A 72,089-nucleotide genomic window follows, 5' to 3' on the forward strand; every position below is an offset into this window, starting at 1 on the left:
GTCACCAATATGGTTTTAATGGCCTACAAATTGATATTGTTTGACAAAAAAGTTTTTTAGCCCTTTTTGTTAAATCAATTTAATAAATAGACAAAGGGTGAATCCAAGTTAAAAGTAATAAATCGCAGATATGAAATTCAACAACTTGGATGTTACGGGACCGTGTTCAAGTCAACAAATGCCAAGTTAATGCTAAATGACTGTTAATAAATATGAGAATGAAAACATGCAATAAATGTGACAAATGGCATTAAATGTAATAAGAAGGAATTTGTGACCCAAATGTTGAATGAGATGGATGATTCCTTCTTCTGACTATAGCGTGTGACAGCAGAATATGGAAACGAACAATGTGTTATTGGATCTTGTGAATAAAAGAGGAATGTTTTGTAATGGAATCAAACAGAGGAGACAAGACAAGCTTTTTGTATATTCTTGATAGTCAACTCTTTACAAGATGTTCTTTCATAAAAGTCCCGAAGACCCTTTTTGTTCCCTTTCCCCTCTTATTTATAAGGGATATTCCTAGAAACCCTAAAAAGTACAATTGGGGGAATATTCAATGGAATATTCCTATCGTAGCCCTAGAAATATTCTAACCGTTGCTGCTATTTGTTCTCTACTCAACCTTGGCACTGGTCTCTTTCTCTGGGCGACTCCTTGCCACTGGACCGTGCTTGGTTTCTCCGCTTGCCCGTTTCCAATCTCCCTTCAATCACGTCTCCTCTAATTGCAAGAGAAGGCTTGTGAAAGCTTCTTAAAGGGATGATCTTCGTAGCTTCTGCTGAAGTTTAAATCTTTGGGTTTTCTCTTCTTTCTTCCTATTGTTCTTTTCTCTTCTTTTTTTTCCCCCTAGTTTTTTTCCCATCCATTATATGAATCTGCATTGAGTACTCCTCGTACTCGAAAGAGAGGCACAAGTCTCACATTAATTTTGTTCTCAAAAGTGGCTGGTTAAAATTTTTTCCCCAAATCTCTTTAGCTTATTTCCCTTCCCCTAATGCTATTTACGTTTCTGATGGGCTAAGGTCCACTTGTACTCTTTTTTTCTTGGGAGAAATTCAAAAATAGCCAGATCTACAAGTGGTCGTTCAAAAATAGCCCAGTTTCAAAAGTAATCGAAATTTAGCCATTTTTCATGTAAAGAGAAATCTGAGCGAAAACACCGTTCAAAACCCGAAAAATACGCAGCATAAGTATACTTGAACTCCAGCATATTATACTGGAGTTCCACGATAAGTATGCTGGAACTCCAGCATAATATGATGGAGTTCCAGCATAAGTACACTAGAACTCCAGCATAATATACTGGAGTTCCAGCAAAGTATACCGGTCCAGTATAATATGTTGGAAGTTCAAACACAAGTGCTCGAATCTCCAGTATATTATGCTGGAACTTTCCGTGTGTTGGAGTTACAACATAATATGCTGGAAGTTCATACACAGGTGTACTGAATTCCAGTATATTATGCTGGACCGATCTCTGTTGCAGCAAAATAGTGGCTATTTTTCATTGACAAGTAAACGCTGGCTATTTTTGAATGACCAGTCCGAAAACTGGCTAGACCGTGCTATTTTTACTTTTTTCTTCCTTTATTTCTTTTATAGTAATTAGGTAAATGATCTTATTTTAATAAGGGGTATTACATCCTCCCATCCTTATGAAATTCGGTCCCCGAATTTAAATCAAGTGCATACATATAGAAAGAAATAAGTGACGATCCTTGCTTTTTTGACGTCTGAGGTTATCTCTTCAAGACTTTCCCGAATACAATTTCTTTTTACCATAACTTTCTTACTTGCTTGTCGATAATAGCTACTGGCTCCTCCTCATATGATAACTTTTGATCAAGCAGTATAGTCGGCGTTTCAAGTGCCTGAGAGGAGTCTGATATATATATATATATATATATATATATATTTTCTTAGCATATAGACATAAAATGTTGGACGAAAAAAAAAAGGCAATTAAGGAGTAAGTGCCAAACGATAAGCCACAACTCCCACTTGATCAAGTATATCGTATAATCTTATAAATCTTGAATTCGTCTACCCTCTTTTTTCAATTTGCACCACGCCTTTGATAGGGAGACTCGTAGGATCACTGGGTCTCTAAATATAAACTCTAAGTTTGTTTTTCTCTTATCTGCACAAGAGTTTTGTTTGCTTTGTGATGTGAGCAATCTCAGTCTGAATCAAATGGACTTATCAATCACTTCTTATACCAAGTCTAATCCTAATATATATTTTTTTCTTATAAGTATACCTTAGTGTCACAGACTTAAAACCATCCGATAAGAGAACGATGCCTTATGTTCAAGGTTTTATATGGATCCCTCTGCATGCTTCACTACAAGATCTTGTTAAATTAGGTAAAAAGGTAGATAAGCATCCCAACTATCCAAAAAATAAGAATGCAAGCTCTCACAGTTTTCCACAACATCTATATAGTATGCTCAAATTACCCATCTGCCAGCAGATAAAGTGCATTACAAAGATTCACTCGTGTACCCGATGCTTCTTGGAAAGATTTTCAAAAGCATGAAGTGAATTGTGATCCTCTATCAGAAACGGTGGACTACCCTATGGAGTCGGACAATTTTCATTCATGTATATCTCATTGTAAAAAAGTTTTGACTAGCAAGAAGTGTGCCTACTATGTAACCAATTTACACTTTTCCAAGTATAATTATAACATTTGTTTGAGGTACTTATGCCATAAAATTCACTATAATCCTATTACATTTCTACTTTGGAATCTCGAGTTGTTGTAGCAGCCCTCCAATTCGCAAATGTTTGCCTTGACATGCTAAGAAGTCAAATAGTCAAAACAAGTTTAAAGAAATCTTTTTCTTGTCTTTCTTTTTACAATTATAATTTTCTTCTAGTCATGGTACATCTTATTGAACCCCGAATGTACAGTATATCTAGAGTTGTGAGCTCCTAAAAAATAACTCATATTAACCCATCTATATTTGGTACACAAAACCGGTTACCTAGTCGAAGATACCTTGACTATCAATAGTCATATCCTTGTTTTTTTTTCTAGCTAGGACGTCATCTCGATATTTAATCGCTCATATTCATATAGTGGACTTAATATGCTATACTAGTGAAGGCTTAGCTTTAATACAAGCCAACAATGTCTCTAGATTCTCCATTACTAAATTTAATACATGTACACTTTAGTCTCTACATATCTTTAGTCAAAGGTCTTTTGGCAGAATTTATGTGCCAACCTGCCCATAGACTAGTGAATATGACATTTTTCTTGTGCCTGCTTTTGGCGTGGTACGATATGCCCATAGCACTTCTAGTAGTAGTTCCAGCCACAGTCTCTTGGCGTCCTCAAGCTTCTTCTTCATGATGTCCAGTATTATTTTGTTGGAGCCTGACCGTTGCCTGCGAGATGATATGGCGTGGAGAGTATTCACTTGATGTGCCATTTCTCGAAGAATTCAGCGGTCTTTTTTTCGGTGAATTGGGGTCCATTGTCACAAATGATTTCTTTGGGGATGCTGAAGCGGCATATGATGTTCCTCCATATGAATGTGATAACTTCCTTTTCGCATATTTAGGCAAATGCACCTGCTTCTACCCACTTGGAAAAATAGTTAGTTAAAACCAAAAGAAATCGTACATTATCTCGTCCTGCTGGAAGGGGTCCGACGATGTCCATCCCCCATTTGATGAATGACTAAGGAGATGTAGTTGAGTGGAGGTGCTCAACCGCCTGGTGGATCATTGGAGCGTATTTTTGGCGTTGTTCGCACTTTATAACGAAGTCGGCGACTTCCTTTTTCATGGTGGGCCAATAATAGCCTGCCCGTATGAGGCATCTAACGAGGGCTCGATTTTTGGTATGGGCTCCACAGTGGCCTTCGTGTACTTCTTCGAGGACGAGCCTAGTTTAGTTTGGTCCTAGGCACTTCGTCAAGGGACCGCCAAACGTTCTTTTGTACAAGTCATGGTTGATGATGCTGTATCTGGCCGCCTGCATTCGAAGCTTCTTGGCTTCTTTTTTGTCAGGTGAGAGCACTCTGTCTTGCAAATATGTGATAATACGATTGTGCTAGTCCCAAGTCAAGTTTATAGTGCGTACATCAATTTGCTATCGACGAACGGAGGAGGGTGACCACGTTTTCTTTTCCGTTTATGTTCTTGGTGGCCGCTGCTAATTTGGCAAGGCCGTCTGCTTCGATGTTTTGTGCTCGAGGTATCTGGTCGAATTGGCACTCGTCGAACTCGGGCAGTAGCTTATGAATTTCTACGTGATATTTTTGTACCCTCCGTTCTTTGATTTGGAAAGTCCCTGTGACTTAGTTGACGACGAGTTGTGAATCACATCGGAGGATGACTCGCCGTGCTCCATACTTAAGAGCTAGTTTCAGTCCTGCCATTACGGTCTCATACTCGGCTTTGCTGTTAGTCATGTCGGAACACCGTATGGATTGGTGGATGACTTTTCCTGTTGGGACCTCGAGCACAAGTCCTGGTCCAGATCCTGACGCGTTTGAGGCACCATCGACGTACATGACCCATAGGTCGGATAACTTGGGGAAGGTACGAGAGGGTTCCTGCTCGTCCTTAGGCATTATTTTGGCGCTGAAGTCGGCTACGAAGTCGGCGAGTACTTGCAATTTTATCGTTGTTCGCGGCTGATATGTTATATCGTGCTCGCTTAATTCGATGGCCCACTTTGCCAGTCTACCCGACAGCTCGGGTTTATGTAGGATGCTTCTTAGGGAGAAGGTCGTGACCAACGAGATGGGGTGGCATTAAAAATAGGGTCTAAGCTTTTGTGAAGCTACGACTAATGCCAGAGCTAGTTTTTCAAGGTGAGGATACCTCGTTTTAGCATCGTCCAGGGTTTTGCTAACGTGATAGATTGAAAATTGCGTACCTTTATTTTCATGGACCAAGATTGCGCTTACTGGACGTCGGATACGGCCAGGACGTTCTCCAGGTTCTGCCTTGGCGAGTAACGGGGGAGAGGACAAGTATGCCTTTAATTATCTTGGGCATTGATGCATTAGGAATTCCACTGGAGTCCGTTGCCATTTTTAAGTACGTTGAAGAATTTGTGGCACCTGTTAGAGGATCGTGAGATGAACCTTGACAGGGCGGCTATACGGCCGGTCAACTTCTGCACATGTTTCTTGCTGGTCAAAATATCAGTATTCCCTCTATAGCCTTGATTTGGTCGGGATTGACCTCGATGCCTCGCTGCGACACCAAAAAGCCGAGGAACTTCCCCGAGGTCACGTCGAAAGCGCACTTTTCGTTGTTCAGCTTCATGTCGTATCGCCTAAGTATGCCGAAAGCTTCCCTCAGGTGGTCGATGTGGTCCTCTTTTCTTTTTGATTTGACCAACATGTCGTCTATATAGACTTCCATCATTTTGCCGAGTTGCTCTTTGAACATCTTGGTGACCAACCTCTAATAGGTCGCCCCTGCATTTTTCAACCCAAACGGCATGACTCTGTAGCAGTACGTCCCTTGGTGGGTGATGAAGGTGGTCTTTTCCTAGTCTTCCTCCTCCATGAGGATTTGGTTGTAGCCTGAGTAGGCGTCTAAGAAGCTTAATAACTCGTGCCCAGTCGTAATGTCGATGAGCTGATCGATGTGAGGCAACGGGAAGGAGTCTTTCGGGCAGGCTTTGTTTAGGTCCGTGAAGTCTACGCACATGCGCCATTTCCCATTTTTCTTTTTCACCATGACCACGTTGGCGACCCATTGGGGGTACTTTGACTCTCGAATGAAATCGTTGACGAGCAATTTTTCTACCTCTTCTCAGACGGCCTCGTTGATTGCAGCATTGAACTTTCTTCTAATATGTCGTACTAGCGGGTAGAGTGGATAGACATTCAGCTAGTGTGTTGGAATGTCTTTTAGGATACCTGGCATGTTTGCATGGGAGAAAGCAAACAGATCGGCGTTGTCAGTTTAAAATTTATGGAAGTTACCTGGTTCTGTGAGTTTGTGGCCGATGTAGGCTTTTCTGTTATGGTTGTTTTTGTCCAGCTGGATGTGATCGAGGTCTTCCACTTTTGACCTTGTGGTTTCCACAACTTCGGGGTCTTTGATGACGTCTGTTTGTTCGTCAGACTCGGTCCTTGACTTCGGTAATTGCTATGCTCCTGAGTCTTCCCCTCTTAATTGTTGAGTGTATGTGTAGTCTTGGGTGATGCGGTAGCATTCTAGCTGTGCGTTATTCACCGCGAATGCTGAATATTCCCCATAGGGTACTGACGAGTGTCTGGCGTGTGTATAAATTAAACTCGTACTCTGTCAAATTATAGTATAGAAAGATGTCGAACCCACAGAGATTGGTTTATCTATTCTACAGACGTTTCTTGTTTTAATTACTATTTGAGAAAATCAGAAAGAGTTGAGTTGTAAATTAACTAACTAAAAATGCATAAATAGAGCAGTAGAAAATATTTTATTTTTCACAAATATAATAAAAGGTGTTGGGATCTTGACTTCACTTAATATTTCTATTATATAGTAGAATTATTATTCTTCAATTTCTATTTCTCAAAAAGGTATAAATGCCTCTCACGATTACAAATATATATTATTACTCAAGTTGAATAATTAATTGCACTCCTCTCGGTTATACAAATTAATCTTCAAAATAGTAATACTAAAGAACCAGAAATATATGATTGAACTAAAATATGCTCTTGATAGTAAGTCCCTTTCGGTTACCCTACTTGTTATAACTTATTATTACACCATTCGCCTCTCTCGATTACAAATAAGTGTAAAATTAATTATAACATAAAAGAGATAGATGTTACTGAATAAATATTAACATTTATCAATACTACATTTAACTATATTATTTCTTCCGCCTCTCTCGATTACAGAATTAATAAACAGTTAATATGTAGTATAAGATAGATAGATGTTAATAAATTAAATAACGTCTAACTGTAAAAGCAGATAAAAGTTAAATAAATTCTAGCTCAAGCATGTGAATTTGAGGAATAATATCTACTATTATATAGAAATATTAAGATCCGTCTTTCTCCCAACACAAGAAAAGTTACTCCATATTGGAGCCAATACCGACAACGGAAATAATCTTGCCAATTAAATAAGAAAATAGAGAGAAATATTCAAGAGAATAATTTCCCCTATTTAATTAAAAACAGGAACTAGAGTAATTTCCAATACTACAATTTATTCGGAACTAGAAGTAAAGCCAGTGTAATGGCTAAAAGAAGAAAGGAAAAGAAGAAGCTCTCAAAGAATATTTTATGCCTAGCTTTCTCGTTCCCATAATTAGCTCAAATGAGCTCTATTTATAGACTTCCCCAAAATGTGATACATCTTAATGTAGCAAGTTGCAAGTTACAACTTGCAATTACTTTAGTTTGAAAATGGTTTTCACAGTAGTCTTCAATCAAGTTGGCAACTTGCAAAAGCTTGTTGTAAACTTGTGCTTCCGAAACTTCTTCTATCAATTTGGCAAGTAGCAGGCCAAAGATCCATGTTTACTTCTTTTTCCTTTTTTTTTAACACCATAAACTTGTAAATTTTGCTCTTTGTGTCCAGATTTCAAAAAGGTCAATCATTTTCCTTTTTTTTCATTAGTTAATTATTTCCTGCAAAGAAAGTAAAAATATTACTACTAAAAGTTAAAGATAATAACTAAATTTATACATGATATTTTTTTTATCAGTACGCAGTTTACATCATGGTTCTGGAGAGTCGTACAGCAGGAGTTGGGTACTCGGGTGGAGTTGAGCACAACATTTCACCCTCAGAAGGACGGACAGTCTGAGCGCACTATTCAGATTCTTGAGGATATGCTTCGTGCCTGTGTCATGGAGTTTGGAGGTTCTTGGGATCAGTTCTTGACACTTGCGGAGTTTGCCTACAACAATAGTTATCAGCCCAGCATTCAGATGGCACCGTGTGAGGCCCTGTATGGTAGGCGGTGTCGGTACCCGGTGTGTTGGTTCGAGCCGGGCGAGGCTAGACTATTAGATACGAACATAGTTCGGGATGCCTTGGAGAAGGTTAAGGTGATTCAGGATAGACTTCGCACAGCCCAGTCTAGACAGATGAGATATGCGGGCCGGAAGGTTCATGATGTTTCATTTATGGTTGGAGAGCGGGTTTTGCTTCGAGTTTTGCCTCTGAAGGGCGTTATGAGATTCGGGAAGAGGGGCAAGTTGAGCCCAAGGTTTATTAGTCCTTTTGAGGTGTTGCGGTGTGTTGGGGAGGTTGCTTAGAGCTTGCCTTACCTCCCAGCTTGGTAGGAGTTCATCCGGTCTTTCATATTTTGATGCTCTGGAGGTATCACGGTGATCTGTGTCACGTGTTGAATTTCAGCTCAGTCCAGTTGGACAAGGATCTATCTTATGTTGAGGAGCCAGTGACTATATTGGACATGCAGGTTCGAAAGCTGAGGTCATAGAACATTGCATCAGTAAAGGTTGAGCGGCAGGGTCAGTCGGTCGAGGAGGCGACTTGGGAGACCGAGCAGGATATGCTAAACTGTTATCCTCATCTTTTAACCACTTCAGGTATGTCTCTATGCTCGTTCGAGGACGAACGAATATTTTAATAGGGGGAGGATGTAATGACCCGGCCGGTCGTTTTGAGAGTTAGCGTCCTGATCCCCCATTTATTGTTTTCCCCGTACCTTTTTCTACTTAGGTGACTTGCCGGGATTATTCGTTTTGAGTTACGAAGTGTTTTGGGATACTTAGTCCCTAAATAGAGGCTTAAAATCTTAGAAATTGGACCGTAGTCAGAACTGTGTGAAGACGACTTTAGAATAGAGTTCCTTCAATTTTGTTAGCTCCGTTGGGTGATTTTGGGCTTAGGGGCGTGTCCGCATTGTGTTTTGGAGGTCTGTAGCTTATTTAGGCTTGAAATGGCGAAAGTCGAATTTTAAGAGTTTTGGGCCAGTAGTGAAATTTTTGATATCCGGGTCGGAATCCGATTCCGAAATTTGGAGTAGGTCCGTAATGTTAAATATGACTTGTGTGCAAAATTTGGAGTCAATCGTACATGGTTTGATATGTTTCGGCATCGGTTGCAGAAATTTGAAGTTTCAAGTTCTTTATGTTTGAATTGGAGGGTGATTCGTGATTTTAGCATTGTTTGATGTGGTTTGAGAGCTCGACTAAGTTCATATGGTGTTTAGGGACTTGTTGGTATGTTTAGTTGAGGTCTTGGGGACCTTAGGTGAGTTTTGGGTGCTTAACGGATCAAGATTTGAATTTACGCTATTGCTGAAGTCTTTAGACTTCTGGTGTTTTCGTACCTGCAGAAGATTAAGCGCAGAAGCGGATTTGGAAGGAGTGGTTAGGGGTCGCAGGTGTGAGGTGATTCTGCATCTGCGATGCCCGCAGATGCGCTAGAGAGATTGCAGGAGCGGTGAAGGGCTGCAGAAGTGGACATGGGTCCGCAGGTGTGCACACGCAGGTGCGACCTTTTGATCGCAGAAGTGGGCATCGAGTTTTAAGTGAAATCCGCACCGCAGATGTGGTGGACCCCTCGCAGAAGCGGAAATCACTGGGCAGAAAAGAGGATTTTCGAGGGTCTGAAGTTAATATCACAAAATTCATTTTGGAACTCGGTGGAAGGCGAATTTTCGAGAGTTTTTCAAGGAGAGATATTGAGTACCGATTCCTTACTCGATTTTAGCTATATTTCATTAATCCATTGTTTTTTTCTTCATTTAATCAAGAATTTTGAGCGAGAAAGTTGGGAAAATGGGGGAACAACTCCCCAATCAAATTTCTAATTTTTGAGTGGGATTTAGACCTCGGATTTAGATAATTTTGGTATGAGTGAACTCGTGAGGGAATGAGTGTTCATAATTTGTGACTTTTACCCGATTCTGAGACGTGGGTCCGGGGAGGATTTTTGGGCGTTTTTCTATTTTCTTGCCTTAGCTTGGATTTCATTAGCTAGATTAGTTGCTTGTAGCTATATTTACGATATGTAATTGATTTGGCTAGATTTGGGCCATCCGGAGCCGAATATTCGTGGAAAGAGCATTGTGACTGTTTGATTTAGCTTGGTTCGAGGTAAGTGGCTTGCCTAACCTTGTGTAGGGGAACTCCTCTTAGGATTTGGTACTGTTTGATATATGAGCGACGTGTACGTGAGGTGACGAGTGCGTACACGGGATATTTGTTGAAAACCCTTGTTTTCATTAAGCAAATATCTGTTCCTTTAATGAGCAACACTAGCATATGTAACTATCCTTTTTAGTTTAGGAAAGCATGCCTATGTGCCTTAACTGCCTATCTGAACTCTGTGCAGCATGTTTTAGTGAAATTTCCGGTTCTTCCTTGACTCGGACTTAGCCTAAATTGTGGTTTTCTACGTGTAACTATTATCTTTGTTGGTTGAGCTGCATAATTACTTTGGGACTACGGAACGGTATTCCGGGAGATCCCCCTGTACTGTATATTTACTTTGGGACTACAGAATGGTATTTATGGAGATCCCCCAGCACTGCATATTTACTTTGGACTACGGAACGGTATTCCGGGAGATCCCCCTACACATTCACGTTTGGGACTACGGGACGGTATCCCGGGAGATCCCATATTGATGTTACTACGTTCTGAGCTCTTGGTTTTCATTGAATATTCTATTTCTATTAGATTCCCGTATTTAGTTTTTACTGTAATATTCTTTCTGTCTTATTTCATTTTAGTTATACTGGGGGGGGGGGGGGGGGCCCTGACCTGATCTCGTCACTACTCGACTGAGGTTAGGCTTGGCACATACTGGTACCGTTGTGGTGTACTCATGCCCTTTCCTGCACATGTTTTCCGTGTGCAGATCCAGGTACTAGCTATCAGCCTCGAGTCTTACTGTGTGGTTGCTGCTTCAGGAGACTTCAAGGTACATCCGCCTGCATCCGCAGACCACGGAGTCCCCTTCTATCCCCTTTGTTCATTTTCTCCTTTTCTGTAGAAATGAAGGATAGAACAGTTAGGACTTCATAGAAGCTTGTGGCATTGCGACATTCCGGGTTTTGGGAAAGATTATTATTGTATATGCCGAGTGGCACCGTTTCTGCTTATTAATTATATCTCTTAGCTATTATCCTTGTGTTTCATTTTCGCAATATTAGGCTTACCTAGTCGTACAGACTAGGTGCCGTCACGACAGTTGACGGAGGGAGAAATTGGGTCGTGAAACCTTCGAATCACATCAAACAATGCTAAAACCACGAATCACACCCCAATTCAATCTTAATGAACTTATAAACTTCTAACTTTCACATCCGATGCTAAAAACCGTCAAATCTAGTCTAATTGACCTCAAATTTTGCACATAAGTCATAATTGACATTACAAACGTACTCCAACTTCCGGAATCGGAGTCGGACCCCGATATTAAAATGTCCACTCCTGGTCAAACTTTCAAAAAATCATCCAACTTTCCGACTTTCGCCAATTAACGCTGAAATGACCTATGGACCTCCAAATGAATATCCGGATACGCTCCTAAGACCAAAACCACCCTACGGAGCTATTGGAACCATCAAAATTCCATTCCCAAGTTTCTTTCATACAATTCAACCTACGGTCAACTCTTATGACTTAAACTTCAAACTAAGGGACTATGTGTCCCATTCCACTCCGAAACTCTCCCGAACCCGACTCTGAGCACCCTGGCAAGTCAAACCATAAAATGAAACAGAGAGAGCAATAAATAAAGGATCAGGGCTAATACTCTCAAAACGACCGGCTGGGTCGTTACAAAAAGTCATTAGATGTATACTCGATGTTTTCAGCACATGCAAACATGCATGAAACATATATAAATAGATGACTGGAACAAGAAATTATCAAAATTCAAATACTATGGAAAACTATACTAATGTGGTAATTATACATGAAAAATAATTTACGTTGAAACCCTTTCGTTTCCATTAAACACTAAACCCCTAAAGAACCAAATTTGTCAATGAATTAGGGGGTAAGGAGAAAGTTCTACTCAAGGTCGATGGCCCCTTTGAATCCCCCGACACATCAAAGTTCCCAAGGGACTCATGGCCCGGGGTAATGTTGTGCCGGGGAGGGCAGCCCGACCTAGAGTTAAACTCCACTCTCAAATACCCTTAACTACTAACAATATTTTTTTCTTAAAGATTTAAATTCCAATGAGGCTCTTTCAATGTAAACTAAATGTTATAGCATTACTTACCCCAACATATAAGAGGACACAGTCTATATTTGATACCAAATAGAAGAATACATATCAAGTGAATTTAAAGGCCTGGCTTTCGAATGCACATAGAAGAGGAGAAGAAACATCACAAGCATACTGTAAAGGTCTGAACATTAGAGGAGAGCAGACTCAAAGGGAAGGCCAGCTAGACAGGGTTCATATATGAAACAACACAAAGATACATATGCTCCTATCTCTAGAAAACCAACTGTGAACTAATTGGTTTGCTTCTAGCATGACTGGCCACTTTTACAGAAGATATCAGTAACAGGACTAAACTCTCAACATAACTACAGGTTCGCAGGTTTAAACATGGGATTCCTAAGGACTCAACAGAGTCATATTCCTAACAGTATTATCCTTAAATAAGCCATCATGTTCAAACAATAAAAAAGGGGCTTCTCACAAGGTTTAAGGATCAGGTTCAGTTTCAAATTAACAATAGGGAAAGGATTGAGCACAACAAGAACATGGAATTATAGAGTCAAACAGGGATACTTGCAATACTCAGTGAGCTATACACAGGCAGGGTAAGTGAAATAGTGGCTTCATATAGACAGGGGAGCTTTTCACATTACAGGATCAAGTTAAACATGTCAATGAAGAGGTGAAATTACAGGTAAAGGCATTGTATCAAAATAATTTTAATTCAGACATAACTTAATGATAGATACATGTAAGCTTCACAAAAACAAAAAGTAGTTCAAAGAGATTAAAGACGGGGAAGTTCTACACAGAGTAAATTTTTAATTAAACATAGATCTGAAGATTTTAATTGATCGTGAGACAACTAAGATCAAGTGCACAGCATTTACCAGTTGACTATAACCATACGTGATCGTGACTTGTTCTATGAAGAGGAAGATAGATTAATCTTAGCAGAAAATATATAGTAAAGATCCATGAAAAGAAGACAATCTAACTCAAACAAGACAGTTTCATGCAAATGCATCCAACAGTTAAGTATAACCATGAGAATGTCATAGTGATAGCCCAGAAGTTATTTTTACTGTTTAACAAACACAAGCATAGAGAAGAAAACCACCTAAGCACTTAGATTTGCATTTTTATGGTAGCTGATATAAACTTAGGAACCTTCATATTCATCTCATTTATGATTCTAAAACAATAAACTAAACCACAAGACTAACAAAATACAGAGAAGCAACATATAAAAGTAAAGGTCACTGCAGAATTATCAATGAAAGGCTATAAACATTATGTGAGCATGAACAATCACTCAAGGCAAATTACTATTTTCAGTTGTGCAGATTATTTAGACTTAGAAATGTAAGTCATCAAGAATCACATAATAGTTTGATCAATTACTAATTTATGATTCAAAAGGCAGGACATGTGATCATAGAGAGACAACATAATTTCACAAATGAAAGATAAACATTTTCATGCTAATGGTAAGCATCATAAGTAACTATAGTTTACAGAAAAACCAACAGCATATTCAAAATGTTCATACGAGGTGATTAAAGAGAGAAATTAGGAGTACATTGACCTTTTCGAGGGCAGAAGACCAAACGAGGATCTTTTTGTTGCTTAAGACCCCAAAAACTTCATGTTCGAAGCAACGACAATACTCAGAAACAAAAAAGAAAAGAATAGTAAGGAAAGCTAGGCTTTTGATCTCAAAATTGCTCTTAAGTGATTGTGAAGATGATTTCAGTGTTAGGTTGTCGTCTTGGTGAGATCATTAAAGAGCTCTACTTATAGTTCCATCGCAAATTCAAATCAGTAGTGGAGAGTGACGATGGTAGATGATGATAGCAAATCGAGTGAAATCAGAAAGAAACAGAAGGGGAAAAATAGGGTTGATTTTACCTGAGAGAAGGGATCGACCGTTGAAGGCAAAGAACCAACGGACAAACCCTAATGTCTAAAGGTCACTGCGTTTGACCTCTGAAAAAGAATAATGATGATGGTGCTGAAGAAATTCAACCATGCATGCCATGGATTTTTAAACACAGAGGAAAGAATAAGCGAGCTCAGTAACAATGGTTTGGGGTCTTAGGGTTTGATTTGATTTTCGAATTTTATCGGTGAAACGGGGAAGAATAGTAGGATTTGCGGATAGTAGGGTACATATAGGTGTTTCGGGCTTTGATTAAGATGACCTAGCACAATTTTATGAAAGGTTTTCGGGACTGATGGGTTAGGGCAGGAGAAGAGTAGAGAGCATTTTGAAAAATTAGGGCGATCGAGTGAGGGGGAAATGATTAGGGTTTTTGGGGGGATTGGTTTGGTCTTTAGGCTTAAAGGTGAGAGACGGAACGAGAGCCATTGGATCTGCTGATAAACGGCTCTGATTATTTGGTGATTGGATTTTATAGAAATGTTTTAAGTGGAAAAATTAGTGGCCAGTAGATTAGAAGAATTTGGATGGTTGAAATTAGGTCTCTAGTTAACGGGTATTAAAATTAAAAGAGGAATCAGAGAATAAACATGAGTCGTCGATTAAATGGATCAATAACTCAGATGTGTTTGTGATTCCTATGTGAGTGATGGGGGAGGGTGACGTGGCGTGTTGTGATTGGTGCAAATTGGATGGCTTGGATTGCCAACAGGGAAAGAGAAGGGTGTTTGGGTTGGGTAATTTTCGACATGGGCTTGTGTAATTCGGCCAAAAAAATTTAGAAATGGCCATTTTACCTTTGATTTGAGAATTACAATTGTAGCCTTTGTCTTTAATTCCCTTTTGAATTTAATTTAAATAAACTTAATAATTTTTAATAAATATGGTAAAATTATAATTATTATATACACTACTAATTACTTTAATTAATCAGCTATAAAAATACATTGCTTTCCTAAATTGTAACACTAATTACGATTTTCACATAATAATTTAATTAACTAGAAATGAAAGAGTAATTTATCAAATTAACTATATAACCTATGTAATGGATATATATAAGAATAATTTTAATAATCTTAAATATAGTACATATATTTGTAATTACACAATGTTATGTGATTAATTTTAAAACTAATACTTGGTTAATTTGTAAAAAATAAATATTTGTCACCATGAAATACTTTGAAATGATTATTGTAAATTATAAAGTATAAATAAATTAATTTTAAAAGGCAGGGTAAAAATTGGCCGTCAACAGCTGCTCCTTTTTTACCGGAGACGATAAAAGAGTTTCGGGCAAAGAAATTTAACCAAAGCCAATTTTGTCCCGTATTTTTGGCAAGTATTGCAGGAAATGGGGATGGTGAATTGCATAATTGAGTTAAGGAAGAATCTAAAATGATTTGGGAATATTGGGGCCGAATTCTGGTTTTGAATTGCTTAGATACCTAATGAGGATGAGGCCTCATGTAGTTCGGGAGTAGAGACCCTGGGAAAAACGGTACTCGCTGTCGACGCCCCCTTTTTTCTCACGGAATCGGGTTCACGACATTTGGGAAGACAACTCTTTTCCCACTTTGGGAATTAGGTTTTTTTGAGAGTTTGGAGAGTCGCCACCTAATGATTATAGTGCATTAGGACACTTTTAGAAGAATTAAAGATGCAGACCAGAGTTTTAGGTAAGGGCTTGAAATTATCTCGAGGGGAAGGTGTTAGGCACCCCTCAAGATCCACTAGTGTGGTTCCCGTCCATGCTACAATTGTGACTTTAAATATAAATGTAAATAAACAAGTACAAGAAGCACAAAAGGTTAAAAGAAGTGCTGAATTTTAAAGGAGCAATTTTTGTAAAAAAACGTGCAAGTAGAGGAAAAGGTCAAATACTTAGTGCAAATAATCCGAAAGATCATGCGAGAAGCAGAAATTTAAAATTCAATAGCTTTAAAGATTCAGAAAATTTTGTTAAACTAATAAAGAAGGAGAAAGAGGTCCTAGGTTTATACATTACATGGATCATTCGCACAACACTGGTACTCAGTTGTACGCGGAGTGTTATCGTGTAATCACCATCTCCATGTCTACCCTTCCCACCCCGTTAAGGTATTAAAGTGCGGAACGGTATCGTTTACTTATCGCATGCTACTACCCGTCCCAATCCTATTAGTCCCGGGGTATTAGGACTTCTAATCCTAAAGGGGAAGAAAGGGATGGGGGCCTTTGTGGAGTTTAAAGGATAAAATTCTAGCTCGACATTCAAAACAAGTATCAAGTAAAAGAGGAGGACAAGCAAGCATACTGCTCAAATTAACCCCATAAGTCAAACAATCATTTAGTTTAGCGTGCCTTGACAAATACTGATTTGGTCTTAGATTAAATTAAGCAGCGAGCGGACTGGTTCAACACATGTATTTAAACAGAGAGTCTGCATTAGGCAACTCGGATACAGTTGTCAGGGACTGACCCAATTCATTAATTAGCCAACCTTTGTTTATGAGTTGAAATAAAAACCTAGGAGTAGGATCTATTAATTTCAGGAAAAAGATGCAAAGAGTTGCCAGTAGTTTCAGAAAAGATGCAAGTTGATTTTAGAAAAAAGAATTATCAGTTTAAACAAAGAGAAAAGATGCAAACCGATTTTAGAAAAGAGTTACCAGTTGTTTCAAAAAATATGTAGACTGATTAAAAGGTTTACGAGTTTCGGGGGAGTGCAGAATGGTAGGAAAAAGGTTACCAATTTTAGCGGGTTTCAGAAGTAGAAAATTACCAGTTTTAGTAAAGACACTAGTTCCAACAATCGATACTTCTTAAGAACGAATGATGCTATTGAAGACGAGGTTTCCTATAGGCATGCTTTCTATACGTTTACCGATTTTAACACCCTTTCATGACATTAATAGGAGTCTTATACACATGATGTCTATATGCAAACTTTGTTATTGAGCCTATAAACGGTTTTCCTAATGACATTTGTATATGCAGAAGTGCAAGAGCCTATAGACATGATCTCTATATGTGTCATTACAGAACATGAATGTTAAATCCTATAGACATGCTTTCTAGGTGATTTTGCGGTAAAGTTAAGCGTTATATAGGCATGGTCTCTATGTGAGTGAATCAGTATTAAAGACCCTATAGGCAGGATTTCTAGTTTGAATAAAAATCCTAACTCATGATTTCTAACCCTTGGATGCAAGAAAAGTAAAGAACCCTCCCACACCCTTTTACTATACTCCCCGAGTTTCATACAAAATTATTACAATCCAATGAATCAAATTGGAAATTAAAAGATACATCAAAAGCTAACAGCTAGATCCGAGTAGCCTAATTCAACCTTAATGTCTAATAACATGCGACTGAGCCACTTCTGGGATCCAGATTTCCAAAGTCTTCTCTTTATCCAAGGTGTTTCAAAGTTCCAAGGAATCTCAGGGATTCTAGGCATTGCTTACACCGAGGATACTGTTAGAATTAGAATAGTGCAATGTGGAAGAGCCAGCTCTCATGCATCCAAGTTCAGAGGGAGCTCAGGGGTCCCAAAGCGTGGCTTGCAAGAGAGGGGCAAAACTTATAGCTAAGAGTAAGTGCAAAGTGAAAGGGGAATTGGGGAGCCATGACAGGTGGTGGTCATACCTAGCTACAAAGTAGGCTGGCACACCCCTGAACACTTGTTTGGTTGAACAAGTTAGGAGCAGACCTTTTGAAGGTCAGACCAAAGTCTAGATAGTGATTAGGACACTATCAGACCCCAGTCCAGGGCTCAGACACATAAAAGGGGAAAAGGGAATGGGCAATGATTGAGTTTGGGATTCAAAGAATCCAGTTCAGGATCATAGACAGCAAATTGGAGTGCTATTATGCCCTGAACCATAACTCACATACAAAGGGTAAAGGGTAAGGGGATTCACATAGGAACAATAATGACAAAGTTGCAGAAAAACAGTAAAAGAAAGCATAACAGAACTAGGATGTGAAACACATAGTGGAGGAGCAGTATTTTAACTAAGATGGACATACCAGTTGCAAAGTAAGAGAATAGCAGAGTAACCACAGCAAGCAAGCAGCAGAAACAACTCAGGTTTTCAACAGAAAACTTGAAGATTTAAGGAGAGCTTAAAGGGTATTTCAGAAAGCAAAGAGGAGAAGTACACAGAACTGGTCTGCGAATTTGAGAGAAGAAGAGAGTAGAAAGCAGATTGCCTATTATTGCTTGATTGTTACTTACTCGTTGTTACTGCCCTTTTGAAAAGGGGAGGGCTGAGCCCTTTATATAGTTTTGAAAACAGGTGAGGCAGGCACAAAGGTATAAACATAGAAACTAATCAAATTAGTATCAATTAGGGTAGACAGACTCCTTTAGTTAAGGGTCTAGTTCAGACGACTAAGAAGGAAGAGAGAATCAGTTTATTAAGGCTAATTTAAGGTAAAGAGACCATATGGTACACAAATAAGTTCACATACACAATTGGATATTTAAGAAAAGAGGGCAGAGTAGTAAGAATAACGAATAAGTTTAAAAATCAGTCAAAGGATCTCGGCTCCAGTTGTAAATCACAAAGAGACTGAGATAATCAAGCAAGTAAATAATTCAAACGTTGGTACAAAATCACAGAAGATACAGGATCAATTATTTAAGGAAAACATCAGTAAGGTAAAAGAGTTTCAATCAAGAGAAATTAGAGACGAATTTCTTAGCCTGATTAAAGAAATTTTGAAAATAAAACTTTGAAAGGGAAGCTTATATATAAGCATGCAGTTCAAAACAAAGAAGAACAATGAGAGTTTTTTCCATAATCATAGGCAAATAAGTTCACAAGATCGATTACAGACTCGTCATGAGTCTGTAAACCTAGGGTTTCAGAGTGAAACCCTAGTGTCTTTCACTTCAAAGAAAAGAAAACCCCTCAAATCTTAGGGTTTCACATGGAGTCAGAGGTGAGGGAATCGTTCAAAGTCACAGAGATTGGCAGATATGCACAAACAGAAGTAAGAGGAAATTACGAGTTTTAAGACGAAGGTAGGCAAGAGCATGATCAACAGAACTCAGAAACAAAATCAAAGCATGAGCTTAAACACATAAGCAAAAGCGAGTCAATAACCTGGGCTAACATGTGAACAAAAGAGGTAAAAGAATTTCCGTAAAAGATCCAGTAAGAAACACAAGAGCAGGCTTGAACATAACAAGGAATGAACACACATAAAAAGAGTAAATGAATCAGAAACATTTAGAAAACCCTAAAAATAGGATTCGAACAGTTTTGAAAAGGGAAAATTGGGGAAAAACTCTAAAATGGCACATACAGCATAGATCTAGCATAGATCTAGACGAATAAGCAAAAAAGGAACCTCGATTAGGCTAGGATTTCTGAGAACCCAAAAGGACGAGAAGGCATGAAAGTCTCGAGAATGGTTCTGAGCTAGCAAGGTCGAATCCAGGCTCGAGAGGCTGAGATACGCCAGAGCAAAGCCGGAAACGGCCAAAGAAACTCGAACCGGCCAGGGTCTGGATGATGACCTTCGAGGTCTAGCCTCGAATCTTCAATGAGCAAGCGCGTGAGAGCAGAAGATGGTGGGTAGAGGTTGTCCATGGCTAGATTAGCCATGGATTCTGGAGGTAAGTGGATATTAGGGTTTCAGAGGTTGAGAGGGTTCGAGAGAGACGAGAGGAACCAGAGGCGGCGGATTTGGAGAATAGGGATAGGGTTAGGGTCGTTTGGGAATTAAAATGGTAAGGAGGAAATGTGGCTGTTGATCATTTTGATCAACGGCCTGGATCAAAAGGGACCCGGGCGGGTAAAAATAAACGGGCTGTGGGTCAGGTTAATTAAGAAATTGGATAGGGAATTTTGGGTCTAATTTGGGCTTAAGATTGAGGTTAATTTCGGGCTAAAATTGAAATGCAAAGGGCTAACTCTTAAATAGCCACTATTCCCTTGTTTTAACTTATAAAAAATAACAAAATAATTTTTGGAAATAAATCAAATGTGATAAAATGATTAATGATACATAATTATCAAATTAAAAATACTGGAGTCAATTTTATAAATATAATTACAATTGAATCTTTAAAGAGGCTAGTATTGCAATTATATGCAATTTGGTTTTAAAAATACCAAATGAATTTTTTTAAAAATATGCAAAAATCATGTTAGCTATGTTTTGATATAAATATGAGAATAAAATAAATCGTTCACCAAAATGGCAAATTTTGGAAATAATTATTGGATTTTATGGTGTACAAATAGGCAATAAATTGGTTTAAAAATCATCAAAAAATATCAAAACTCATGGGTGTGCTTATATATGCACAAATATGCTATTTTGGAAGTATTTTGGGTACGAAAAATACATAGGAAAAATTGGGTATCAACACTCGCAGGAATTGCCCCAGTATCATATTGTGACGATACGGTGAGGCGGAAGATTATGCATGATTGCTTGAATATTGCAGCTTGATTTGAAGGATTTGAAAGTTTTGAGTTTCTCTGATCATCTTGGGCATGGAACTTAGGCCCGCTAATGGGTTGGTTGTCCCCATAGTGATGTAGTTCGATCTGCTACTAAGAAAAAAATCCACGTTGCGATGTTTGTTCCTGCGAAACTAATGAAATACACGCATACCAATATATTGTAATGCATAATATATTAAGATGCGATGTAAATGATGCAGGAATGATGATGCCTGGCTGCCGGTGATCTATGTCCAATCCGCACTCAATAGTGAGTGGAACGGTCATTGGAAGAATATTGCCCAACAAGAGTCTAGCTCGATTTTCAAAGGGAGCTATTATAGGTGTTGGGGATATACACTTGACGAAAGGAAATAGAACAACTTAATTTCGCTTCCAAACAATTGGTTTTGATTTCTAATTCTACGTTTACTCTAATAATTATAATCTAAGAGAAGAAACTAAAAAGCGAATGATTGTTTTTGGTATTTTTCCAAATACTTAAAAAGCCTAGGGATGTGACATTGACCTAGGTGTTCGCCTAATGGCTTAAATACATTAACAATTGTTTTGTTGTTTGGGGCATATTATAGCGTTCAACTCTACGTTACCCACTCAATACCTCTCGGTCATAGAGTGATTTTGCCCAATTTGGCTTTCTCAAGACCAAATGGGTATAAAACTAAATAGTTGATATGAGCTCAAGTCGGGTTCTCACTATCTCTAGTTTGAAACCTTTAATTAGACTAATCAAACTCTTAATTAGCCCAATTCCTTGTTAGCCAAGTTACCCTAGACTAGGTCCCTCTTTCTCAAGTAAAGACCAAGTCAAAAAGGTATGAATCAATGGTTGCAACCATTAATTTTAAAGTTAAAGCATAAACTAGGCTAAATAATCAACACCCAATTATAACAACCATTAAATTCGACACCCATATGGTTTGCACACTAGGGTTTGGTCACAACCCTTGTAAGAATCTAGCTACTCATAGTGAAAAATAAAGAAATACAAATTAAACTCATAATCTAAGATTAAAATCATAAAATATGATGTTTAAAATAGTCACAAAGTTCCTACAATGGCAAATTTATACAACGGATACAACAACTCAAACGTCAAAATGTGACCTAAAAATGTAAAACTCGTCTATTTATGGTGACCTAAAATTCGCTGACAAAAATGCTCCTCGGGAGGTTCTAGGGCCGCACAATTCCACGTGCGGTCCGCAAAATTCTTCAGCTGGCAGGGTCTAGGATTCTGCAGCCGCACAATTCTGGTATGCGGTTGCAAAGCATCTTCTGCGGCCGCACAATTCTTGTGCGGTCCGCAATTCAAGCAAGGCTCATGTCTTGGTCATTCGCACACTCTCTGAACTTTGAATCATTTGTCAGTTCAAAACCTTGCTCTGTGGCCGCACAATTCATGTGTGATCCGCACATTAGCTAAATTCCTGCTAGTCCCTTTCACTTGATTTGCGGACGTAGATGGAATTCGGCGGTCCACACTTTCTTCTGCGGCCGCAAAAATCCTTCTACAGACAGCACTTCTGAAGTTCTGCGCCCTTTCTTGCCTTGTGAGTCGGAACTCTCCTTTTTAGTCGGATTTTATCGTGGGACCTCATACTTCCAACATTCCTACAATTTGCACACTTTCATTAGTTTCGCGAACATAAATCTTTACTTTCGGACTAAAACCAAAGCAAAAAGGTTCTAATAAGTAATCAAAATCCACACTTATCAACTCCCCAAAACTTAAGTCTTTGCTTGTCCTCAAGCAAATAAATTAGTTCCCACATCCTTAGAGTTAAGGGTCATTTCAGCGAGTCAAAGGTGAGCCATTCGCACATCTGTTAGGACTAACAATTACCCACACTACTCATGCATTACCAACAAGGTGTCAAGTCAAATATTCATGCACACATAGTTCTACTATAACATTTGAGTTTCAAGAATTGACTTTACTCATCAAGGACTCTTGTTCTATCATGTAGGTCATGGTGGACTCCAATTCTTCCTCCTCTACTTTCCATTTGCCAAGCTCACATAAAAAGTTAGCACTCAATCTTAAGATTCATGAAAGGTTCACTCATCTCTCACAAAAGAATGTCACAAGTACGGCATTAAGTAGGGGTAGACGTCAGTCGGTTCGGTCGGTTATTATGAAAGTACGGTTCGGTCTATCGGTTTTCAGTTTTGTAATATTAATAACCAAATCAAACCAAAGTATTTACGGTTCGGTGCGGTTTTTTCAAAGTTCGGTTTGGTTATTTCCGATTTATTTTTTCGGTTTTAAACGGTTCAAGCCTTCAAGAAAATTTTATGCTTCTTACAGTAGTTGTATCCAATCATTTCAGGCCAGAATCAGAAAGTATTGCTAGAGACGCCGACTAAGACTGGTAAAATGCCCCTTTCCCATGCATAGCTGAAAATGATAAAACTAGTTAGGTTCACAAGGGAGACGACAAATTTCAACAACTTGTCTCATAAAAAGCCCTAAATAAGTTGTGCTTTGCAAGCATATTCTTCCTACCATTTTATCCTTTCTAGCTAACATAGGAATACACTTAACTGAATAATAAAACCTGAACCATGAAATACAGCACCCAATCATGATCATACAACATTAAGAAGCCATGGCATCTTTCTGGATCTGAAAAATATTAAGCATAACTTCAAAAGCTTCACTAGTAAATGAGGGCTCAAAGAGCAAAAGGCATATGGAAAGTACATATGTAATAGGTAGATCTCTTGGAGATCAATAATGAACTCAATCGGCATACGAAAATAATAAATCCTTATAAAGTTCCAAGCCACAAGTTAACTCACCTGAATTTCGGTTTTTCGGTTTAACCGAAAACCGAAATACAAAAACCGTAAACCGCACCGAAAAATCAAAAATTAATAATTTTAAAACCGTGCACCGACCGAAAACCGAATCGAAAAACCGAAATTCACGGTTCGTCCAGTTTTTCGGTTCGGTCGGTATTATGCCCACCCCTAGCTTTAAGTACCTTAGGCTTTCCCCTCATGTAGATCACCACTAATGTAAGCTTTCTCGGTTCGAAATAAAGTAGGACTTATTTCGGGTTGTAATGAAGGATTTTGGGTTAGGGTAGGATACCATATGGGTGAGTAGTTACATCTTTCCTTAAGCATTCCACCTTTTCATTTATCGGTTCACAATTACCAATTCTTGGAGGCATTTTATTTTTATTGGGGATTAGAGAAACTTAATATCACTCTTTCTTGTTCATTTCATTCTTTTTTTCCGTTTTTGATTGATCATGCTAGGTATCATTACCTCTTTTTCAATCCATCTACCCTTCCTCTTATTCACGTTTTGCATTTTTCATTTTGTTCTTTTCTTTTGTTGTCTTCTCTTTTCATATAGATCATTTCTTTTCACTTTTTATGCATTGATATCTTTTTTAAATTCCTCATATCTCCCCCAAACTTATGTTTCAAGCCATTTGTAACACACAAGAGTGTTAAGAAAAGTTCGGGTGCAAAGAGAGGGTCACGACAGAACGGGTAAAGGCTTATTAACATTGTTATCAAATGAGAAAGGCTAGAGGCTCAAAGGGGTTGACTAAGGATAACGACATTTGTTGGCAATCGAAAGCTCAAACAGGCGAAGGAAATCCTACAATCACCTCCCAAACCAAGCAAATCTTAGGATCGCCTTGAAACACATTCCGGACAAGTTCTAGTGTAACGACCCCGCCGGTCATTTCATGAGTTACAGCCCTGTTTCCCCCCATTTCTTCTTCTTTATGTGTTGTTTATCTATATTTCATCGTATCGTGTTGGTTGTCATGTGTTCAGAGTGGTCTTGGAGTGGAATGAGACACTTAGTCTCTTATTTGGAAGCTTAAGTTGGAAAAGTCAACCGGATGTTGACTTATCTGTAGGAGGTCTCGGATGTGAATTCTAATGGTTCGAATAGCTTCGTTAGGTGATTTTGGACTTAGGAGCGTGTTCGGAATGTAATTTGGAGGTCCGTGGTAGATTTAGGCTTGAATTAGCGAAATTGGAAATTTGGCGAGTGGAAATCTTGATATCGGGGTCGGAATGGAATTCCAGAAATTGGAGTAGGTCTCTTGTGTTATTTGTGACGTGTGTGCAAATTTCAGGTCATTCGGATGAAGTTTGATAGGTTTTGGCATCGTTTGTGAAATTCGGAAGTTTGGAAATCCTTAGGTTTGAATCTGAGGGTGATTTGGTGTTTTGATGTTATTTGAATGTTCTGAAGGTTGGAATAAGTTGGAATGGTGATATTCTGACTTGTTCGTATGTTTGGTTGAAGTCCCGAGGGCCTCGGGTTGATTTCGGGAGGTTGACGGACCAAGGATGGGATTTGAGGAAGTGCTGAAGAATTCCTTCAGCTGTCACAACCGCATCTGCGGAGTGGGGACCGCAGGTGCGAGGTCCGCAGAAGCGAGGGATCAGCCGCAGATGCAGCCATGGGTTAGAAGGCCAGGAGCCGCAGGTGCGGAAGGAGGAATGCACCTGTGTGACCACAGGTGCGGGTATCAGGACGCAGATGCGGTTAAGGGAGAATAAGTGAAAATCACAGATGTGGTTGGTTTGACCGCAGAAGCGGCATCGCAGAAGCGACGTATGGACCACAAAAGAGAAAGTGCTGGGCAGAAAAGTATATAAGTTCTCCTTCGCGAATTTCAGTCATTTTTCCACCATTTTTGGACGATTTTGGAGCTCCATGCAGTGATTTCAAAAGGGAATCGAGGGAATTCAGTGAGGTAAGCTACTTGGGGCTTGTATTTTGTGTTTGTGATGATTTTTCCACTACCTAATCATGAAATTAGTGGGAAATTTGGGGTGAAGTTGAAGGATTAGGGCTTGAGTTTCGGAGAGCTTTGATTGGGGATTTGAGGGGCCATTTGAGGTCCGATTTGGATGATTTTGGTATGCATAGACTCGGGTGTGAAAGGAGTTTCTAGTTTTGCAATTTTTGTTGGATTTCGAGACGTGGGCCCGAGGGGGGGGCGGGGTTGTGCAAATTTGGGATTTTTGGTCTAATTTGATCATTTTCGTGTGGGTTTCATTCCTTTAGCGTGTATTGATGATAATATACTGATTTTGGGTAGATTCGGAGCATTTGGAGGCCAGATCGAGAGGCAAAGGCATCGCGTGTTAGAGCTTTAGCTTGGTTTGAGGTAAGTAATGCTTCCAAACTTGGTTCTGAGGGTTCGAAACCCCGAACTATGTGTTCTATGATTAAATATTGAGGTGACGCAAATGCCAAGTGACGGGCGTGTGGGCATGCACCGTGAGATTGCGGCCTAGATCATTCCATGGTACCACGTAGTGACTCTTTCTTGTTGATACCTGTGTAGTGATTATGTGGCTAAGTTAATGAGCTGTAAATCCTGCTAATTACCATGTTAAGGCTCCACGCCGATTCTGTTGAGACCCGAGAGGTTGTTTCTTGCTGCATATCATTAGCTTCACCGATATTCTGTACTCAGTCTTATTCATGCATATCGTATCATGTCTTACTCTCGGTTATTATTATTTGGCACATAATATCATTGTTTCGGACTGGTTTATTGGTATTGTGAGCCCGTGTGTGTGAGACTGGAAAGTGTTAACTGAGTGAGGCCGAGAGCCTGATTATGAGTGACAGTATGGGATTGGGCTGCATGCCGCAGCAGATTATTGATTTTTCCTTCGATGGCTTTTTATAGCGCTTGGGCTGAAAGGAGCCCCTCCGGAGTCTATACACCCCCATTGAGCGCGGATGATACTATTGAGGGATGGATTTCTTTGGACATGGATTTGTCCGAAGTATTGACATATGGAGATGGATTTCTCCGCAAGGATGGATTTCCCTTTTTCCTCGGTACCGAGTGACGTCTAGTCATTGTTGAGTATGTTATGGGATGGATTTCCCTGGGCCGGACGGCCATATGCGCTACCGAGTGGTTGAGTGTGTATACATATATACCTGGAGATGGATTTCTCCTCAGGGTTGGATTATCATTGTTCCTCGGTACTGGATGACTTGCAGTCAGCGTTGTATATGTTCCGAGATGGATTTCCCTGGGCCGGATGGCCATATGCAGTACCGAGTGGTTGAGCACTTGAGAGTGGAAGCACACGGTGCATTTTGATACATTTCTAGCATTGACATGTGGAGTTTTACTAAGCTTTATACTTCACTTACATTGTTCGGGTTAGTACTTTTCTTTACTGTCAAGTTAAAAATATTGAATTGCCAGCATCCGTACTTTCCTGTACAATTTAAATGTGTTATAATTGCTGAGGTTTAGTTCGTCACTACCTATCAGTCCATTGTTTGGACTTGTTACTTACTGAGTTGGTGTACTCACGTTACCCCCTGCACCTTGTGTGCAGATCCAGGTATCTCAGGCCACGGTAGCGGTTGTTGACTGTTCCAGACGCTGATTTCACCGGAGATAGCGAGGTAGCTGTCTGACGTTCGTAGTCCCACCTTCCTCCTTCTTTATCTTCCTTCTAGTATATATTGGATATTTCAGACTATTTCTGTCTAGTTGTGTTTCGGAACAAATGTAGTATTGCTCATGACTTAGTGACAACCGAGGTCGGGCTGCTATTTTTCTGCATTTATTTTGGTTTTGAATTTATATCTTTCATGGAATTTCAATTTAAAATGCATTATTTAAGATTTAAATGAAATGTTGAACTATTTTTGAAATGTGTCGGCTGGCCTAGTTTCACAATAGGCGCCATCACCACCCGGTCGGTTTTGGGGTCGTGATAAGTTGGTATCAAGGCCTAGGTTACATATGTCTCACGGGTCATGAGAAGGTTTAGTAGAGTCTCGCGGATTGATACGGAGACGTCTGTACTTATTTTCGGGAGGCTGGAGAACCTTTAGGAAGAACCTCACATTCTTGAATTCTTGTCATGCGAATCTGTTTATTCTGGTAACTAAACTTTTGTTATGTTATTCTTTCACAGATGGTGAGGACACGTGCTACCGGTCAGGACGGACGACCACCAATGCCACCACTTGGGGCCACTAGAGGTCGAGGTCACGGTCGAGGCCGTGGTAGGGGCAGGGGTGTAGCCTGTCCAGCAGCTAGGGCAACACCTGCATATCCACCAGCTGCCCTAGTTCATGATCAGGTTCCAGTTGCGGATGCTCCAGCAAGACCAGCTCAGGCACCGATTTTGCCTATTGTTATTCCAGGTCTTCAGGAGACCTTGGCTCAGATCTTGACCATGTGTACTAGTCTTGCTCAGGTGGTTTCAGTTTCTACCGCAGCAGCTACTTCTTAGGACAGAGGAGGCACTCAGACTCCCGTCGCCCGTACACCCGAGCAAGCTGTTCAGGGACTGCAGACACCGGAGGCACCACCAGCCCAGCCGATTGGACCTTCTCATAATTATGTGGTACCAGTTATGCCTGATGACGAGCAGTATCGATTGGAGTGATTTGGTAGACTTCAGCCTCCGACTTTCAGTGGTGTAGAGGGCGAGGATGCCTAGGGTTTCTTGGGCAAGTGTTAGAGGATTCTTCGTACAGCGGGTATTCTAGAGACCAGTAGGGTCTCATTTACTACCTTTCAGTTTTCTGGAGCTGCCTTTACTTGGTGGGAGGCTTATGAGAGGCATAGGCCTATTAGTGCAGCGCCCCTTACCTGGCATCAGTCCTTTATTCTCTTCCTGGAGAAATATTTACCGCATTCCCGTAGAGAGGAGTTGCGCAGGCAGTTCAAGCAGTTGTGTCAGGAGGATAGGACCGTGATGCAGTATGAGATGAGGTTCTCCGAGTTGGCACATCATACTATCTAGTTGGTTTCCACGGATAGGGAGAGGATCAGGAGGTTCCTTGATGGCCTCACTTATTAGCTACAGATTATTTTGACCAGAGAGAGGATATCTAGCGCTTCTTTTGAGGAGGTAGTTGACATCGCCAGAGAGATTGACTCAGTTCGCCGCCAGGAGCGAGTTGAGAGGGAGGCCAAGAGGCCTCGGGGATCTGGTAGTTTTGGTGGTGTTCCTTCTGGAGGTCAAATTCAGCACGGCAGAAGTCGTCCATTCCATGCTCATTCAGCTCGTTCGGGTCACCGTGATGGATCATCTGGCCATGATTCTCACAGTTCACATCAGGGTCACTTATCTCTCAGTGCCCTTCCAGCTGAGAGTTCGACTCATGCTCCATCGATTCAGGGTTCATCTATGCCTGGTTCTTCTAGTGGGTATCCCGGTGCTAGGGGCTCCCTTCAATCCCCATTGGTAGTGGCCGGTAGAGGTTGCTTCGAGTGTGGAGATTTGGGTCATATCAAGAGGTTCTGTCCCCGTCTTACGAGAGGTTCGTCCCAATAGAAGAGTTAGCCTTCGGCTTCAGCACCAGTTACTTCCCCACCCGCTCAGCCAGCTCGTGTTGGAGGTCAGTCAGCTAGGGGTCGCCCTAGAGGGGGAGGCTGATCAGGTGGTGGTCGGGCCCATTTTTATGCACTCCCAGCCAGACCAGATGCTATGGCTTCAGATGCTGTGTTTACAGGAATTGTCTCAGTCTGCCATAGAGATGTCTCTGTGTTATTTGACCCTGGTTCCACTTTTTCATATGTGTCATCATATTTTTCTCGTTATTTGGATACGCCCCGTGAGTCTCTTGTTTCATATGTTCGTGTATCTCTTCGGTAGGCAATACTATTGTTGTGGACCGCGTATATCGGTCATGTGTGGTGACTATTGGGGGTTTGGAGACCCGAGTGGACCTTCTGTTGCTTTGTATGGTGGATTTTGATGTGATATTGGGCATGGATTGGTTATCTCCGAGTTGTGCTATTTTAGACTGCCATGCTAAGATAGTGGCGTTGGCATTGCCGGGTGTGCCATGGATTGAGTGGCGAGGTTCGACGGATTATTTTCCCAGTAGGGTGATTTCATTTTTGAAGGCCCAGTGGATGGTTGGGAAGGGTTGTCTTTCTTATTTGGCCTTCGTGAGGGATGTCAGTGCAGAGACTCCTACCATTGATTCAGTCTTGATGGTGAGGGATTCTCCAGATATGTTTCCTGCAAACCTGCCGGGCATCTCATCGGACAAGGATATTGATTTTGGTATTGATTTGGTGCCGGGCACTCAGCCCATTTCTATTCCATCGTATCGTATGGCACCGGTGGAGTTGAAGGAGTTGAAGGAGCAGCTTCAGGAACTCCTTGATAAGGGGTTTATTCGGCCTTGTGTGTTGCCATGGGGTGCGCTTGTCTTATTTGTGAAGAAGAAGGATGGCACGATGAGGATATGCATTGATTACAGGAAGTTGAACAAAGTCACAATCAAGAACAAGTATTCTTTGCCTCGTATTGATGATTTATTTGACCGGCTTCATGGAGCAAGGGTGTTCTCCAAGATTAATCTCAGATCAGGGTATCACCAGTTGAAGATCAGAGACTCGGATATTCTTAAGACAGCTTTCAGGACCCGATATGGTCGTTATGAGTTCCTTGTGATGTCTTTTGGGCTGACAAATGCCCCAGCAGCGTTCATGCATTTGATGAACAGCGTGCTTCGGCCTTGTCTCGACTCGTTCGTTATTGTATTCATTGATGATATTCTGGTATACTCGCTTAGTCAGGAGGAGCACGCCGAGCATTTGAGAGTTGTATTGCAGCGGTTGAGGGAGGAGAAGCTTTGTGCAAATTTCTCCAAGTGTGAGTTTTGGCTTAGTTCAGTGGCTTTCTTGGGGCACGTGGTGTCCAGTGAGGGTATTCAGGTCGATCTAAAGAAGATAGAGGCGGTTCAGAGTTGGCCCAGACCATCCTCAGCCACAGAGATTCGCAGCTTTCTTGGTTTGGCGGGTTATACCGTCGGTTCGTTCAGGGATTTTCATCTATTGCATCACCCTTGACCAAATTGACTCAAAAGGGTGCTCCTTTCATGTGGTCGGATGAGTGTGAGGTGAGCTTTCAGAAGCTCAAGACTGCCTTGACCACAGCTCCAGTGTTAGTTTTTCCATCAGCTTCAGGTTCCTATGCGGTATATTATGATGCTTCTCAAGTTGATATTGGGTGTGTGTTGATGTAGGAGGTTAGAGTGATTGCTTATGCTTCTCGGCAGTTGAAGCCCCATGAGAAGAACTACCCTATTCATGATTTGGAGTTTGTTTCCATTGTTCACGCGTTGAAGATTTGGAGGCATTATCTCTACGTTGTGTCTTGTGAGGTGTTTACTGATCATCGCAGCCTCGAGCACTTGTTCAAGCCGAAGGATCTCAATTTGAGGCAGCGAAGATGGTTGGAGCTGCTGAAGGATTATGTTATTACTATCTTGTACCATCTGGGGAAGGCCAATATGGTGGTCGATGCCTTGAGTAGGAAGGCGGTGAGTATGGGCAGTTTGGCATATATTCCTATTGGGGAGAGACCTCTTGCAGTTGATGTTCAGGCCTTAGCCAATCGGTTTGTGAGGTTGGATATTTGGGGCCCAGTCGGGTCTTAGCTTGTGTGGTTTCTCGGTGTTCCTTGTTTGATCGCATCAGAGAGCGCCAGTATAATGATCCTCATTTACTTGTCTTCAAGGACAGAGTTCAGCACGATGATGCCAGAGATGTGACTATTGGTGACGATGGGGTATGAGGATGCAGGGCCGGATATGTGTGCCAAATCTAGATGGGCTTCGGGAGTTGATTCTTGACGAGGCACATAGCTCCCGATATTCTATCCATCCAGGTGCCGCGAAGATGTACCAAGATTTGAGACAGCACTACTGGTGGAGAAGAATGAAGAAAGATATAGTGGGATTTGTAGCTCGGTGTCTCAATTATCAGCAGGTGAAACACGAGCATCAAAGACCGGGTGGCTTACTTCAGCAGATGGATATTCCAAAGTGGAAGTGGGAGCGAATCACCATGGATTTCGTAGTTGGACTCCTACGGACTTTGAGAAAGTTCGATGCTATTTGGGTGATTGTGGACCGGCTGACCAAGTCCGCGCACTTCATTCCTGTATGTACTACCTATTCTTCAGAGCGGTTAGTTGAGATTTATATCCGAGAGATTGTTCGCTTGCATGGTGTCCCAGTTTCTATCATTTTAGATAGAGGTACTCAGTTTACATCACAATTTTGGAGGGCCGTGCAACGAGAGTTGGGTACTCAGGTTGAGTTGAGCACAGCTTTTCACCCTCAAACGGATGGGCAGTCCGAGCGCACTATTCAGATAATGGAGGACATGTTGCGCGCTTGTGTCATTGATTTTGGGGGTTCATGGGACAAGTTTCTACCACTCGTGGTGTTTGCATATAACAACAGTTATCAGTCGAGTATTCAGATGGCTCCATATGAGGCTTTATATGGGAGACGGTGTAGATCTCCAGTAGGTTGGTTCGAGCCGGGCGAGGCTAGGCTTTAGGTACAGACTTGGTACAGGATGCTTTGGACATGGTGAAAGTGATTCAGGAGTGGCTTCGTACAGCGCTGTCAAGACAAAAGAGTTATGCTGACAGGAAGGTTTGTGATGTTTCTTATATGGATGGGGAGAAGGTTCTATTGAAGGTTTCACCCATGAAGGGTGTTATGAGATTTGGGAAGAAGGGTAAATTGAGTCCTCGGTTCATTGGGCCTTTTCAGGTACTCCGGAGGATCGGGGAGGTGGCTTATGAGCTGGCTTTGCCACCTAGTTTGTCGAGTGTGTATCCGGTATTCGATGTTTTTATGCTCTTGAAGTATATTGGCGATCCATCTCATGTGTTGGATTTCAGCACGGTTAAGTTAGACGGTGATTTGACTTATGATGTGAAGCCAGTGGCTATTTTGGAGCGGCAGATCCGAAAGCTGAGATTAAAGGAGATAGCTTCAGTGAAAGTGTAGTGGAGAGGTCGGCCCATGGAGGAAGCTACTTGGGAGACCGAGCGGGAGAGGCAGAGAAGATACACCTGTTTGAGGCTTCAGGTATGTTTCTTGACTCATTCGAGGACGAACGTTTGTTTAAGAGGGGGAGGCTGTAACGACCCGGTCGGTCGTTTCACAAGTTACAGCCCTGTTTCCCCCATTTCTGCTTCTTTATGTGTTGTTTAGCTGTATTTCATCGTATCGTGTTGGTTGTCTTGTGTTCGGATTGGTCTTGGAGTGGAATGAGACACTTAGTCTCTTATTCGGAAGCTTAAGTTGTAAAATTCAACAGGATGTTGACTTATGTGTAGAAGGTCTTGGATGTGAATTCTGATTGTTTGGATAGCTTCGTTAGGTGATTTTGGAATAAGAAGCGTGTTCGGAATGTAATTTGGAGGTCCGTGGTAGATTTAGGCTTGAATTGGCGAAATTGGAAATTTAGCGTTTTTCGGTCGGTAGTGGAAATTTTGATATCGGGGTCGGAATGGAATTTTGGAAATTGGAGTAGGTCCGTTCTGTCATTTGTGACGTGTGAGCAAAATTTCAGGTCATTCGGATGAGGTTTGATAGGTTTTGGCATCGTTTGCAGAATTCGGAAGTTTTGAAATCCTTAGGCTTGAATCCGAGGGTGATTTGGTGTTTTGAGGTTGTTTTGAGTGTTCCGAAGGTTGGAATAAGTTTGAATGGTGATATGTGACTTGTTCGTATGTTTGGTTGAGGTCCCGAGGGCGACGGGTTGATTTCGGGAGGTTGACGGACCAAGTATGGGATTTGAGGAAGTGCTGAAGAATTCCTTCAGTTGTCATAACCGCACCTACGGAGTGGGGGCCGCAGGTGCGTTGTCTGCAGAAGCGAGGGATCCGCCGCAGATGCGGACATAGGTGAGAAGGTCAGGAGCCGTAGGTGAGGACGCAGATGCAGTTAAGGGAGAATAAGTGAAAATTGCAAATGCGGTTGGTTTGACCGCAGAAGCGGTGTCGTAGAAGCGACTTACGGACCACAGAAGCGTAAGTGCTGGGCAAAAAAGTATATAAGTTCTCCTTCGTGAATTTCAGTCATTTTCCACCATTTTTTGACGATTTTGGAGCTCCATGCAGTGATTTCAAAAGGGAATCGAGGGAATTCAGTGAGGTAAGCTACTTGGGGCTTGTATTTTGTGTTTGTGATGATTTTTCCACTACCTAATCATGAAACTAGTGGGAAATTTGGGTAGCAATGACTAACTGAGGGGTCCAGGATGAGGATACTTTAAAATGAGGGATAAAAATGAGGCGAGTGAAAAGAAAAGCAAAGAGAGAGAGAGAGAGAGAGAGAGAGAGAGAGAGAGAGAGAGAGAGAGAATTTTAGGCATCCCGAAGNGAGAGAGAGAGAGAGAGAGAGAGAGAGAGAGAGAGAGAGAGAGAAGAAGAAGAAGAAGAAAAAGAACAAAATAAAAGCGTCAATAAGAAGCTACATGATAAGCCGGAATGAAACATGATGCCTTCCAAAAGCATGTTAGAAATAGTGATAATTTTAGAAGCATGGCATAATACGTGTGATTCATATCTATAAAATGTTTAACCCTAACACGTTTAATGTCTCTTATATAGTAAGCTTAGTGGTTGTTTTGTGGTGAAACTGGCAACACATCATTACTTCACCAGATCTAAGGGAAAGGTAGCAATGACTAACAATGATGAAATCCAGTTGGTCAGTGACGACCCCCAGCGTTAGTCAATTGAGCAAGAGGCGGAGGAAGTAAGAAGATTGAAACAGCAATTGTTTAATGTATATTAGGCTTGGGTCTCTAGTCAGCCTCCTCCTCAAGGTCCCTCAGAAGGAACTTCCAGTGTACCCATGGCCACTCAACCACCGCTCCATGAAACAAACGATCACATTCTACCACCAGGGTATGTGCCAAATTACAGCTTCTATGCCGCCTCCAGCCGCACCTCTAATGTGCGACCTCCAACCGCACCGGACAGGAACACCCCTCTAATGATGTCTGGCGCTCTGGTATATACAATACCGCCACCACCTCCAGTGACAAGGGAAAACAACGATATACGCGGTAAAATTAGATGTCTTGATTTTCGCTATCAAGACAAACTTGGAAGCCTTCCTCGAGACCCCGAGGATAGGAGGCCATGATCGAGTTCTCGGCCTCGGGGCTCGTCGAGGTCCGAATCAAAGGAAGCAGGGCCCGAGGTCAGGGTGAGAGGAGACGTCTCCAAAGCACATGGCTACACCTGACAGGGCCGGTCTATCTGTAACCTACTGAGATGACGTGCGATAGGCCGTTCCATCTTTCTACTCTTGTAAATAATATATGCGTATTTTACCGAGTCCCCTCGCCTATGTAAAGGGGACTCACCCCACCTTGTAAAACACTGATGTTGCTCAAGTTCTCCAATAAGCAATAATGTCTCTCTCTATCTCTTTCTTCTAAGCTAACTGTGTTCTTCGACCCCGAGGTCGCCCTAGAATTTTAATGTTCTTCATTTGTTCTTCGTCATTTAGCTCAAGATTGACGGTATAAAGCTTTGTATACACATACTTATCTGTTATCCCCTTCCCGACTACCCTCGATAAGATTACCTCTGATAGGCCCGAGGTAGGCTCGAGACCTGGCCCCGAGGTATCTACTGGCTTGTTCTAAGCCCGGGAACGCCCCCTCATGGGTTCGATTGTTATTTTGGATAGCTTGATCTTTACTGTCTTACTCCGTATTTAACACTAATCACCCTTCCAAACTAGCTCGGGAATATATCACTTATTTTTAGAATCCCATTTATAAATTTAATTGTTGTTACAATTTTCACAGTAAACAGTTTGGCGCCCTTCGTGGGGCTAAAATTAATAGTGATTATTTTCTTGCTAGTTTCGTCATTTAAACGCACGATATCTCTGACACTTTTTCTTGCCCAAGATCTCCGCTTTCAGGACCGGACATTTTGCTCGATCGACAAAATGAGAAGCAGAGATCTCAAGAGCAACAGGGGAGCGGAACCGAACAACCCGGAGTCCGACACACCCCCGGGCCCAGTCCGAGCGCAAAAAGGAACCCCCCCCCCCCAATATGATATCCACATGGGGGGGGGGGGGGGTGACGATCCCCAGTGCCCCGTATCCAAGCGGACAAAAACATCCGCTACAGATGGATCGACCCGGCGGCTCTTACCCGAAGAAACCCTCATATTCGACGAGGAGGACCTCGAGGCCATGGGAGAACCACAACATAATGACACACTGGTGATCTCGTTTCTCTTAAATAACACAAGGATAAAGCGCGTGCTCGTAGACCCGGGCAGCTCGGCAAACGTAATCAGGTCCAGAGTGATAGAACAGCTGGGATTGCTCAGTCAGATTAGCACCGTTCCTCGAATCCTACACGGTTTCAACATGATCGGGGAAGAAACGAAAGGAGAAATCACCCTCCCAATCAACACATCTGGCACGACCTAGAGCACCAAATTTCAGGTCATCAACGGCGACATGACGTACAACGCTTTGGTTGGTAGGCCTTGGATACACGATATGAGGGCAGTGCCCTCTACCTTACACCAGGTGGTGAAATTCCCCACGAAAAATGGCATCACAACAATACATGGAGAATAGCGGACGTCAAGAGATGTTCGCGGTTCACCGTGAGCCGTCAACTCCCGCACACTCGGCCTCAAAGGAAGAAAAAAGCATGCAAACCGTCGAGGATAACGAGGAGGATTTCTTCGCCCCGCGAACCTTCGTCGCCCCGAAGAGTCGGACGCGACCATATCAACGATCGAAGAATTGGAGCAGACCATTCTGATCGATAACCTCCCGGATCGCAAGGTATACCTGGGCACGGGGTTGACCCCCGAACTCAGGACAGGGTTGATTCGATTCCTTAGTAACAATATCGACTGTTTTGCCTGGTCCCGCCTAGATATGACAGGCATCCCGCCAGAAGTAACCTCCCACCGGCTGAGCGCCGACCCCAAATTCAAACCCGTGAAGCAGAAAAGGAGGCCGCAGTCCGAGGAAAACACACCTTCATTAAAGAAGAGGTAACGAAACTCTTACAAATCGGATCCATCAGGGAGGTAAAGTATCCCGAATGGCTAGCTAACGTAGTAATAGTTCCAAAGAAAGGGAATAAGCTAAGAATGTGCGTAGATTATAAGGATTTAAACAAAGCATGCCCCAATGGTTCTTTCCCGCTGCCCAACATTGATCGTCTGATCGATGCCACGGCCGGCCACGAGAACCTCACCTTCCTCAATGCTTACTCGGGGTATAATTAGATTCAGATGAGCGTCGAGGATAGGGAAAAGACTTCATTCATCACGAAGTATGGCACATATTGCTATAATGTGATGCCCTTTGGACTAAAAAATGCAGGAGCAACGTACCAACGCCTAGTTAATAAGATGTTCGAGCACCAAATAGGAAAATCGATGGAAGTATACATTGACGATATGTTAGTAAAATCCCTGCGCACAGAGGATCACCTGACCCATTTGCAGGAAACTTTTGACATCCTCAGAAGCTACAACATGAAGCTCAACCCCGAAAAGTGCGCCTTCGGAGTAGGATCGGGCAAATTCCCGGGCTTCATGGTCTCAAACAGGGGGATCGAGATCAACCCCGACAAAATAAAGGCCATCAAAGAAATCACAGTGGTAAATAACGTAAAAGCCGTCCAACGACTGACTGGGCGGATCGCAGCCCTGGGTAGATTCATATCAAGGTCATCGGACAAAAGCCATCACTTCTTTGCCCTACTCAAAAGAAAGAGCAACTTCGAATGGACTCCGAAATGCCAAGACGCCCTAGAAGAGCTGAAACGGTACCTGTCAAGCCCACCTTTGCTACACACACCCAAAGAAAATGAAACGTTGTATCTGTACCTGGCTGTATCCGAAATAGCGGTGAGCGGTGTATTAGTCCGGGAAGATCAACGTACGCAATTTCCTGTATGTTATGTAAGTCGAACCTTAGGGGACGCCGAAACCCGGTATCCCCATCTAGAAAAATTGGCACTCGCACTAATAAGCGCTTCGCGTAAGGTAAGTCCTTACTTTCAGTGCCTCCGCATCTGCGTCCTATCAACCTATCCTCTCCGGAGCATTCTGCACAAACCTGAGCTGCCGGGCCGACTGGCCAAATGGGCCATCGAGCTCGGAGGGTATGATATCGAATATCTACCTCGAACGGCCATCAAATCCCAGATCCTAGCAGATTTCGTGGCCGATTTTTCGCCATCCCTCGTCCCCGAGGTAGAGAAGGAACTTTTATTGAAGTAAGGCACATCTTCCGCGGTGTGGACCCTGTTCACGGACGGTGCCACAAACGTCAGAGCATCAGGACTCGGTATAGTCCAGAAGCCGCCCATCGGCGGCGTAATCCGACAATCCATAAAAACTGCGAAGCTAACTAACAACGAAGCCGAGTATGAGGCTATGTTTGCAGGTCTAGACTTGGCCAGGGGCCTGGGGCCGAATCCATCGAGGCAAAATGCGATTCGCTCCTCGTAGTAAGTCAAGTAAATGGAAGCTATGAAGCTCGGGAAGACAGAATGCAGAGGTATCTAGATAAAATCCAAGTCACCTTGCGCCGCTTTAAGGAATGGACCTTAGTCCATGTGCCCGAGAACAGAACAACGAGGTTGACGCCCTAGCAAACCTAGGATCGTCCGCCGAGGAGGAAGACCTGCTCCATGGGTCCGTGGTCCAGCTAATCAAGTCCGCAGTCGAGGAGGGTCACGCGGAAATCAACTCCACCAGCCTGACATGGGATTGGAGGAACAAATACATCACCTGTCTGAAGGACGGGAAGCTGCCCACCGACCCAAAAGAATCAAGAGCCCTACGAACCAGAGCGGCCCGGTTATCCCTCGAAGAAAGCGGAGCCCTGTACAGAAGAACATTCGACGGTCCCCTAGCAGTGTGCCTTGGATCGGGAGACACGGATTACGTGCTCCGAGAGATCCACGAGGACACCGGCGGAAACCACTCCGGGGCAGACTCCTTAGTCAGAAAGGTAATCCGAGCAGGTTACTATTGGGATAGCATGGAAATGGACGCCAAGGAGTTCGTCCGGAGATGCGACAAGTGTCAATGATTCGCCCCCATGATCCACCAACCCGGGGAACAATTACATTCCGTCCTTTCACCATGGTCATTCATGAAATGGGGAATGGATACCGTTGGCCCTTTGCCAACGGCACCAGGTAAAGCTAGGTTCATTCTGTTTATGACTGATTACTTTTCAAAATGGGTTGAAGCGCAGGCCTTCAAAAAAATAAGAGAGAAGGAAGTCATCAACTTCATATGGGAACACGTCATATGCCGGTTCGGGATCCCTTCCGAAATAACGTGCGACAACGGGAGACAATTCATTGGGAGCAAGGTAACTCAGTTCCTGGAGGACAACAAAATCAAAAGGATCCTTTCAACGCCGTATCATCCATGAGCAAACGGCCAGGCCGAATCCACAAATAAAACTATCATCCTAAACCTGAAGAAGAAATTAGAGAGCTCCAAGGGAAAGTGGCGAGAGACTCTACCCGAGGTATTATGGGCATATCGGACGACTTCAAAATCAAGTACGGGCGAAACGCCTTTCTCTCTAGTGTACGGCGCTGAAGCATTAATACCTGTAGAGGTCGGAGAGCCAAGCGCTAGATTCCGACATGCCGGCGAGGAGACAAACCACGAGGCNCCATATCGCGTCCTCGGAATCATTGGCAAAGGCTCATATAAACTTGGCACCATGGAAGGCGAGCAGCTCCCGAGCAACTGGAATGTGTCGATGCTCAAACGATATTACTGTTAGGGCCCCCGAACGTGAAATACCCGCGGAAGCCCGCGATCGAACATCGCCCTCTCTTCTACAAAAACAGACTCTCACCCCGGAACGAATTTCCGCTGAAAGGGGCTTTTCTGACAAAGGCAACATACCAGGCCAAACAATTTTAAGGAGCCGAGCCCATGAGGGTCGAGCTCATGGCAACAAAACTATATGTACTTGCGGCCTCTATCTACGCCGATCAATAGAGAAGATATTTTTTGGCATTCTCATCACGACCTACATTTGCTCCAAGGTAATATAAAGTAGTTTCTTGGCGTTTCATGTTTCAAGAAAGGTTGTCTCAACATATTCATAGCAAAATACTTCTCCATCAAACGAGTCTAATACACTCGGAGACTCAAAATAAGCAATTTGACAACTCGTACCACCCCAGGGTCAGAACTCCGGGCTCACCAAGACCCTATAAAATAACCCCGAGCTCACGAGAAGCTGTCTTCAAGCAAACTCGATGACCCGGAGGCTGTCGCCAATCGCCACGCACTGGAAAATCCAAAATTGTAAGACCCTAACGGGGAGCCTCGGCAAAACCAGATCTATTCTCCATAAACTGTAAGACCTCAACAGGCATGGCAAACTGTAAGACCTCAACAGGCATGGCAAACTGTAAGACCTCAACAGGCATGATAAAACTGTAAGACCTCAACAGGCATGAAAATCCCGATATTTGGGCTATAAGTCGCATTTGTAAGAATCCCTAAAGGGCATACCCTCGACGTAGACGCCTAAACTATCACTAAGGGATCAAAAATGGCTACGGCCAAACGCATACGACTACGGTTGAAACGGCTGACACAGCCCATATAATGCGACTTGGGGATGCCCGACTGTTGCTAAAAAATCCTCCGATTCTACTTCAGAAAGAACCGGTTAAACACAGGCTTCCCTCGACAGGCAAAAAATGAGTCCCGACCATGTCGGCTCTAAAATTGCAAAAGCGTCGATCTACTCGACCTATGGGCTATGAACCTTCCGAGGTGCTCAAAACATCGCCGACTACGACTTGAAATCGAGGTTCTTTTAGAATCGACGACGGGTCAGGCAAAATAATCAATAAGACCTTAACGAGAGGAAACAAAGCCTACAAAAAGCCTCCGGGCCTCACATCAAACAGCGTAAGTGCCATTATCGCCGGCTAAGCAGAGCCTCCGGGCCTCACAACGAAAGGTCTCTACAACCGTCAGCTTGAAAATTGACAACTTGAGGATTAAAGTGAGCTCGAATTGTAACCCGATTCGGAGACCGGATCCGAAATAGTTAAACTAAGCAAAGCCTCTAAGCCTCATATCAAAAGGGTCCCTGCGACCAAACAACATAAGTGCCATTGTCGCCAGTTAAGCGAGCCTCCGGGCCTCGTATCGAAAGATCTCTACTACCAAACAATGTAAGTACCACTGTCGCCAGATAAGCATGCCTCCGGGCCTCGTATTGAAAGGTCTCAATGACCGAACAACAGAAAGGCCACCACCACTGGCCGAAAGCTCAAATGAGATTCAACGGTCAATTACAGCCCGAGTCGCAACACGACTCGGAGACTGGACCCGGAAAATTGCCAAACGCCCAAGGGTAGGAAACGAAAAAGACTGTCGCCAGCCGAAGCCCCCGAAAGGATCAAAGGCCGATTACATCTCGGATCGCGACACGATTCGAAGATCGAAGGCCCGGAGGCACGACGCGAAGACCGTTATCTCCAGCTCAAACATGCAGAGCTCCAGGATATATCAAGCCCGAGTCGGGTTGCCGACTCAGAGACAAGCTCCAAGAAAATTGCAAAATACCTGAAAGCACGGCACACATACCACCGACACCGATCGAGGGAACCTAGAAGCTCAGAGTCGATTACAGCTCGAGTCGCAGCACGACTCCGGAACCGGATCCCAAAATAAATGAGAAAAAAGCCAGAGCGCGGAGGCGCAAAACCCCCGCGGCAACTCTCGGCAGGGATCACATCAACCAGCTCGGAATGGACTGCAAAGCTACACTATAGATTCAAAGCTCTCACCAATAAAGGAAATAAATTCACAAGATTGTTCTCTTTTTACATACGCCGAAATGAGAACTCCATATACAGGAAAGAAAAACAATGGAAAGGACAACGTAAACTAAGCCTACAGATCCTCGGGCGGCCCCTTATCAACGGCATCCCCTCTCTCCGGAGATCCGCCCCCACTTTTAGCACCGCTTGAGCCGCCTTCCAATACGCCCTTAGTGGTTAATCTTTGAGGGTCAAGCCAAACACGACTCGCAGCTCGAGGTAAAGCCGGGCTTATCACTCCGAAGGCCTTTTTTGTGCAGAAATCTTCAGAGGCAGCTTCTCCCCCATGTAAAGACACAAGCGCCTCGGCCTCAGCTCTGATCCAAAGTAGTGCGGCCACCAGCCCGGAACGGAGATTCTTTTGCTTGTTACTATCCTCCTTCGCGTCTAGAAGCTAGCGCTCAACCAAGGAAACCCTCCTTGCAAGGCTGTCCCTCTCAGAAGACACCTCATCCGCGTGGCGGCTGAGCTCGAGGATCTCAGCATCCCTAGCCCGGAGCTCCCTTTTTAGCGAAAGCGTCTCCCTCTCAAACTGCACAAGTTGGAGCCCAAAGAGTTAAAAGCAATAGACTCCCGTAGAGGCCCAAGAAAGTAGCAGGGACAAAGAATGAATAACCTGTTCGGTTAAACTGACTTTCTCATGCTCGCGGCGGCTCACCTCATCCTGATACTGAGCGAGAGTTTGGCTGTAAAGCATTTCGGCCTGAAAAGAACCTAAAAAAGTTAAGGAATCAAAGATCGGAACGGACCAAAACAACAAAACAATAAAGTAGTTTACCCGCGCGCAAAGCCTGCCCATCTCGCCAAAAATTGAGGGAGCGTTGACCCCGGAGCTACCCTCGAGGACGATCGCCGGACCCCCAAGTACGCCTCCACCTTCGACCAACGCGCCCGCCTCGGGAGCGTCCTTACAAGGTTCAGCTCGCGCTCCAAGAGGTTGAGGCGATCCCCCCTTCGGGGAATCAACAATAACTAATGAACCAACAGGGTCCGTCTGAACGCCCGGCCCCCGTTGATCATGAGCCCCTGATTGAAGTCTCTTCAAAGCTCCTGCTGAAGACGTCCCGGCTCGCGAAAGACTTCGGCCCCCCATCGGGTCAAAACCAGTACTCGATACTCCATCCGTTGTCTCATCACTATGGTAACGGGCCGCAATGGCATCAGATTCCTGCCCGCAGGCCTCCATCTCCTCGACCCGAGGAACAGCCGGTCCCAGACGACCTTCGGAGGGTGCCGAAGGACTGTTCTCTCCCTCACCTTCAGCATGAGGATTTCCCGCCGCGACAAAAGCCAGAATTGATAAGTCGACCTTGGTTTCCTCAACTTTGGCCCTTTTCAGCTCCGGCAGGTTGATCGGAGCATCCCTTTGCCTTTTCTTCTCCTCATCAAGCATTCGGATATCTCCTCCGGCGTGCAACGCTTCCTTTATCAGTAAAACCCCTCCCAGACCTGCATAAGCATAAGGGTTAGAAGCGCAGAAAGGGAAGAGCCGTCAGCAGCAAATTGGAATGGGATGTGCAGGTACGACAATAGCTCGAGACTCACCATGATCTTTTGCCTCCCACCGAGCTCGGGACAGATCCCACCATGAGCGATCGTTGTACGGGCAAGCCAAGTATAAACGGGCGATCCAATCACGCAGATCCGACACTGCCCCAGGGTAGAACGCCTCGGCTAAGAGGACACAGAAGAAACGATAGAGTTAGAAACACAGGAAGAAACCATCAAAGAGAGGCGGAAGTTCCACGTCCACTTACGCGCGGTATTCCACTTCTTGAGAAATGGCATTCCTTCCAATGGGATTAGATCGGATGTCCTCACTTGGACAAATAGACTCAACCACGCGTCATCCTTGAACTCCTCAGTACAGGCGAAAAGAGATCTCGCGGTCCGACGACGAAGCCTGATTAAACCTCCACAAAGGAGGCGAGGGCTGTACATCCGGATCAGGTGATTCAAGGTGAAGGGCATCCCCTCAATCATGCCTGAACAATGCCTGATCATGTAAACCACGCGCCAGAACAAAGGATGGATCTAACCCAGGGTTACCTGATAACTCCGGCAGAAATTGAGGATCACAGGATCTATCGGGGGCAAAGACGGTCCTGCCGGTCCTAAAGTAAATGGGTAGGTATACACGCTCAGAAAACCAGCCCTATAAGTTGTGATATCTTCATCCCGAGCAGGTATCTCCACGAGCACAGCATCCCCCAGCCACAATCGACTTTCACTCTCCCTATATCCGTTATGGAGCTGATGAAGCGAGTTACTGGTTCGCGACACCCCGATTTAGAAGAAGGTCTTTCGACCCTGAAGTCCGAGGTCATCGCGAAAGATCCCGGGACACACTCCTCGACTTGGGGAGGAGCCGTCACTTCACCTTGGGAGAAGAACGAAGATGATGAGCCGCCATATCACGAGAAACTGCTGTAGAATTATTTGCCATCCTTGAAAAAGCCAAGAAAAGGGGGGAAGCAAGGGAGGTCGTGCTCCTAGAGAACAAGGAGAAGCAGAAAAATGGGCTTCGCAAAAAAGTTCCAAATAGAATCCGGATGGGAAGAAGCGAGCTTTTATAAAGGCATCGCGGGTACATTAAAATGAGTCAACCGCCGCGGTCAGCATCATAGTCCGCAGCAGTGACGCCCGAGGCGCATCTTTGCAGCCCGCAACCCTCCTCAGGGACGCCTAGGGAAGCAAGGATTCAGAATCATTTCTCATCACTTCCCGTCGCATTCCGCTCTAAGAAACGCAGAGACTATCTGTACGCGGTAAAATCAGATGACTTGGAAGCCTTCCTCGAGACCCCGAGGATAGGAGGCCACGATCAAGTTCTAGGCCTCGGGGCTCATCGAGGTCCGAATCAAAGGAAGCAGGGCCCGAGGTCAGAGTGAGAGGAGATGTCTCCAAAGCACATGGCTACACCTGACAGGGCCGGTCTATCTGTAACCTACTGAGATGACGTGCGATAGGCCGTTCCATCTTTCTACTCTTGTAAATAATATATGCATATTTTACCGAGTCCCCTCGCCTATATAAAGGGGACTCACCCCACCTTGTAAACACTGATGCTGCTCCACTTCTCCAATAAGCAATAATATCTCTCTCTATCTCTTTCTTCTAAGTTAACTGTGTTCTTCGACCCCAAGGTCGCCCTAGCATTTTATTGTTCTTCATTTGTTCTTCGTCATTTAGCTCAAGATTGACGGTATAAAGCTTTGTATACACATACTTATCTGTTATCCCCTTCCCGACTACCCTCGATAAGATTACCTCCGATAGGCCCGAGGTAGGCTCCAGGCCTGGCCCCGAGGTATTTACTGGCTTGTTCTAAGCCCGGGAATGCCCCTTCACGGGTTCAATTGTTATTTTGGCTAGCTTGATCTTTACTGTCTTACTCCGTATTTAACACTAATCACCCTTCCAAACTAGCTCGGGAATAGATCACGTATTTTTAGAATCCCATTTATAAATTTAATTGTTGTTACCATTTTCACGGTAAACAAACGAGCCACCACCTCAGGTTTATGATGGCCAATACTACTCTCCAAATATGGCTTTCAAGGTCTCGGCTCTATAGAATCAGACTCCTCAGTACAACTCATCGATGGAAATTAAAAAGGTTGCCAAGAAGGGTGAGCTGGATTAGATGGCCAGAAAAATGAAAATTCTCGAGCAGAACACAAAGAACATATAAGGACTAGGTGGAGACAAAAGTGTTTCATTCAGTGATCTATGCATGTTCCCTCAAATCAAATCTCTGTGCTATCTATGCTCATACATTTAGAAGAGCATACCCGTGTATTAATCAAGATCCTGAACGAGGCAGACGTCTTAGATAAGACCACGGTGAATTAATTAGAGAAGATGGCCAACAGATTTTTGAGGTGAACATAATCTCCTTTACTGATGATGAACTCCCCGGGAGGGAGCTGGGCACAATAGGGATTTGCACCTGACCGCTACGTAAAGCGAGTCATGGTTGATGGAGGCGCCAGCGTAGATGTATGCCCTCCCTCTACTTTGCAAGGCATGAAGATAAATATAGACAAAATCTGATCCGGAAATGTCCGCATCTGGACTTTTGATGGCTCAGTAAGAGAAAACATTGGGGAAATTAGCCTCACCATGACAATTGGGCCGGTTGATTTTGAAATTATCTTCCAAGTAGTGGACATGGAAAATTCTTATAACTTTCTTCTTGGAAGGCCATGGATCCATATGGCTCGAGTTGTGCCATTTACCTTGCATCAGATGCTCATGTTCGAATATGACAGGCAAGAAATTATTATTCACAGAGAAGACGAGTCATCCATTTACAACGACCCATTAATCCCGTGAATTGAGGCCAAGGAAGGGAGTGAGTCCATTGTCGGCTTTCGAAGTGGTTGATGTGGACCATGTTGAGGAAGGAACGCCCATTCTATATCCTTGTCTTTCCGCCATATCTATGATGGTGGCTGCACTTATACTGAGACAAGGTTATGATCCAGGAAAAGGCTTGGGGCATCCTTGCAAGGAATTTCGGAACCCATTTTCCCGTTAATTAACTAGGGTACTTTTGGATTAGGTTTTAGGCCAAGATAAGCGGATGAAGACAAAGCCAAGCACCGCAAAAAGCATGGGTGGGACTTTCAGAAACCGATCCCTCACATTTTCTACACTATTTTCAAACCACAACTCCTAGAGGGTCAAAATTGCTTGGTGCAGGAAAACATTGATGAACTTTTCCATGGCCTCAGCCAGATGTTTTCTGAAGTGAATATGATCCAGGCTGGTTAAGGCACTAGTCATGCTGATATGCAACTAATTGACCTAGACACCACGCTCAACAACTAGGAAGCAACATCCTTGCTCTACATAACCGAGTACCAACATAACATATCTTTCTTATTGTACTTTTGTTAGTAAATGGGCCAAACGTGCCGTCATGGGCTAACCAGAATAAACATAGAGGAATACTCAATATAGGATGACCAACCTAATATAAAAACTTATACAAGTGATATACGGGCCTATAAGGCCAACATGATCATTTGCAAACTCAAAACATAGGCCAGCAAGGCCATACTAGCATTCGTATCCATGAGATCTGTCTACAAGCCTCTACGAGTACATACATATCATAAGGGTCGGTACAGGGCCCCGCCATACAAAATAATACGCGTCTAAATCATACTGACCAAACAAGTAACTCCGGAGCAAATGGAGCGCACCAACATCTTCCACTGAGCTGATAGCCTACGTGGAGGACTCTCGACCTGTCTATCGGGACTTGCGGGCATGAAACGCAGCGTCCCCAAGCAAAAGGGACGTCAGTAGGAATAATGTACCGAGTATGTAAGTCACATAAATAAGTACATAAAAGACATGGAAGAAATATAGAGTACATGACTCAACCTGTAAGTCTGGACAACTCTGTAATTCATGAAATACTTATAGTGTTATGAATATGCGTATGAATATCATGTCGTGCATAGGTACATGTGTTCATAATATCATCAAGCCTCTGAGGGCATCCGATTATATGATCTCGGCCACTGTGGGCAACATCATCAACGTGTACCAGCTGATCTGGTGGTGGTGCGTATATAATGTCGTAACCTTTTTCCATATCCACATACATATAAGTACATATATACGCGTATATAACGTCGTCTGAGTCATGGGTCAATGTACATGTATAAATGCATGAAATGCATAAGAAATGCGTTAATAAGATTTTCTCGGAATGCCATAAAACTCACTATGCCTTTCGGATAAACTTTATCAAATACTTATTTTTTAGAGACACATGAACAAACGATAGAATAATAAGACTTGTGGGAGGATAAGAACATACACATCTCTACCATTTCTACGAATAGAGTTATTTTTCTTGATTAGTGGCCTTGTGCCACATTTCTTTTGGGTATAATTAATTAAGTTTTATCCACTTATTAGTTAACTGGGTAATGTTCTGTTACCCGATAATTAATCAATTACCCGCATAATTTAAAAATTACCACAAATTACTTAAAATTCTACTTATTTTTAATATACTTTATATATACTTTATACATTATATTATCGTGGTCATATGGTACCTTGCATGGTACTAGTTTATAATAATTGGGTATTATCGCTCGACCCATATTTTATCCCAAATCGGACACCTTCAACGAAACTCGTTTCTTTAATTCATGCACCCTTTTATCATTCATGACACTTACTTATCACTTGTTATAAATAGCATAAATACGTTAACCTCAAGATAATCTTATCCCCGAGCTTATGTCAATTTACTTATGGCGTACTTCCACTTACGAAAACATGGGATGTAACATTATTCCCCCCTTTGGAACATTCGTCCTCGAATGTTGACTGATGCACTTGTCATTCTTATAACCCATAGCTCTTGCGAATACTTTAGTATTCCTCTTGCCATCTAGGCGATTGTTCTGCGAATGAATCCCAATGACCAGGGCAATTCCCCCTTTAAGCCTCTTTCTCACACCACGACTTGTAGTCGGAATTCTTGTAATTTCGTAATTGTTGCTACCTTCTATCCTGCCGCCTTTAAGACTTCTAGCTTTGTATGTGCGCCTATGCGACTCTTCTCTTCTCTTTCCTCCAGCTTTTAGCCACTCTCTAGGCTTCACCTTTGTGAATATATATAAAATTATGTCAAGTTATCCCTCCGGGTGTCATTAGCTTTACTACATCTACGTAGGCCATACCATACCATAATTCTTACTTCAATTTATCATTGCGGAGGTCTGCTACCAAATTCCATCTTACTCCTGTTCCTTATCCCATATGTATAAATCCAAATCTTTTAATGCTTCATCATTACTGTTCATCTTAAGAATGACGAACTAATCTTAGCTCATACTTGGTGACTTTTGTCCATCCATTATGATTCACCTCAATATTGATCTGCAATCTACCACTGATAACTTGAAACTTCTTATGTAACACCTTGCCACTAGGGCTTACGTTACATCGAGGAATATTTGAAGTGATTTTCCTGATCCACTTAGCGGCGATATTGTACTTCAATAACCGTATTTTATAGCATGCCAATGTGATTCACCTTATGTGGGTATTTTAATCCTGAACAATTCATGAAATCCTCTTCAAGTCAATACTCAATTGAAGGACCAAACGTCATCCATTATCTATCACAATTACACCCTCATTGTACTACCAGGGCATTCCATCTCTTCTAAATGCTACTAGTCTTAGATTCCTTTGAGTTCATTTGTCACGAACCAAACCGATGGGCCGCGACGGGCACCCTGTACCTTACTCAACCGAGTACTAACATAACATATCTTTCATATCATTCTATCATAGGTAAATGAACCGGAGTAAAGCGTGAGGGAATACAAACTTATACATATGAAGTACATGCCTATAAGGACGGCATGATTCTGTATATACCTGAAACATAGGCCGACAAGGCCATACAAGTATCCGTAGACAGGACATCTGTCTACAAGCCTCTAAGAACACATAATATCATAAAGGTCACGAAAGGATCCCGCCATACCAATCAATACATGTACTAATCATACCGACCAAAGAAGTAACTCCGGAGCAAATGGAGCGCACCAACACCTTTCGTTGAGTTGATAGCCTACTTGGAGGACTCTCGACCTGTCTATCAGGACCTGCGGGCATGAAATGGAGCGTCCCCAAGCAAAAGGGACGTTAGTACAAATAATGTACCGAGTATGTTAGGAATGAAAATCAGTAACTAGTAGACAAGAGAGAAACATGGAGTAAAAGACTCAACATGTATATCTGAATAACTCTGTGAATCATTTAATATTATAACGTCATGCATATGCGTATAAATGTCATACCATGCATGGGTATATGCGTTCATACCATCATCAAGCCTCTGAGGGCATCCCATCATATCATCTCGGTCACTGTGGGCAAATCATCAACGTATACCAGCTAATCAGGTAGTGGTGCGTATATAACTCCATAACCTTTTCCCATATCCCATATACATACATATACATATATACGTGTATATAACGCCATCTGGTCATGGGTCAATGTACATGAATGCAATGCATGAGAAGTACGTCAATAAAATCTCTTGCAGTGTCATAAGACCATTATGCTTTTGAGAAATATCATGAAGTAAACTTTTTCAACTTACGTATTTTTCTAAGACCCATGAATAGATGAAAGAATAATATGACACATGGAGAATCAAGAATATAAGCATCTCTAGCATTTCTATGAATAGAGTCATTTATGGAAATGGTGCAATTGCACGATTCATTTGCATCGTATGGATCATGCCAAAAGAAAGAAGGGATAGCCTTAACATACCTGAGTCGATTCTTTTGACAATCCTTCAAACACACGTCAATTGCGACAACTCGTAACGACGGATCGAAGTGGGGAGAAATCCATATGATGTTCTTGAGAAAGATTATACCGGGCTCCTTTAGAATCGCAAAATCTCATGTAGCAACGGTGCTAAGAAATCTCGTTGGAATTGTTTTGTTTCAAGATTCTTGGGCATAGTCGCTTTAAGTTGGACAGGCGAAGCTGCCTTAAATTTTGAAGTGGCTATTGTTGCGTAATTTAGCGAGGAGCTTCACTTTAAGTGACTAACCATGGATTTTAGATAAGTTGCTGATCTAAAATCCATAGGAGTAAAGAATTGTTGGACTAGGCTTAACGTCTGTTTTGCAAAAAAATCTGAATTAGGAAGAATGTTATGTTATTTCTTATTTGATCAAATGAAGCCCAACTTCCTAAATGCCTTACACGTAATTCAATCAAGATTGTGAGTCATTTACATTGAATATCGGGCTGCCACATCATGCTATTTAATACTTATCCAATATATCCCCAATTAATTAGGTAATATCCCGTTACCCGATAATTAATCAATTACCCGCATAATTAAGAATTATCTCAACTTACTTAAAATACTACTCGCTTTTAACATGCCTTGTACACCTTACTATCATGGTCATGTAGTACCTTGTATGACACTCATCCATAAATATCGGGTATTAACGCTCGGCCCGTATTTTATCCCAATATGTCAAACTTGGACAAAAAATTCATTTTCTTTGACTTGCTTCCCCTCTCACCATCACGAATTTACTCATCCTTTGTTTAAAATAGCATAATCCTTATAATCTCCAAATAATCTTTTCCTTGGACTAATGTCAATTACCTTACGACAAATTCAACGTACAATACTACAGGGTGCAACATTGTCGTAATTTAATACTGCAAAGCGTAACATCATCGTAATATAATACTGCGGGGTGTAACATCATTCCCCCCTTTGGAACCTTCGTCCTCAAATGTTGACTGATGCTCTTATCATTCCCATAACCCATAGGTCTTGCGAATACTTTAGTACTCGTCTTGCCATCTAGGCGACTGTTCCGTGAATGAATCCCAAAGGCCAGGGCATTCCCCCCTTTAAGCCTCTTTCTCACACCACGACTTGTTGTCGGAATCCTTCTAATCTCGTAACTGTTGCTACCTTCTATCATGCAGCCTTTATGACTCTAACTTTGTATGTGTGCCTGACTCTTCTTTTCTCTTCCAGCTTTTAGCCAATCTCTAGGCTTCACTTTGTGAACATATACAAAATTATGTCAAATTGTCCCTCTGGGTGTCATTAGCTTTACTACATCTAAGTAGGCCATACTATACCAAAATTCTTACTTCGATTTATCGTTACTGAGCTCTGCTACCGAACTCCGGGTTACTCTCGTTGCTTATCCTAGATGCATAAAGCTAAATCCTTTAACGCTTCTTCATTATTGTTCATCTTAAGACTGATGGCCCAATCTCATCTCGTACTTTGCATCTTTTACCCATCCATTAATGATTCACCTCAATGTTGATCTATAATCATCCATTGATAACTTGAAATTTCTTACATAATATATTGCCACTAGGGCTTACGTTGCATCATGGAAGATTTGAAGTGATTTTTCTGATCCACCTAGGTGATACAATATTATACTTCCATAACCGTATTTTATAGCATCCCAATGTGGCTCGCCCTACGTGGCTACCTTCTCTCTTGACTTCTCCTTATCCTTACTCTTGTCTTTCTAAAACCTTGTCGTTCTATCATATTTTAGCTTGCGATCAATTCCCATGCATTTTATGAAACATCAAGTGAGACATCGCATCGTCTCTAACTCTTCTTTTACTCTCTAATTAGACCTTTCGGTACTTAGAAACCATAGGTGGGGAAGTATTCCACTGACGACGCTGCTATCATTCCTGGATACTAAATCCCCTCGCTTTTTGCCTTTTATCCACAATATGGATTATTCACGACCTTCTGCATGTGAGTATCTTGTATGTTGTTCCCCTTTACCTTTCTTACCTTAAAATCTTGCATTGTATCTTCTATCTCTTTCATGACCTACCTTCCACATAGGTATAATTCACGTTCACAACTTGAAGCTCTATTGTAATACTTGCACCTCTGGGCATACACAATTCGGTGGGAGCTTCATACTGACTTCTTATGAGGCTAGCACTTCTTCTAACTGGCTTTATCGTAGAGCCGCTATAGAATATAGTTGTTGTAATATCTCCCTTGTACCTTTGATATTAAGAGTAATTCTGCAATATTCTCAATCACGATTTCTATAATTTCCGGGCCCAATAACCGAATTCCTGATTTACTTCGTTGATGTCACTCTTTAGTTTCCTCCTTCTTCTGATCGGCCTTTATGTCAGCTTAAATTATCCCCCGCTCTGGGGTTCATGGTATTAGTTATTCTGTTTGGCCGTTTATGGGGCTGAGGAATATGCATGATACAATCCTTTAACAATTTAATCCTTCGCTTATGACCTGGGCTCAATTCTTTCTTTTAACGTATACCAGAATCTTCTACGGCTGTATATGCTGCATGTATAAAACTCTGAACCCTTAAGTGCGTTCATAACGTAACCAACTCTGGATCATTGATCGAATAATTTCTTTCGTTCTATCTTAGCTTTCTATCAAGGTAAGCTATTTTACTTCCCGTTCATTAGCCACGGTAGGTGCCACTTTCCTTTGGAGTGCTTCCAATGTTGATGTGAGGCTGTTGTTACACGACCATTCCTCTTTAGGTTGTTGTGCTTTGGTTGAAGCCTTCTTCCTTATTTCCTCAACTAGTCTTTCATTGTGGTACTTGGGGGGGATCCTCTGACTCTTGTAAGTATGCTCGCTTATTACATCGTATGCCTGACGGAATTTTTGATGTTCTTCCATGTGCATAATTACCCGTAGTTACTTATCTCCACGCCCTAGTGCTTTTAGGGTTACTCCTGAACTAATATTTTGACTGTCTTCTCGGTGGCACTTTCTTTTATATCTGTAACACTAATACGGTACCTTTTTAACTTCCCCAACTCCTATATGGATATTTTTCAAGGATCACGATGTCATAACTATGAGGCTGAATTCCCCATATTGGGGTTCCCTATGTTTATCTTGCACGATCTGTTGATTTGTCTGTATTCTCTTGTCTAGCCATAGCTAGACTCTTCTTGAATCAACTACTAACTGTTTGTTGGCCCATTCCCGTATCGATATTCCGTGTAATCTTTCTTGGTTTATTTCCTTTGTCTTAACTTACCTCTCTCACTGGCTCCTTATTAATCAATAATATCTTGGGCAGGAACCCTTACTTCCTTTCCCTGACGTCGTGTTTGCGTAATGCTCTGGTATCGTAGCATATCTGTAGGCTTTGAATAAGTGCAATCTCATCCTTTTTCGTTTTATCGCGTTCTTCTTTTACCATTCCATAATTACTAGAGCCACCTAATTCTGACGTAATGTCACGTCATTCCATATTCCCCCCTTTATGGGAGTACAAAGAGTTGGAGCTACGACAATCTACCTGTAGATGTTCTACCTTTTTATTTTTGGCGTCCTTTCACATCATCGATGACCCTTACTCTCCTTGCAGTAATCCTTCTGTACTAAGGATAACGAAATTCTTTACTCGCGAGGTGTCAATTACTATAACTGGCACATACAGTCTCTTAAGCTTAATTTTGCTTACATTGCATACTTTAGGGCTGAATGACCATTCTCTGAATTTTTCATGAATTTTTTTCTGTTGTCCATTCTATTATTGCCGGTACAATATCTAAAATTCTCATGATGTTGACCATTATCAAATCACTAAATTCTTAATTCATGTTTACTTTATCTTGTTCACCAGCCCATACTGATCTCTATTATTCTGGGGTCTAGCTTTTCCTATTGGCAATCATGTTAGAGTCACGAACTTACTTCTTGAAATGAAGATGTGACTGTATGGCCTATACTCTTTTATTGTCTTAAGGCACATCACCTTTCGTCTCTTTCGTCATTTGATTATAGGTTCTGTAACACTCTACTGTTATCATCCATGTATCACATCTCACTCATAATTCGTCCTTATCTCTCTTCTCATTACTCTGGTAATATTTCTGCCTATCCCTTTCTTGTGAAAACTTCAACACGACATTCTTTTGCTTTTAGCTCTCCTTGTTTCATTCATTGGCTCTTCGGGTTGCTCAACGTCCTTGCTCTACTAGGGACGAGAGTCACACTAAGGTAATATTTATCCCTTCCAGGCTTTCAGTGCCTATCTTCTGAATTTTTTTTTTTGATCATGCTAGTATTCACATCTAATTGTAATATTCTAGAGGGCAACATCTGGGTGTCTCACAAGGAGATCTATTAGCATATTTGCAATATCCTTCGGCAATGTCAACAACCGCAAAAAATTCATTCACCATTTTGGGTTACTCTAACCCCAGCCGGATCCTGATGTTCCGTCCTTTTCTTAAACTACACCTATTAGCCCCCATAGGGAATAACTGAGATGGGTACGGCCAATTGTACATACCTCTGTTACTGTTGAATATAGCTCAAAAAGCTTATATTCCTCTGCCTGAATTATAAACACTGTTAACCTTCATTAACTGGGCGCCTCGTACTCTACTTCATCTTACTTCTTTTGCTTGTTGAAACTTGTATTTATCTTCTGAATCTCTCATTGTCTTTCACCATTAAGGTAGATAGGTATTCTTGCCTCAAGACTCCTTATCAAGAGGCTTACACCTTTCAGTATGCACATGATCTACTGAAGACCTCACATTTACTTATCATAAGCATGATGCAAAGTCGAGTTCCTTTGACTCAACTCTTCCATAGCCATGTATTTTACCAACCGTCTTTCTGGACATAGGTATCGTCTTATTACGAATAAAATAGAAGTTAGGAATTTGAATTCTAACAACTGAGCTCTACAATACGATCTAGAGTAAGAAGAAAGAGTGACAGTCCTAAATGCCCTGTAGCCTCCTACTTATAACTGTGGTGCACGACACACCCATAAACAAGACTCTAATAGACACGGCTTGTAGACTCCCTAGAACAGAACTACTCTGATACCACTTTTGTCATGACCCAAACCGATGGGCCGCGACGGGGCACCCGGTACCTTACTCAACCAAGTACCAACATAACATATCTTTCATATCATTCTATCATAGGTAAATGAACCGGAGTAAAGCATGAGGGAATAAAACTTATACATATGAAGTACGGGCCTATAAGGCCGGCATGATTTTGTATATACTCGAAACATAGGCCGACAAGGCCATACAAGTATCTGTATACAGGACATCTGTTTACAAGCCTCTAAGAACACATAATATCATAAAGGTCAAGACAGGATCCCGCCATACCAATCAATACATGTACCAATCATACCGACCAAAGAAGCAACTCCGGAGCAAATGGAGCGCACCAACACCTTTCGCTTAGCTGATAGCCTACTTGGAGGACTCTCGACCTGTCTATCAGGACCTGCGAGAATGAAACGCAGCATCCCCAGGCAAAAGGGACATCAGTACAAATAATGTACCGAGTATGTAAGGAATGAAAATCAGTAACTAGTAGATATGAGAGAAACATGGAGTAAAAGACTCAACATGTATATCTGAATAACTCTGTGAATCATTTAATATTATAATGTCATACATATGCGTATAAATGTCATACCATGCATGGGTATATGCGTTCATAACATCATCAAGCCTCTGAGGGCATCCCATCATATCATCTCGATCACTATGGGCAAATCATCAACGTATACCAGCTGATCAGGTGGTGGTGCGTACATAACGCCATAACCTTTTCCCATATCCCATATACATATACATATATATATATATATATATATATATATATATATATATATATATATATATATATATATATATATATATATATAACGCCATCTGGTCATGGGTCAATGTACATGAATGCAATGCATGAGAAGTACGTCAATAAAATCTCTTGGAGTGTCATACGACCATTATGCCTTTGAGTAACATCATGAGGTAAACTTTTTCAATTTACGTATTTTTCTAAGACCCATGAATAGATGAATAATATGACACATGGAGAATCAGGAACATAAGCATCTCTAGCATTTCTATGAATAGAGTCATTTATGGAAGTGGTGTATTTGCACGTTTCATTTGCATCGTATGGATCATTCCAAAAGAAAGAAGGGATAGCCTTAACATACCTAAGTCGATTCTTTTGACAATCCTTCCAACACATGTCAATTGCAACAACTCGTAACGACGGATCAAAGTGGGGAGAAATCCGTATGATGTTCTTGAGAAAGATTGTACCGGGCTCCTTTAGAATCGCAAAATCTCACGTAGCAACGGTGCTAAGAAATCTCGTTTGAATAGTTTTGTTCAAGATTCTTGGGCATAGTCGCTTTAAGTTGGACGGGCGAAGCTGCCTTAAGTTTTGAAGTGGTTACTGTTGCGTAATTTAGCGAGGAGCTTATAACGACCCAAACCGATGGGCCGCAACGGGCACCCGGTACCTTACTCAACCGAGTACCAACATAACGTATCTTCTCGTATCATGCTATCATAGGTAAATGAGATGGAAAGGCTGTCGTGGAATAACTATAATAAAACACGTAATACTAAATTATACATAAGACATACGAGCCTATAAGACCAAAATCACCACTCGTATACTGAACATAGGCCGACAAGGCCATACAATCTTTTACGTACATAACATCTGTCTACAAGCCTCTAAGAATACATAATCTTCATAAAGTTCGCGACAGAATCCCGCCATACCAAACAATACACATCTAAATCATACTAACCAAACAAGCAACTCCGAAGCAAATGGAGCGCACCAACATATTCCGCTGAGCTGATAGCCTACTTGGAGGGCTCTTGACCTGTCTTTCGGGACATGTGGGCATGAAATACAACGTCCCCAAGCAAAAGGGACGTCAGTACAAATAATGTACCAAGTATGTAAGGAATGAAAATCATTAAATAATAGACGTGAGAGAAACATGGAATAAAAGACTCGACATGTACATTTGCATAGCTCTGTGAATCATTTCATTTTTATAATGTAATGCATATGCATATAAATGCCATAGCATGCATGGGTATATGTGTTCATAACATCATCAAGCCTCTGAGGGCATCCCATCATATCATCTCGGCCACCGTGGGCAAATCATCAACGTATACCAGCTGATCAGGTGGTGGTGCGTATATAACGCCGTAACTTTTTTCCCATATCCCATATACATATATACATATATACGCGTATATAACGCCATCTGGTCATGGGTCAATGTATATGAATGCAATGCATGAAAAGTACGTCAATAAAATCTCTCGGAGTGTCATAAGACCATTATGCCTTTGAATAATATCGTGAAGTAAACTTTTTCAACTTACGTATTTTTCTGAGACCCGTGAATAGATGATAGAATAATACACTTTATTTTTAAGAATTGCCTCAAATTACTTACGTATTTTTAAGAATTGCCTCAAATTACTTAAAATTCTACTTATTTTTAATACACTTTATACGTCACACTATCGTGGTCATATGTTACCTTGTATGGTGTGGTACTAGTCCATATATATCGGTGTATTATAGCTTGGACCGTATTTTATCCCAAATTGCCAAACTTCGACGAAAATTCATTTTCTTTGACCTGTTTCCCACTCACCTTCACGGACTTACTCATTACTTGTTTAAAATAGCATAATCCTTATAATCTTCAAATAATCTTTTCCTTGGACTGATGTCAATTACCTTACGATAAATTCAACGTACAATACTATAGGGTGTAACGTCGTCGTAATTTAATACTGCAAAGCGTAACATGATCGTAATATTGCGGGGCGTAATATAATTCCCCCCTTTGGAACATTCGTCCTCGAATGTTGACCGATGCTCTTATCATTTTCATAACTTATAGCTTTTATGAATAGCTTAATACTCTCCTTGCCATTTAGGCCTCTTTCCTACGCCATGACTTGTGATTGAATTCCTTCCAATCTCGTAACTGTTGCTACCTTCTATCATGTAACCTCTACGATACTGACCTTGTAGGTGTGTCTATGTGACTTTTCTCTCCTTGCGTGGGTATTTTAATCCTGTCCAATTCATAAGATTCGTTTCTTTTCTTCATTAAATCATTACTCAATCGAAGGCCCAAACGTCATATTTTATCTATCACAATTACACCCTCATTCTATTACCAGGGCAGCATTCTAAATGCTATTAGTATTAGACTCCTATGAGTTCATTTAGGCTATAGTGAGCTTTGTATAATTTAGAGAAACCATCTACTCTTCTTGTTTTCATGGGCTTAATCCTGAGGACGTATCCATTTTCGTTACCTTCTCACTCGCCCATTTTTATCCTTACTCCTATCTTCTAGAACCTTGTCGCTTCACCATACAATAGCTTGTGACCTACACAACTCTATTTATATTACTTGCAAACTTTCAACTTGCTTGCGTCATAGATTTCCTTATGTCATTTTGGAACGTCAAGCAAGACATCACATTGTCTAACTCTTCTTTACTCTCTTACTCAGGCTTTTCGGTACCTAGACCATAGGTTGGAAGATATGCTACTGACGATGCTGCTATTATTCCTGGATACTGAATCCCCGTGCTTCTAGACCCTTTTCCGCAGTATGGACTATTCATAACCTTCTGTATTTGAGTATCTTGGATGTTGTTCACCTTTTCCTTACTTGCCATAAAATATTGCCTCACATTCCTCTATCTCGTTCATAACCTCCCTTCTATATAGGCATAATTTATCTCCACAACCTGAAGCTCTATTATAATACTTGCACCTTTGGTGCATACACAATCCTGTGGGAGCTTCATACTGACTTCTTATGAGGCTGGTACTCTTCAGTTGGCTTCATCGTAGAGCTGTTATAAATAATAATAAAAAATAAAAGATGTGTATGTTCTTATCCTCCCATAAGTGTTATTATTCTATCGTCTGTTCATGGGTCTCAGAAAAATACGTATTTGATAAAGTTTATCCGAAAGGCATATTAAGTTTTATGGCATTCCGAGAAAATCTTATTAACGTATTGCTTATGCATTTCATGCATTTATACATGTACATTGACCCATGACTCAGACGGCGTTATATACGCGTATATTTGTACTTATATGTATATGGGATATGGGAAAAGGTTACGGCGTTATATACGCACCACCACCTGATCAGCTGGTACACGTTGATGAAGTTGCCCATAGTGGCCGAGATGATATGATGGGATGCCCTCAGAGGCTTGATGATATTATTAACACATGTACCTATGCACGACATGATACTCATACGCATATGCATGACACTATAAGTATTTCATGAATTACAGAGTTATCCAGACTTACAGGTTGAGTCATGTACTGTATTTTTCTTCCATGTCTTTTATGTACTTATTTATGTGACTTACATACTCGGTACATTATTCCTACTGATGTCCTTTTTGCTTGGGGACGCTGCATTACATGCCCGCAAGTCCCGATAGACAAGTCGAGAGTCCTCCAAGTAGGCTATCAGCTCAGCGGAAGACGTTGGCGCGCTCCATTTGCTCCGGAGTTGCTTGTTTGGTCAGTATGATTTAGACGCGTATTATTTGGTATGGTGGGGCCCTGTACCGACCCTTATAATAAGTATGTAGTCTTAGGGGCCATGTACAGATGTCATGGATACGAATGCTAGTATGGCCTTGTCGGCCTATGTTTTGAGTTTACAAATGATCATGTTGGCCTTATAGGCTCGTATATCACTTGTATAAGTTTTTATTTCAGGTTGGGTCATCCTGTATTGAGTATTCCTCTATGTTTATTCTGGTTAGCCCATGACAGCACGTTTGGCCCATCTGCCAACGAAAGTACAATAAGAAAGATATGTTATGTTGGTACTCGGTTAAGTGAGGTATCGGGTGCTTGTTGCAGCCTATAGGTTTGGGTCGTGACAACAAGGAAGGAGTCTCAGTAATTTGCTTTTACAGTCTCCTTTTTGTATTTGGGTTACTTTCAGGGTTGTAATCCAAACCTCTCAGTTTGAGGTTAACTCTTCTATCCTTTCAAATTCAATAAAAATTCAGTTCAGTTTCATATTAAGTTCTGTATCTTTTCCTTTTACTAATTCCTGTCACTTTGTTTCCATTTCAGTTTTGTTAATGCCGACTTTAATAACATTACATGCATGCGGAATCCACACCCAGATCTTAAAAAGCTGTCTATTTTCAAAATAATGCATCAAGAGGTTGAATACAATGAAGATGAGGTTGTTGAGGAAATAAAAAGAAAAATGGAACAATTTGAAAACAAGTCTAAGCCCAACCTCAATGAAACTGAGCCAATTAACATTAGAAGTCATGAAGAAGTCAAAGAAACAAAAATAAGCATTCACACTGAACAAAAAACCGGAGATGCCTTGATTCAAATTTTATTTAAATACATAGATGTGTTTGCTTGGTTTTATGATGATATGTTGTGTTTAAGTGCTGATCTGGTGGATCATACTCTTCCCATATATCCTGATTTTCAACCAGTCCAACAAAATCAATGAAAATTTATAATGGGCATGAGTGATAAAATCAAAGAGGAAATTATGAATCAATTGAGCACTAATGTGGCCAGAGTCATCCGATATACAACATGGGTGACACATGTCGTGTATGTGCCGAAGAAGGATGGAAAAACTAGAGCCTGTGTGACTATAGAGACTTTAACAAAATGAGTCCAAAGGTTAACTTTCCTTTACCAATCATCCACATCCTTGTAGATAATTGCGTAAAGCATGAGATACAATTTTTTTATGGATTGCTATGCCGGATACCACCAGATTCTATTGGACGAGGATGATGCAAAAAAGACCGCTTTCAGCACTCCATGGGTTACGTATTGGTATAGGGTCATGCCATTTGGTTTAAAGAACGAAGGGGCAACTTATATGAGGGCCATGACCACTATTTTTCATGACATGATGCACAAAGAGATTGAAGTATATGTCGATGATGTAATCATAGAATCAAAGACACAGGTTGATCATGTGTGAAATTTTAAAAACTTCTTTCAACGGCTGTGAAGATATGACCTTAAGCTCAATCCAGCCAAGTGTGCATTTGGAGTTCCATCAGGGAAACTCCTCGGTTTCATAGTCACCTGGAGAGGCATCGAATTGGATCCATCTAAGATAAAGTCCATGCGAGATCTACCACCACCGAAGAACAAAATTGAAGTCATGAGTTTGCTCGGGAGGTTGAACTACATTAGTCGTTTCATTGCTTAGCTCACAACCACGTGCGAGCCTATCTTAAAGTTGCTGAAAAAGGATGTAGTTATCAAGTGGACAGAGTATTGCCAAAAATCTTTTAACAGTATCAAAGATTATCTTTCAAAACCCCCTGTATTGGTCCCACCTGAACCTGGAAAGCCCTTATTTTGTATCTATCGGTGATGGATAATTCCTTTAGATACGTTCTGGGGAAACATGATGCGACAGCAAAAAGGAACAAGCGATTTATTATTTGAGCAAGAAGTTCACCAATTATGAGGCTAAGTATACTCTTTTAGAAAGGACATGTTGTGCCTTGACTTGGATTGCTCAAAAGATGAGGCATTATTGTTTGGCCTACACCACTTACCTCATATCTAGAATGGATCCCTTCAAGTACATCTTCCAAATGCCAATGCCGACTGGCAGGCTTGCAAAATGGCAAATTCTGCTCAGAGATTTTGACATCGTCTATGTCACTCACACCGCAATAAAAGCACAAGCTTTGGATGATCATTTGGCAGAGAAACCAGTCGATGATGATTATGAGCCACTAAGCACATGCTTACCAGACGAAGATGTCAACTCAATAGAGGAAGTAGTTTCGGACAACAGCTATGCATGGAAAATATATTTTGATGGGGCTATCAATATCAAAGAAGTTGGGATTGGGGCGATCCTCATCTCACCTATTGGATAGCATTACCCTATAACGGCCCGACTTCGGATCTTCTGTACCAATAATACGACGAATACAAGGCTTGTTTCATGGGTCTAAAAATGGCCCTTAATCTGGATATGAATATACTATTGGTTGTGGGAGATGTACACTTGCTTATCCGGCAAGCCCAAGGCGAATGGGAGACTCGAGACATCAAGCTTATTCTATACAAACGGTGTGTGCAAGACTTAAGCAAAAGATTCATTTCAATAGAGTTCAGGTACATTCCCAAGTTTCACAACGAGCTAGCCGATGCCTTTGCCACCTTAGCCTCGATGCTCTGTTATCCAGGCAACATTCATATTGATCCACTGGAAATCCAATTTTTGAATCAACACGGTTACTGCAATACTATTGATCGGAGCCAACCCTACACCACTATAGAGTGGCAAGAGCGGTCGATGTAGCTTTTACCCGATAAGTCGGGATCGAATCCACAGAGAGCTAAGAAAGATTTGGAATTGGATTCCTATCTAATCTAGCAATGTGTGATGTTCTTAATTGCAGTTCCAATCATTCTTTATTTTTTCAATATTCTATTTTTATACTAATGATGCAAGAAAATAAGCTAAGTATGATATTTTTGTAAGGTTTTCTTAATTGATAGAAAGGCACTGGGGAAGTGACTTACTCATAGCTGAGTATCTAATAGGATCTAGAACTTAGGGCAAAATTGTTATAGTTGGGATCGTGATATAGCCAATGCACGAAACTACTCACTCTATACCTCTCGGTAGTTTGAGTGACTTTGCCCTAATTGGCTTTCTAAAGCCCAATTGGGTGTTCAAATTATGCAAGCAAAGTTGGCTCAAGTCGGGTATTACTATCTCTAGGTTTAACCCTTTAATTGGGGCTATCAATCTCTTGAATGAGATAGATGCACCCCAATTCCTTGTTGGCATGAATTTCCTAAACTTGGGCTCTCTTTCTCAAGAAGAGCCTAAGTCAAAAAGGCACAAATTAGTGTTTGCAACCACCAATTCAACATTTAAAGCAAAAATCACACCAAATATCATTCACCCATAAACATTTAAGCCCTAAAATAGAAGATCCATTAAATACCCACACTAGGGTTGAGCCACAACCCTAGCTAATGGGTCTAGCTACTCATAACAACTGAAGAAATCAAAGATTTAGATGAAGAATAACCCATAAAAAGTAATTACAAGATAAACATCTAAGATTAATGTTACACAAGCTATAAAATTACTCAAAAAGGCTAAAACCAGTTGTTCACGTGCTCTACCAAAGATAAGATGACCTAAAAATGTGAAAAAGATGTATTTATACACAGCTGAATTTTCTGGACAAAAATTCCCCTACGGAGCTAGCGCTGACAGAGGAAAATGGACCGCTGCAGCAGTATGACTACCACGACTGCGTAGAATTAATCACGGACCGCGGTCTTCAACTTGTAACTTCACTTTTGGTTCTCTGAATCTGGCTTCCGCTGAGAGCGATGAAATGACCGCGGCCGCGTTAAAACCACCGTTGCCGCGCAATTTCACTGCGGGCCACGGTGACTTTTTAAGCCCAAAATTATATCTCTCTGAACCTTGCCACCGCGGACCGTGATAAAAGGACCGTTGCCGCGGTAGAGACACCGCTGCCGCACAAAAGCACCGCGGGCAGCGGTAACTTGCAAGCCCCAAAACACACTTTTCTGAACTTTTCCACCGTGGACCGCAAGATCAAGACCGCCTCAGCGGTGGACCCTCCGCCTCCGCGATTGATTTTCTACTGCTAGCGCTCAGTTGACTCAGCTTTGATTTGTGCAGGTTTCACTCCTTTTTGAGCTCGTTTTGACTTTCTTGTCTCTTTTTGACCAAACACTGCAAACAAGCACAACATGTTAGCTTTCGGTATTACTTGTATGCACTTTTAATCCAATACATAAGCAAAAAGGAGGATCAAATAGACTAGAATACCTAGTTATCAACTCCCCCAAACTTAAGCTTTTCCTTGTCCTCAAGCAAACAAAGTAATTCCCACCTCCTTAAGATAAAAGAAAAGAAAATTCAGCTGTCCTAAAGTGACCTCATCTAGCATCAATTGGGACTAACAATTGCCCTCAACCCAAATGCGTCATTAACAACACTCAACCTTTTTAAGCACCATGGTTTTAGTGCGACACAAAAGCATCAAGAGTTGACTCAACTCATCAAGGAACTCTTTCTACTACTTTGGTCATTGTGGAACCCAAACTCATACTCCTCAACTCTCCATAAGCAAAACACACTTTTAGATTATAGCACTCAGAACGAGGATTTTGGGAAACACACTCACCTCTCTCAAAGGAAGGTCACAAGTTCGGCTCTAAGTACCATAAGCTTGCCCCTCGTGTGAGTCAACACTAATGTAAGCTCACTTAACTCAAGATCATATAGCGCTTTTGCGGGAATGTAATTAAGGCTTTTAGTTCAGGGTAGGATTTATTGGTCTATGAAGGTCTCATCTTTCCTTAAGCACTTCATTTGCTTCATTTTGGCTCACATTTTCTTGACTCTTTGAGTCATTTTTACTTCTTCCTTAGGGGTTAGAGAGACACATTGTCACTCTTTCTTGTTCATGTCAATCCTTTTTCTCCTTTCTAGTCTTTCCAAGCCTTTCATTTTAGCTTTTATTGACTCCCTTCATTTCTTCTTCATTGTTCACTTTCTTTTTGACTTTTTGGCTTTTCTTTATTTTTCTTTTTGCCTTTCCTTTTCTTCAATTTGTACCTTTTATAACTTTTGCATTCCTCGTCTCTCCCCCCAAACTTATAATTTTTCCTTGTGTTAAGGAAAGATCGGGTGCCAAGAGAGGATCATTTTAGAACGGATAAAGGTTTGTATCATGGCTTTTGAAAGAATACGGGCTATGGCTCAATGGGGTTGACTAGGTATATCATCATTGGTGGGCTATGGATGTTTTCAAGTCTCAATTAGGATCAAGGAGAGCCTATAATCACTTCTCAAGTCGAGCTACACTTAAGATTTTGCCAAGTTCTAGACTCATTGGCACGGGACTTGGACATGCAAATCAATTCCTCACCACACAAGCTATAGGATTGCTAAAGAGACAGAGTCGGGGGCCCATAAAAACCCTAGCTAAGATTTGAGCAACGCAAATGGTTCCGAAAAACCACTTGATGATTGATTAGTCAACACAAGAGTCTCAAGGTCACAACTGTCACCATCATATACACACTACTTTGTTTTTAACCATAAGGTCAAAGGCAAATGTGTTAGGCCCAAGTGAATCTTTGCCTGAGGCACTACTACTCACTAACTACTATTTACACCAAAAATGAAAAGAAAACAGATTCAAACCCTTAAGAAGGTTGTCATGCCATCCATCATCGGGAAGAGCCACCCGGTTCACATAAACTCCACATTTTGAAAGAACTGTGGCATTAAGAAAACCAAAGGCTTATTGATAACAAAAACTTGTAAAATAAGAAGCTATGCTATTAAGGAAAGTTGCAAAAGAAATTATGAAGTAAAATACAGAAAGTAAACTAAATATACACAATAGAGGATTTAGCCGAATATACATAAGAGGGATGAATATATACATGAAAAAGTAACTTTATATACATACCGAAATTGGAAAATAGTGAAAAGTGAAACAAATGGTAAAGTTATGTACATACCAAAAGTGCAAAATAAGCATAAAGGAGAAAAAAATAGTATCATCATTACAAACCAACTACCAAATCATCAAAGTAGGACTACCCCCTCAAATGAAAACTAGCATTGTCCTCAATGCTAACTAACCAAAAATAAGATCAAAAAGAGAGGGTTAGAGAGTAAAGAAAACTCCTTATGGGTCCTATGTCTGCATGGGGTCCTGCGGCTGGGTCCCTGGATCACCTGCCTCGGAGGCCTGTGGCTGGCCAGAGGCACCTCCCTCCGGATCCTCCAGCTGAATCTCTACATCATCAACCCGAGGCATTACTCTCCTCCTCCTGGGCTCTCCCTCAGTCTCTTGCTCCTGAACCTGCTCTGTCTGAGCTGCTGGAGGCTGGTTCTGTAATAGTAACTCCTATGGTAGGTCTCCAGCTGACTTTATCTTCTCTACCTCTCCCCTCAATTTCTTCACCGACTCGTTCGAGGCCCGAGTCTTTCTCAGCTTCTTTGTCTGTTCGCTCAGCTTCTGAATTGATTTTCCTTGAACTGCAAGAGCATCCATGATAAGCTTTTGGTCTTCCAGGAGCTTCTTCTGGTTGTCCAGAAGCTCCTTAAGGAACTCCTCCACTGAAGCTGGCACCTGGGGCTGTGGGGGAACTGACTGGGCTGCCATAGAACTAGATAGCATAGACAGCTTAGAAGTTGTTGCCTGCATCCAGTTGTTGATACTGGAGAGTGTTTGGCTCAACCTGTGAGCAGTCAATGGGTATGCTAAGGAGGATGGAACTGCTGAAGGCATGGAAGTAGATGGTCCGGAGGCAGGATCTGGTATGGCAGTGGGAGGTAGTGAAGTAGTGACTACCACTACTGGCTCTTCAGACTGGCCAGTAGAAGTAGTAGCTTTGCCCTTGGATCCCTTGGCTTTGGGGTTGCCTGGACCCTGAAGGCTGTACCATGAGAAGGGCTTCTTGGGCTTTACCATGACATCAAAATTTCTTTTCTCCACCTCCTGATCTTCCAAGTACATGGTGAGGAAGTTCGGGAAGGGGTACGATCTATCACCCTTGTTGACCACTCTGGTGATCACCCTAGACATGATATTCCCAACATTGATCGGGAACCCCGCCATAATAGCCGCCACTATTATCGCTCGGGAAATTGGCATGGTGTTTTCATGAGTAGTGGGGTCTAGTCTGCTGCATACAAAGGTCTCCCAACCTTTTGCCTCAAAGTTCAGGGTGTTCCACAAGATAGGAACCCCTACTATCAACCATGCTGGAGTAGTCTCCGGGAGAGCCAGAAGTGATGCCAACCATGAGCGAGTTGCCTCATCCATCGCCACCTTTTCTAAGTACAGTGACTCATCTTCTTCATTGAATCCCAGGTATTCATTGATTCTCTTCCCATCAAACCTAACCTTCAAGTTCCGCACCTTAGTCACTTTTGTGTCCCTTTTGATGTGGGAGGCATTGGCGTAGAATTCCTTGTCTAGGTGCTCATTAGCATCCACCACTTTACTAGTAAAGTAATCCCATCCCACTCGCTCATTGAAGTGTCGCTTCACGTTGGGGTTGTGAGGCAGAAGATCCCGCTCAATGAACTGACGCTCATGAATAAGTGATTTTTGAGGCCACCACTCCCTGAACTTATGATATGCCAGCTCACTGACAAACCTCCGTCACCATATTTCAGGGTTTCTTGTTCTTTCCACACCCCCGGTTTGGGTCTCACCCCCTCTCTCGTCATCCGGTACCTCATTATCTACGGGATCTTGTCCAAGTGACGAAGCTGTAGGTAAGGTTGAAGCTGAAGAATCACTACCCTCTGCTGAGCCATCAGACGACTCAGGAGCAGATGCAGTAGGAGAAGTAGGAGAGAGTGGGGGTATAGGCTCATCTGTCAAACGGAATCTTCTCGGGAAGTCAGGAACATGAGTAGGCACTGAATCAGACTCTGAGGCCTCCCGGGAGGGCACATACTCACTTCCTGTGGATTGGGAAGAAGCTCTGTCTGCTGCCTTAATGTTCTTCCGCATTTGCCCAATGGATTTCCTTATCACTGGGGTTAACTTAATTTGACCTCGTCCCCTACCCCGGGAGGACTCCGCTTTCCTTTTTATTTCTCACCGCCTCCTCTAGATTTAACCATTGTCTGCAAACATAATCAGTGGAAAATTGTTAGTACTAATACTAGAAGAAGCAGTGCAGAAAAGCAGTAGAACAGTTGACAGTGCTTGAACAAAACCGCACACCGCGGGCCGCGGAAAATGCATCGTGGCCGCGGAGGTGTGGGGATCAGACTACCCTCCCTCTGATTCTATTGCATCGCTGAGCGCAGTAAGTTGAGTGCGGCCACAGTAGTTGCACCGTTGTCCGCGGAAAATCAACCGCGGCTGTGGACCCATATATATACCTCTTTAATCTTGAGCACCGCAAACCACGGAAAAAGCATCGCAGCCGCGGAAGTCAATATAAGGCCCAGCAAACCTAGGGTTTCAGTTGTTCATGCATTTAGCAATCATCTCTACATTTTTAAACACCACTAGGTAATCATTAACAACTCCTAACTATTTTAAGCCTAACCTAATTAATATTAAACAGCCCTTGGTCAAAAGTAAAAGAAAAGGGGAAGAAGAAGTAAAAACTAACAACTAAAAGAAAAAAACAAATACACAAATAAGGAATAATGAAGGAGTGAAATTACCATATATGTGATGTGTGATGAAAATGGAGTCTAATTCTTGTGTTTGTGCATACTAGGGCGTGGATGAACAGTGATTTTTGTTTGAGAGTTAAATGAGGGAAAAGTGTAAAAGGGTCCCTGAAGTTCTATTAATAGACAATACCCTAGGATCCACATAGTCTTACCTAGCGCGGGCGCGGTAAATCACCGCGGTCCGCGCTTGTGAAGTACAGAAGGGTTGCATGATTGAGATAACCGCGGAGAGTGAAAAATCGATCGCAGCTACGGTAAGGCATCGCTGACCGCAATAAAAGCACCACGGATGCGGTTGAAACTTTAGAGAAGTCTCATTTTGGACTTTTCAATCCTGCGTCCGCCATCAAATTCTGCCCCCGCGCTAATGCCACCGCTGACAGCGAAAAACAGGACCGCTGTCACCGGTCCAACTTCAGAGAGCAGTTTTTTTCCAGCTTGTCCTGCACTGCATCAAACATTCCTACACATTTCACAACCAGTTAGTTCACAAACAAATCCTAACTACAATGAAAATCAAAAAGAAGAAAAACACATGGGTTGCCTCCCTAGAAGCGCCTGATTTAACGTCGCGGCACGACGCAGGTTACCATCAATCACTTGATATGGATCATTGCCACCACATGGCTGTCATCAAACTTGCCAAGATAGTGCTTGACTCTGTGCCCAATAACTCTGAAGATTTCACCATTTTTTTTCAAATCAAGAGCACCAAACGGAGTCACAAGCACCACCTCAAAAGGTCCACTCCATTTTTACTTGAGCTTTCCCGGAAACAGTCGTAATCGGGAGTTTAACAAGAGAACCAAATCACCCACTTTGAACTCCTTTCCATGAGCATACTTGTCATGTAAGTACGTCATCTTGTCCTTATACAAGGACGCAGTGGAGTACCAATGAAACCGGAACTCATCAAGCTCATTGAGTTGCTCCACCTGTAGATTTGCTGCAGCATCCCATTCAAGATTTAGCTTCCTCAAGGCCCACATTGCGTTGTGCTCTAACTCAACCGGGAGATGGCAAGCTTTCCCGAACACCAACCGGTACGGAGACATACCAATCGGAGTCTTGTAAGCAGTCCTGTAAGCCCATAAAGCATCATCCAATTTCTTTGACTAGTCAGTCCTATTTTCATTAACCGTCTTTGACAATATGCTCTTGATCTCCCTGTTGGAGACTTCAACTTGCCACTAGTCTGAGGATGGTAAGGGGTAGAAACCTTGTGATTGACACCATACTTTGCAAGCAAAGTGTCAAATGCCTTATTGCAGAAATGAGAACCCCCGTCACTGATGATAGCTCTAGGAGTGCCAAATCGAGTAAAGATACTCTTCTTAAGAAAAGCCACCACACTCCGGGCCTCGTTGTTGGGTAAAGCCACGGCCTCGACCCATTTTGAAACATAATTAGTGGCCACCAGAATGTATGTGTTGCCACAAGAACTCACAAAGGGTCCCATGAAATCAATGCTCCAAACATCAAATATGTCAACCTCAAGAATAGTGGTGAGAGGCATCTCATTCCTCTTTGAAATTCCACCTGCTCTCTGATACTCATCACTTCTCTTCACAAGCTCACCCGCATCCTTGTACAGTGTAGGCCAATAAAAACCACAACTAAGCGCCTTTGAAGTTGTCCTCGCCCCACCATGATGACCACCGTAGGGAGAGGAATGACAAGCATCCAGAATACTCATTTGCTCCTCTTCCGGAACACATCTCCGGATCACACCATCATTAGAGATTTTGAACAAGTAAGGCTCATCCCAATAGTAGTCCAAACTATCCCGTTTAAGCTTCTTTCTTTGGTTAGAAGAGAGCTCACACTGAACAATGCCGGTCACAAGAAAGTTGGCAACATCTGCATACCAAGGCATGCCATTCACAGATACCGAGAGGAGTTGCTCATCAGGGAATGAATCATTAATTTCAAGGCCATCAAGGGGCCTCCCTTCCTCCTCCGGGTGGGACAAGTGGTCTGCCACTTGGTTTTCGCACCCTTTCCGATCAACAATCTCAAGGTCAAACTCTTGAAGCAATAGAACCCATCTCATCAATCGAGCTTTGGAATCCTTCTTTGTCATCAAGTAGCGGAGTGCTGCATGGTCAGTATGAACTATCACCTTGGTCCCCATGAGATAGGGCCTAAATTTCTCCATTGAAAACACAATTGCTAACAACTCTTTTTCGGTCACCGTGTAATTCACTTGAGCATCCTTCATCGTTTTGCTTGCATAATACACCGGGTGAAACATCTTGTTTATCCTTTGACCTAAGACCGCTCCCACCGCAACATCACTTGCATCACACATGAGCTCAAAAGGTAAGCTCCAATTGTGTGCAGCTATGATTTGAGTGGTTGTCAATTTGTACTTGAGAAGTTCAAAAGCTTTCATTCATTCCTCATTGAACACGAACTTTGCATCCTTTTCCAATAGTTTGCACAAAGGATTCACTACCTTAGAAAAGTCTTTGATGAATATTCGGTAGAACCCCGCATGCCCAAGAAAACTCCTAACCCCGTTGACTGAAGTAGGAGGAGGAAGCTTTGAAATTACTTCAATCTTAGCCTTGTCCACCTTTATTCCGTTCTTTGAGATCTTATAGCCGAGGATAATGCCCTCCTCAACAATGAAGTGGCATTTTTCCCAGTTGAGAACAAGATTTGTCTCTTCACACCGAGCCAACACTTTGTCAAGATTCTTCAAACACTCATCAAAGGGGTCACCCACAACACTGAAATCATCCATGAACACTTCCAAGAAATCCTCTACCATGTCGGTAAATATAGCCGTTATACACCGCTAGATTGTGGCCGGTTCATTACACAAACCAAAAGGCATCCTAGAAAATGCAAAGGTCCCGTACGGGCATGTCAGTGTGGTTTTCTCCTGATCTTTTGGAGCAATCAATATCTGGTTGTAACCTGAGTACCCATCCAGAAAATAGTAGAAGGCACGCCCTGCGAGTCTATCTAGCATTTGGTCAAGAAAGGGCAATGGAAAATGATCCTTGGGGGTCACTTTATTTAGCTTTCGGTAGTCCATGCACACCCTCCATCCAGTGATAGTCCTGGTAGGAATTAACTCGTTTTGCTCATTGGTAACCACAGTCATACCACCCTTCTTCGGCACACACTGCACCGGTGAAGTCCAAGAACTATCCGAGATGGGGTACACAACCCCTGCATTAAGCCACTTGATCACCTCCTTTTTGACAACCTCTTGCATAGCCTCGTTCAACCTCCTTCGATGTTCCACGGAGGGCTTGGCATCATCTTCAAGTATAATTGGTGCATGCAAAAGCCGGGGCTTATTCCCCGAATATCAGTTAGAGTCCATCCAATTGCCTTTTTCCGTCTCTGGAGCACCGCCAATGTGGCATCTACCTGCATGTTAGTAAGACAAAAGGAAAGAATAACAGGCAAAGTTGAACTAGGGCCCAAGAATTCATACCTGAGGTGTGAAGGTAAAGGATTCAACTCCAGAATGGGAGGTTCCTCAATTAAGGGCTTTGTTGGGGGAGTTTTTCTGTTCTCAAGATCCAAAGAGAGCTTACGGGGCTCATAAGAATAAGAGCCCATACCATGCAAAGCATTGACACACTCTACCCTTCCTTCATCCTCATTCACATAAAGGTTCAACAATACCGCTTCTAAAGGATCCTCCACATTGATCATGGCACTAGTATCATCAACTATCACCTCCGTGATAAGGTCCACAAAAGAGCACACTTCAGTACTATTCGGCTGCCTCATTGATTTGCACACATGAAAGACCACTTTTCCATCCCCCGCCCGGAAGGTGAGTTCCCCTGCTTCCACATCAACCAATGCCTTCTCAGTTGCAAGGAAAGGTATTCCCAAAATTATAGGCACCTCATAGTCGACTTCGATGTCGTGAATCACAAAATCAACAGGCAAGATAAATTTGTCCACCTGGACAAGAACATCATCAATAATACCAAGCGACCTCTTCATAGTTCTATCCGCCATTTGCAATCTCATTGAAGTAGCTCTCGGCTGACCAATACCCAAAGTTGAACACGGAGTAAGGCATCAAATTGATACTTGCTCCCAAATCACACAATGCCTATGCAAAATTTGCACTCCCAATGGTACATGGAATGGTGAAAGCACCGGGATCTTCA

Source organism: Nicotiana attenuata, chromosome 12, assembly GCF_001879085.1.
Source record: "Nicotiana attenuata strain UT chromosome 12, NIATTr2, whole genome shotgun sequence".
Classification (NCBI taxonomy): domain Eukaryota; kingdom Viridiplantae; phylum Streptophyta; class Magnoliopsida; order Solanales; family Solanaceae; genus Nicotiana; species Nicotiana attenuata.